Genomic DNA, 72,089 nt, shown 5'->3' on the forward strand with positions numbered 1-72,089 from the left:
TGCGTGTGCGTAGGAATTTTTTTGAAATTACTACGTTCCCCAACACATCCATTCTTCAAGGCATCACACAAATTTAACCGTTACAAAATATTATGAAAATTTTGCAAGTACTCAACTCATAATTTATCAAAATTTCCATAATTACTTGATTAGAATAAAAACTTTTTATGCATTCGACTGAAAAGCTAAGGATGTTTGGCAACTATACTTGTACGATTGGACTATTCATTGCCGATAAGGAATGTCATAGTACCATAAAAACACATTTTCTTCCCCCAACCTTTGGATGGGTGCCACATACTATTCCCTCCGTTCACAAACATAAGATGTTCAAAACAGTGTGCGATATACATACACATTTTAGTGTGATTGTTCACTTATTTCAGTCTGTATATGGTTCATATTCAAAAATTCATAACATTTTGCGTTTTTGAATAGAAGGAGTACCATTTAGAATATGAAATCTCCTCACTATTCCATTACATTTTCATTCCACGATTGCTAGCTGAAACTTCATCCACCAAACTTCTGCACAAAAGAAAAAAGTGACGAGTAGATAATAACTCCCAGCCATCCCAAGATAGCATTTCGACAGCTCAAGGATAAACACTTAAAGAGTTGTGTTTTTCTCCTTTAGTTTTCTTTTTACAAGGATGGTCTTCATGCTTTTTTAGGTGCAAAAGGTTTGGCAGTGGTACTGACTGTAGTACTACCAGTACAGACTAGCCTGTCGTATCAAGCTCTAGGCACTCTAGCTAGTACTATTGTTCTCCGAGCCAACACGATACGCCCCACACAAGGGTTTGACAGGAGAACCCCAAGCGTGTCCTCCACTTGTCCAGGATTGAAGAACGAAACTACTATGCACACGACAATGCAGAGACGAAATGTGAACGATGCCTGTCTAATGGACGATGCAATCCATTGTCCAGATTTCGTCTGAAATGCTATCGTCCGTCACTGCTCATTGAAGAAAGATCCCTAGATTTGAAAAACTGGAACAACATGGGCCCATATATTAGATGTGCAATACATATGGTATATCTAGATGTGATTTATTCTCGCATTGTGTATATATATGGATTTGTCTTATTTTTATTTTTAGTTGTTTTGTCATCTATCCTTTGCTTTCCGTGTTCCATATACATATACATACATACATACATACATACATATATATATATATATATATATATATATTTGGATTTGTCATATTTCATTTTATTCAGTTGTTCATGCGTCTATCCTTTCACAGTTTTTAATCATCCACATTGTCAAGAATTTAACCGTAAAAAAACATTGGCAAGAATCATTTTCTTCCCTCGCCACCCGCAGGGGACGCCCACGGGCAAAGTTTGCGGGAACATGGCCTTCCTCATGCGCGGAGGCACATGCTTCCGAGGTGGCGTGGAGGCATGGTGTGCAATCTTACTAGCCCTTGGGTCCATGGTAGAGCTGCCGTTGTAAAATCAGGCATGGAGCAACTGGAGCTGTAGCCCCAGGCGTGGCCGAATTAGTACCTAGACACATAGTAGTAGAATTTTCAGAATTTGTGATACAAAAGAAGCACATCCCCACTCTTCGCATAGACATGCAAGCCTTCAGCCCGTTAGTGCAACTCCATTGATGGATGAGAACAGAGAATCAATCGCACACTAGAAAACACTTGACGCTTCGATCTGCGATTTGTAGCCTGGTGGTTCATTAATCAAGTCAGGAAAGTAAGAAAATTCCTCACAGCAGAGAAACCTTTGCCTCGCCTCGCTCGAACGGAGCGCCCATGCCATGCGCCGCCGCCGTCATCAACACGCGATTCCCCGCCGCGCTGGCCGCCGGGTCCGGCGTCCTGACTACCCGCCTCTTATTCTTCTCCATCTAGTCTAGTTTTAAATTGCAGCGTAGGCACAGAGGCACCCAGGCCAACGCACACTGCCCAGGTAATATGTAGCTTATCTTCTAATTTTGTTTTCCCTATTTCATTTATACTTCCTTGGTCCCAAAATTCTTGTCTTATATTTTTCCAAATACGGATGTATCTAGTTACATTTTAGTGTTAGATACATCTGTATCTAGACAATTCTAAGACAAGAATTTTGGAACGGAGGGAGTATTATCCAAAGTTACATTGGTGTGCTATATTGAGCGTGGTGTATTTGCAAGCGTTGATGATATTAAGATTATACAGAGCTATCAAAAAGTGAGGAAACGCAAGGGGCTACTACCACGTGGTCTTCCTGTTAATGGCATAATATGTTCTTTTTTTGCAAATTTTATACGAGCAATTGACTTAGCAATTGACTTAGTCTATGTCAAGTGTCTTGATTTTAGATATGCGATTTTATGTTTGCAGATCCAAGTCCTTCTATTATTGCTGGTGGAGAAATGATGGCCTCAGATTACGAAAGTCTGCACTAATTAGGTACCAAACCATGCTCGCAACACTGCAAATTGTTAATCTATTTGTTAAGCAAGTCTTCACTGACGATGACATGTACCTAGGGTAGGCCAATAGACCTGATGTAAGCACCCTTCCCAAGGACACTGCCCTACAGTCAAAGACATTCAATGGACTGCAAAATTCTACCGACTGAAATCACCTCAGGATGCAACTCACTCGACCATGGGTTCCACTCGAACAACCCAATTCTATTGGACCAGGATATAATCATTCGACCACATCAGAAACCACTCGGAGTACAGAAGATCTAAGGTCACTCTGGATGGCAACGGTCAGGCGTTCACTCCGTAGTCTTAATGACCATTTATATAATTTTAATACTAACGTTACTAGTAATGTCTGCTCATTATGTACATTGAACCTTATGTAACGGGGGATGGCTGGGGTTCTGGCGCTCTCTATATACGGCACCCCCTCATCTGGCACAAGGGTTCGCACCCCTGTAACTTTACGCATAATCCAATCGACCAGCCTCCAGGCACCGAGACGTAGGGCTGTTATTTCTTCTGAGAAGGGCCTGAACTCGTAAATCTTGCGTGCACAACTTCACCGTAGCTAGGATCTTTCCTCCTCATTCCTACCCCCCATTCTACTGTCAAACTCAGAACCACGACAGTTGGCGCCCACCGTGAGCGATGTCCGGCGCCCCCTAGGCAACCAAGGTCTATGCCAACCCGATGTCTTGCCCATCCGGTGTGCCTTGTGAACAAGATATATGCAGCTCCTATCGGGATTTGTCGGCACATTGGGACAGTCTTGCTGGTCTTGTTTTACCTTGTCGAAATGTCCTGTAACCGGGATTCCAAGACTGATCGGGTCTTTCCAGGAGAAGGAATATCCTTCATTGATCATGAGAGCTTGTAATGGGCTAAGTTGGGACACCCCTTCAGGGTATAAACTTTCGAGAGCCGTGCCCGCGCTTATGTGGAAGATGGGATTTTGTTAATATCCGGTCGTAGAGAACTTGACACTTGACTTAATTAAAATGAATCAACCGCGCGTGTAGCCGTGATGGTCTCTTTTCGGTGGAGTCCGAGAAGTGAACACGGTTTGGGTTATGTTTGAATGTAAGTAGCTTCAGGATCACTTCTTGATCACTTACAGTTTCACGACCGTTGCGTAGCCTCTCATCTTACTCTTATTTGCGTATGTTACCCACCATATTTGCTTAGCGCTTGCTGCAGCTCCACCTCATTACCTTATCCTACCCATAAGCTTAAATAGTCTTGATCTCACGGGTGTGAGATTGCTGAGTCCTCGTGACTCACGGATACTTCCAAATAGTTGCAGGTGCCGATGATACCAGTGCATGTGATGCTACCGAACTCAAGTGGGAGTTTGACGAGGACCTCGGTCGTTACTATGTGTTGTTTCCTGATGATCAGTAGTGGAGCCCAGTTAGGACGATCGGGGATATAGCATTTGGGGTTTATCTTCCTTTTTCTTTTGGTTTTGACCTTAGTCGGTCTATGAGTGTATTTGGATGATGTATGAATTATTTGTGTATTGTGTGCAATGGCGAGTGTAAGCCAACTCTATTTATCCATGTCTTGTTCATTACATGGGATGTTTGTGAAGATGCCCCTTCTTGCGACAAAACCACTATGCGGTTATGCCTCAACACGTGGGAGCTATAGCCGCATCATGGGCGTTACAAAGCCAATTAGTTTCAGTCGGCCTACTATAAGCCAATTAGTTCCAGTCGGCCAATAGTTAGCCGACGGAGCCCAATCGGCCTGCTGCTAGCTGTTAAGGTACTAATCGGCCTACTCTTGGCCGACTGGATCCAGTCGGCCACCAGATGGCTGACTATGTATTATTTTTGAAAAAAATAAAATCAACGTAATATTTCTGAAAATTAATTAAAAATATATTATATAAAAAAATTTAGTCAGATATGTGTAGCGTCACGTCGATCTAGTCCGACGAAAGGCATACAAATTCCGTTCGTGTTTTCATGGCATGTTTGAATGTTTAGTTTGAAAACTAAAACAATTTCACATAAGACGAAACCTTAAAAAGAATGGTTCTAAAATAAATTCCCCGGTTCAAACATTTTCAGAAGTTGCATAAACATTTTATTATACACACTTGAATATTTTATTAGGTGACTATGTGAATTTTCCATTGATTGTGAAACATTTCCTTAAATTATGTTTTCATACAATTTTTTTCCATCTCTGTATGTATTGTATTCTTTAATTTTTAGTAAAGTGCGTGAACATTCTTTTGACACATGTGATTTCAAATTGACAAAGCTGAAACGGCAACGGTCCAAGGTAATTAAGTAGTAGTAGCTACGTCCGTGCATATCTTTAATTTTGGATTCAATATCATTATCATGCTTGATTATTATATAATTGAATTCTATTCTTGTAAAGTGCATGATGCAGAAAAAGGGGAATAATTTATGTGCATACTATGTTTGCGAAAACATTCACTTTATGATCAAAGGAGCAGAGATGCAAGACATCTTTGGGTACGTAAACACTATTCACAATTTTTTTATCCCACACGATCTAATATATACACACATACACAACTAATATACAGTAGAACTTTCTTAATCTAGTTAAACCGCAAAAGCATCTACTACCCCTTACTGCCATGCTAGTCGGCCCGGGCCATTGGTGATTCCCTGCTAGCAGTGTGAGGTTTTCTTTGTAGACAGCAGCCCATGAAATTGACATTTTTTATGAGAAATGGAACGGATTCATGTTCTTCTAGATAAAATCTCTTGTATTTGAATCAAATCGCCAAATATATATAATAATTAATCACAATTAATAATTTCTTTGATTGACATGAATTCGTTACGTGGTCACAATTAATAATTATTAATCACAATTAAAAATTGTTAATCACAATTAATATTTCTTCGATTTTCATTGATCACAATCACAATTAATAATTAATCACAATTAATTTGTTACGTGAATTAAAGCATTGATCAATCATTTAATATATACTTCTAATAAGCTAGGCATACACATCTATATAAACACACAAATCAGAATAACACAACAACATAAAGACAGGAAGAAATTGTATGTAGGTAAGCGTAAGTAGACTCCTGCCCTCTTGTACTGTACACCATGGCAATGCTGAAGAAGGGCACGGGCGTCCTGTGTTTCGTGGCCACCGTCATGGTGGTCATGGATACCACCCTTCTTCTCTCCTCCTGTGACGCCCACAAAGAGGTTGATAAGTGAATTTTATCATTCAATTTGCAAAGAGTAGAAGATTAAGGGCATTTTCCAGATTATACTTGAAAACCACATTTTCTTATATTTTTTTATGTCTGCGGACTTGCAGGTAGATGAGACTGCTGCGTTTCCCTTGCCGGCGCCATGCTACTCCATCTCTTTCCCAAACTGTACCAACGACAAGTGCAAGAAGTTTTCCGACAGCGTAGGCAAACGGCCGGCCCCCAAGGCATTCTGCAATGACAACAATAACTGTTGTTGTCCTGTCATTCAAGTATAAGCGTCTGCTGAAGCAACTGAGCTAAGAAATAATTAAATAAAACTATATTCGTAATTGTTTTTGATCTGGGAGCTTCTAGCATGGACTATTGCCCGGACTCATCAAGATGTTTTTAAATCATTGTAAACCGACTTTTCGATAATTTGTTGTGTTCGGCAGCTTTCGTTTATCCTGTGTGTATCTCTAGTTCGTGTATGTGGAGACCGATTGAAAATAATTAAGTTTAACCAAAATGGTTGATTTGTTTTTGAAAAGGAGGATTAACCCCAGCATCTACATCAAGCGATGCACACAACCATTTATTAAATAGTCTCGAACCTCAAACAAAAATGGTGGTTGCTTGCGTGTTGACACCATGTGTTCTTGTTTCTTGTTTCTTGAGTAGATGAGCATGGTATGTGTCAATTGAGTATGTTGCTATAAATGAAATATTTGCAGACTAATGGTTGCTCGTGACAAATGTTCCATGTCGAATTGATGGGCATTATCGGAAGTCCTTGTTGGAGTTTCCCCAGAATAAAAAGTATGTGTGTGTGTCGAGAAGTCCTTATTAGCATTACCCAAGTCCCCAGAATAAAGAGTTGTGTTTTTCTCCTTTAGTTTTCTTTTTACAGGGATGGTCTTCATGCTTTTTTAGGTGTAAAAGGTTTGGCAGTCCTACTGGCTGTAGTAGTACCAGTACAGACTAGCCCATCGTGTCAATCTCTAGGCATTCTAGCTAGTACTATTGTTCTCCAAGCCAACACGATACCCCTCACACAAGGGTTTGACAGGAGAACCCCAAGCGTGTCCTCCACTTGTCCAGGATTGAAGAACGAAACTACTATGCACACGACAATGCAGAAACGAAATGTGAACGATGCCTATCTAATGGATGATGCAATCCACTGTCCAGATTTCGTCTGAAATGCTATCGTCCGTCACTGCTCATTGAAGAAAGATCCGTAGATTTGAAAAACTGGAACAACATGGGCCCATATATTAGATGTGCAATACGTATGGTATATGTAGATGTGATTTATTCTCGCATTGTGTATATATATGGATTTGTCTTATTTTTATCTTTAGTTGTATTGTCAACTATCCTTTGCTTTCCGTGTTCCATACACACACACACACACACACACACACACACACACACACACACACATATATATATATATATATATATATATATATATAGGGTCGCACTATTCGTCACCCTGGGTGAGGAATAGTTATTCTTCACCTCCCTCTATTTTACCATCAATGCACCGTAATTTTATGTTCCGTAAGTTTTGTCTTATTTCCAACGCAAAAAGGAACCGTAAGAAAATATATAATCGCCGTAAAAAATATTTTATATTATGTAAAATTACAAACATAAAAACATAGTCTAAAATACACATAAACTGTAAATTTTCTTGTCTTATGACCTATATTTTTATTTTCTTATGTCAAATTTTACGTAGTGAATCAATAGGAATGTAACTATTTGAATTCGAAATGTATGAAATGATCGTAAGATTACCTCGGATGAAGAATAACTTATTCTGCAGCCTGGGTGATGAATAGTAACACTATATATATAGAAAGTCAATTAGGGACCTAAGATGAGGAATAAGTAATTCATCACCCTGGTCGATCGACCTAGACGGAGGTTGGGCTAAACCGAACCAAGACACCATCGTACCGCTGTAAATTTCTACTGGCACCGATGTAATTTTACTTTTCCTCCTTATCGCTGTAATTTTACTTTTCCCTTGATAGTTAGCTGATCGTGGGGATTGGGAGATACCCCGTTCCCCATCCTATTCTATACGAGCGGTTTCTGGAGTTTGGACAGCGCGCGGCGAACGTTAGCGGGAGGTCCTAGGCGGCAAATCTTCAGCGGTGCTCGTCGATACTGCTCGGTGTTGGCGGCCCACCTCCCGTTCTATTCCAATCAGGCGATGCGGTGAGGGGCTGCTCGTGGGATCAACAGTGCGGTGGTCGGCGGGCAGGCGGGGCGGCATGGTGCTCAACGGCTGGTGTCGATGTTGGGCGGCCCTCGTATATATGGTGGTCGCGGTGGCTCTACAGTGAATGGATGCGGCGGCTCTGCGGTAAGTGTTTTGAGGTGGTGCTAGAAGGTACTGAGTCCAACGTTTTCTATTTTTATTTTTAGGATTTTTTTTCGATTTTCAGGCTGATTGAGTGTTTGGGGTTGTCTGCCTGAAGCTGCAGTAGTTTAGGAAGAAGATGGAGAAGAAGTATCCTGGGAAGTAGGCAGAAGCTGACACGGACGAGGGGGCACGTGTGCCATCTCCTAGATGTGGAGAGCGGCAACAGCCATATAGCACCCCATTTGAGGTGAACTCTGTGTTTCAGATACCTTTCTGAGTGTGGTGCGTGGAGTTGAGCGAGTCATTGGTGTGTGTAATACTCATCCACAGGAAGCCGCAAGGTTGCAGGTGGGGAGCTCATGGGAGGATGTGAGAAACCCTGATCCCAGTTCCAATATATTTACACTTCTTTTATGTCTGTGTTCTTCCCAAATTTTCTGAAGCAATAAGGGAAGGGGGTATCCAACCTGAAAAGGAATTTCATTAATTAAGGACCAGGGTTACAACTCTTAGGGAACTGGTTCTTTCGAAATTGCTAAATCGGTGTTCGATTTCTGTCGAATAGGTATTATGGAGAGATCATGAGACGAAATGTCATACCTGGTATATGCGTGCTCGTGTTTGCATGGTATACTTTTTTTTATTGTTTTTTCTTATGAACACACTCTGATTTATATTAGACATGCAATGTTTTTGGAAGCTCTGGTCGTGTTACTGTTTTTTAAGTTCATGTTGGGAGAGTATGAATATTGATAATAGTCGTGATTCTAGTCGGAGTAATGCAAATGTCATACAGTTTCTTCAGGCTTACACCATATAACCAATTGAAGCATGTAACTGATGTTATCACCTTGTTTCAGTCCCATGTACTTCTAAGTGACAGCTGAGAACACTGCATTTCATTAATCATTTTCTTTTCCACACAATTTTCAGAAGCTAACTCAAGTAGTTAGACAAGTGCATAAGAATTGCCATGGTAGGCCGGTGCGTCCTCTGATTGCTCTGCATGTGATGCCTGCTTGCGACATGAACAACAACCTCAGGTACATCTCAGTCAGGATCAGAGGAAAATAAAGCTACTTCTTTCGTGCCATTTGGAGATGGGTATTAGTTTACCACTAGTCAAGAAAACGGCACCACATGATCCTATATAGAATGTACTGCCTATTGAAACAATGGGAAAATGAGACATGCATTGAAACAAAAATAACTGACTGGAGTTTAGGCTAGCAAAAATCTGTACGCACAGTTCTCTACATGAGTAACATTGATTATTTCGAGAAAAACAACCAGCTATTATATCTTCAGCCGACCGCATGAGTAACATTGATTATTTATCTGAATCCAGAGTAGTCAATTTTTTCTCGTTTGATGCTGTTCGGAGCAATGCTTGGTTAGTATCAATTTCCAGTTAGATTTATTTCCATTGCAAAGAGGTGAATTCTGATCCTCTTCAGGGCGTCAATCTTTGCTGGGTTTTATTTTCGGTACTTTTTGTTTCATTACAGTGCAATGAGGTACTTGGAGGTTAGTTGCACCCATTTTATAAATCAACACGCATGAATCTTGATTATGTATGAGATTATTCTGAGATATTGCCAACATTTTTTATGTTTTGGAGAATGAATTTATCTCTTGTGATAAACTGAGGAGGGTGAAGGCTATGGTTGTCTGTGCAGACTGTGAGATGAATATCTCTACAGCTGGCAATTGCTTCTTTTATATGGTTGGCCGGTGTGCTGCTTCCGTGGTCTTGTTGGAAGGGCATAGGGGTCCCCTAGTTGCTGCGGCGTGTCGGGGGTGGCATGAGCCCGATACTCCTTGTAGACTAGGTGTCGCTCCTAAGTATTGTCTCGGCTATCTCCGTTGCTTTGCTTATTGTCTGCAGCATCCTCTGTGCATTTGCTCGTCCTTGAGTGTGATGTGTTGTTCAACAGGTGAAGTTTCTACCTCCATGAGCTCGGCTTAGCACAGTGGCGGTGGTCATTTTGTATTCCGGTTGGTCTCAGCGGTGGTCATTTTGTAATCCGGTTGGTCTCAGCGGTTGTTTTCACCTTAGGTCTCGAGGGAGCGTCTCCATCTTCCAATGGATTGTTGCCTCCCGTGCCAAGGCGAGGGGGCAGGGAGTGCCCTCCGGAGATGGATGAGGTCTCAACTAATTTTCTCTTGTGCCCATGGTGATGTCGAGGACGCTTCCTCTCCTGCTGGTTGTTCATCGTTCCCAAGGCTCTGCTTTTGCTGCTGATTACTGTCTTGTTCTTCGAGAAGGGCTTCATCTACTTTAAGCTGGAAATGTGCCTTAGTTGTTCATCTTAGCTTGTTGCTTTTGTTGTAACTTGTGAGTGGTTTGTTGAACCCCTTGTATCTTTTGTTGTTTTCTTTTCTTTGTTTGTTGGTGTTTTCTTAGAGATGTTGGTGGTTATTGTAATTCTAGCCGGTTGGTCGCTTTGTTAATTCAAAGTCGGGTTAAGCTCGAGTCTTTATTTTTTTTTAAAGCTCAGCTATTTCTATGTCCTTGATCCTCTCATGAGGTAGAGTATTGAGATTAGATTGAGTCAGCCACAAATGATGTCGATGAGATGGCCTTCAGGCTTCAGTGTCGTGTAATGGAAATAATATTACAAAATAGTTTGGAATATGCCGCATAAATTATTACATTTGCCTATCATTTTACAAGTAAGTCATACGTTGACATGACATTCAGTTACTGGACCATACACTGTGAAGATACTCTTTTTTATGGAACGTCGAAGATACTCTTGTTTACGTCTACTGCCAAATTTCTTACGTTCAGATGCCAACTGAATTAGTAGAACGTGCTTCTCGTGTCACAAAATAAAATACAAGTAGGATGTGTTTCTCAACTGAATTAATAGAACTTGTTTCTTTACCGTCAAAGTAAATTTAGAACCTCTTGTTTGCCTTTTGGATTCCAAATTTCTTACCGGCCTAGGAATTGAGTATAGAGTTTTTTTAAAAAAAATTAACCTATGATAGGGAGACAATTATGACACGGCAATGCCCATGTATAGCAGATATATAGAGGTAATTTATTAATCTCTTCCCGTAAAATTATGTTACATACAGATACAGGGCATGCCCTTAGTGCTCCACGCCTCCTCTCCGTAGAATTACATTGCACTCCAGGCCGTAAGATTATACTGCACTACATGCTGCCGTAAGTAGTAAACTACGGAACAGCCTCCAGTATCCATAATTTTACCTCCCGTGTGTTGTGTTCCTGCGGCATGAGTGGGGTGAGGAATAAGAATTCTCTCTCTCTCTCTCTCTATATATATATATATATAGTGTTAATATTCATCATTCAGGGTGCAGAATAAGTTATTCTTCAACCGAGATAATTTTACGATCATTTCATAATTAAATTACGATTGCAATTTAAATAGTTACATTCCTATTGATTCACTACGTAAAATTTGACATAAGAAAATAAAAATATAGATCATAAGAGAAGAAAATTTGCAGTTTATGTGCATTTTACACTATGTTTTTACGTTTGTAATTTTACATAACATAAAATATTTTTTACAACGATTATATATTTTCTTACTATCTCTTATTACGTCAGAAATAAAACAAAACTTACGGGCATTGATGGTAAAATAGAGATGAGGTGAAGAATAATTATTTCTCACCCAAGGTGACGAATAGCGCGACCCTATATATATATATATATATATATATATATATATTGGATTTGTCATATTTCATTTTATTCAGTTATTCATGCGTCTATCCTTTCACAGTTTTTAATCATCCACATAGTCAAGAATCTAACCGTAAAAAAAACATTGGCAAGAATCATTTTCTTCCCTCGCCACCCGTGAGGGACGCCCAAGGGCAAAGTTGGCGGGAACATGGCCTTCCTCATTCGCGGAGGCACATGATTCCGAGGTGGCGTGGAGGCATGGTGTGCAATCTTACTAGCCCTTGGGTCCATGGTAGAGCTGCCGTTGCAAAATCAGGCATGGGGCAACTGGAGCTGTAGCCCCAGGCGTGGCCGAACTAGTACCTAGACACATAGTAGTAGAATTTTCAGAATTTGTGATACAAAAGAAGCACATCCCCACTCTTCGCATAGACATGCAAGCCTTCAGCCCGTTAGCGCAACTCCCTTGATGGATGAGAACAGAGAATCAATCGCACACTAGAAAACACTTGACGCTTCGATCTGTGATTTGTAGCCCGGTCGTTCATTAATCAAGTCAGGAAAGTAAGAAAATTCCTCACAATAGAGAAACCTTCGCCTCGCCTCGCTCGAACGGAGCGCCCATGCCCCACGCCGCTGGCATCGTCAACACGTGATTCCCCGCCGCGCTGGCCGCCGGGTCCGGCGTCCTGACTACCCGCCTCTTATTCTTCTCCATCTAGTCTAGTTTTAAATTGCAGCGCAGGCACAGAGGCACCCAGGCCAACACACACTGCCCATGTAATATGTAGCTTATCTTCTAATTTTGTTTTCCCTATTTCATTTATACTTCCTTGGTCCCAAAATTCTTGTCTTAGATTTTTCCAAATACGGATATATTAGTTAGATACATCCGTATCTAGATAAATCTAAGACAAGAATTTTGGGACGGAGGGAGTATTATCCAAAGTTACATTTGTGTGCTATATTGAGCGCGGTGTATTTGCAAACGTTGACGATATTAAGATTATACAGAGCTATCAAAAAGTGAGGAAACGCAAGGGGCTACTACCACGTGGTCTTCATGTTAATGGTATAATATGTTCTTTTTTTGCAAATTTCATACGAGCAATTGACTTAGCAATTGACTTAGTCTATGTCAAGTGTCTTGATTTTAGATATGCGATTTTCTGTTTGCAGATCCAAGTCCTTCTATTTATTGCTGGTGGAGAAATGATGGCCTCACATTAAGAAAGTCTGCACTAATTAGGTACCAAACCATGTTCGCAACACTGCAATTTGTTAATCTATTTGTTAAGCAAGTCTTCACTGACGATGACATGTACCTAGGGTAGGGCAATAGACCTGATGTAAGCACCCTTCCCAAGGACACTGCCCTACAATCAAAGACATTCAATGGACTGCAAAATTCTACTGACTGAAATCACCTCAGGATGCAACTCACTCGACCATGGGTTCCACTCGAACAACCCAATTCTATTGGACCAGGATATAATCATTCGACCACATCAGAAACCACTCGGAGTACAGAAGATCTAAGGTCACTCTGGATGGCAACGGTCAGGCGTTCACTCCGTAGTCTTAATGATCATTTATATAATTTTAATACTAACGTTACCAGTAATGTCCGCTCTTTATATACATTGAACCTTATGTAACGGGGATGGCTGGGATTCTGGCGCTCTCTATATAAGCCACCCCTCATCTGGCACTAGGGTTCGCACCCCCTGTAACTTCACGCATAATCCAATCGACCAGCCTCCGGGCACCGAGACGTAGGGCTGTTACTTCTTCTGAGAAGGGCCTGAACTCGTAAATCTTGCGTGCACAACTTCACCGTAGCTAGGATCTTTCCTCCTCATTCCTACCCCCATTCTACTATAAGACTTAGAACCACGACAGTTGGCGCCCACCGTGAGCGATGTCCGGCGCCCCCTGGGCAACCAAGGTCTATGCCAACCCGATGTCTTGCCCATCCGGTGTGCCTTGTGAACGAGATATGCGCAGCTCCTATCGGGATTTGTCGGCACATTCGGGCGGTCTTGCTGGTCTTGTTTTACCATTGTCGAAATGTCCTGTAACCAGGATTCCGAAACTGATCGGGTCTTTCCGGGAGAAGGAATATCCTTCGTTGATCATGAGAGCTTGTAATGGGCTAAGTTGGGACACCCCTTCAGGGTATAAACTTTCGAGAGCCGTGCCCGCGCTTATGTGGAAGATGGGAATTTGTTAATATCCGGTCGTAGAGAGCTTGACACTTGACTTAATTAAAATGAATCAACCGCGTGTGTAGCCGTGATGGTCTCTTTTCGGTGGAGTCCGAGAAGTGAACACGGTTTGAGCTATGTTTGAACGTAAGTAGCTTCAGGATCACTTATTGATCACTTACAGTTTCATGACCGTTGCGTAGCCTCTCATCTTACCCTTATTTGCGTATGTTAGCCACCATATTTGCTTAGCGCTTGCTGCAGCTACACCTCATTACCTTATCCTACTCATAAGCTTAAATAGTCTTGATCTCATGGGTGTGAGATTGCTGAGTCCTCGTGACTCACGTATACTTCCAAACAGTTGCAGGTGTCGAAGATACCAGTGTAGGTGATGCTACCGAACTCAAGTGGTGACAAGGACCTCGGTCGTTACTATGTGTCGTTTCCTGATGATCAGTAGTGGAGCCCAGTTGGGATGATCGAGGATCTAGCATTTGGGTTTATCTTCCTTTTTCTTTTGGTTTTGACTGTAGTCGGTCTATGAGTGTATTTGGATGATGTATGAATTATTTATGTATTGTATGACGTGGCGAGTGTAAGCCAACTCTACTTATCCATGTCTTGTTCATTACATGGGATGTTTGTGAATATGACCCTTCTTGCGACAAAACCACTATGCGGTTATGTCTCTAAGTCATGCCTCGACACGTGGGAGCTATAGCCGCATCATGGGTGTTACAAAGCCAATTAGTTTCAGTCGGCCTACTATAAGCCAATTAGTTCCAGTCGGCCAACAGTTAGCCGACGGAGCCCAATCGACCTACTGCTAGCTGATAGGGTACTAATCGGCCTACTCTTGGCCGACTGGATCCAGTCGGCCACCAGATGGGTGAATATGTATTATTTTTGAAAAAAAATAAAATCAACGTAATATTTCTGAAAATTAATTTAAATACATTATATAAAAAAAATTAGTCGGATCTGTGTAGCGTCACGTCGATCTAGTCCGACGAAAGGCATACAAATTTCGTTCGTGTTTTCATGGCATGTTTGAATGTTTAGTTTGAAAACTAAAACAATTCCATATAAGACGAAACCTTAAAAAGAATGGTTCTAAAATAAATTCCCCCGTTCAAACATTTTGAGAAGTTGCATAAACATTTTATTATACACACTTGAATATTTTATTAGGTGACTATTTAAATTGTCCATTGATTGTGAAACATTTCCTTAAATTATGTTTTCATACAATTTTTTTCCATCTCTATATGTATTGTATTCTTTAATTTTTAGTAAAGTGCGTGAACATTCTTTTGACACATGTGATTTCAAATTGACAAAGCTGAAATGGCAATGGTCCAAGGTAACTACATAGTAGTAGCTACGTCCGTGCATATCTTTAATTCTACTTTCAATATTATTATCATGCTTGATTATTATTTGATTGAATTCTATTCTCGTAAAGTGCATAATGCAGAAAAAGGGGAATAATTTATGTGCATACTATGTTTGCGAGAACATTCACTTTATGATCAAAAGGAGCAGAGATGCAAGACATCTTTGGGTACGTAAACACTATTCACAATTTTTTTATCCCACACGATCTAATATACACACACATACACAACTAATATATAGTGGAACTTTCTTAATCTAGTTAAACCACAAAAGCATCTACTACCCCTTACTGCCATGCTAGTCGGACCGGGCCATTGGTGATTCCTTGCTAGCAGTGTGTGAGGCTTTTCTTTGCAGACGGCAGCCCATGAAATGGACATTTTTAATGAGAAATGGAACGGATTCACGTTCTTCTAGATAAAATCTCTTGTGTTTGAATCAAATCGCCAGAGATATATAATAATTAATTACAATTAATAATTTCTTCGATTGATATGAATTCGTTACGTGGTCACAATTAATAATTATTAATCACAATTAATATTTCTTCGATTTACATTGATCACAATCACAATTAATAATTAATCACAATCAATCACAATTAATTTGTTACGTGAATTAAAGCATTGATCAATCATTTAATATATACTTCTAATAAGCTAGGCATACACATCTATATAAACACACAAATCAGAATAACATAATAACACAAAGACAGGAAGAAATTGTATGTAGGTGAGCGTAAGCAGACTCCTGCCCTCTTGTACTGTACACCATGGCGATGCTGAAGAAGGGCACGGGCGTCCTGTGTTTCGTGCCCACCGTCATGGTGGTCATGGCTACCACCCTTCTTCTCTCCTCCTGCGACGCCCACAAAGAGGTTGATAAGTGAACTTTATCATTCAATTTGCAAAGAGTAGAAGATTAAGGGCATTTTCCAGATTATACTTGAAAACCACATTTTCTTATATTTTTATGTCTGCGGACTTGCAGGCAGATGAGATTGCTGCGTTTCCCTTGCCGGCGCCATGCTACTCCATCTCTTTCCCAAACTGTACCGACGACAAGTGCAAGAAGTTTTGCGACAGCGTAGGCAAGCGGCCGGCCCCCAAGGCATTCTGCAATGACAACAATAACTGCTGTTGTCCTGTCATTCAAGTATAAGCGTCTGCTGAAGCAACTGAGCTAAGAAATAATTAAATAAAACTATATTCATAATTGTTTTTGATCTGGGAGCTTCCAGCATGGACTGTTGCCCGGACTCATCAAGATGTTTTTAAATCATTGTAAACCGACTTTTCGATAATTTGTTGTGTTCGGCACCTTTTGTTTATCCTGTGCGTATCTCTAGTTCGTGTATGTGGAGACCGATTGAAAATAATTAAGTTTAAGCAAAATGGTTGATTTGTTTTAAAAAAGGAGGATTAACCCCAGCATCTACATCAAGCGATGCACACAACCATTTATTAAATAGTCTTCAATCTCAAACAAAATGGCGGTTGCTTGCGTGTTGACACCATGTGTTCTTGTTTCTTGTTTCTTGAGCAGATGAGCATGGTATGTGATCAAGATCTTTTAGCTTTTCAAAAATGACACACGATGCAAGTCTTTCTACAGGTCCAGTGCATGTTCGTTAATGGTGTCTTGTTCCCATTTAGCCCTGTAAGCATATTTTGAATGTTTACTTGCCAATTATGTCAAAATGTATGTGTCAATTGAGTATGTTGCTATAAATGAAATATTTGCAGACTAATGGTTGCTTGTGACAAATGTTCCATGTCGAATTGATGGGCATTATCAGAAGTCCTTGTTGGAGTTTCCCCACAATAAAAAGTACATGTGTGTGTCGAGAAGTCCTTATTAGCATTACCGAAGTCCTTGTCAGCATTATCATGATCTTGTTAATAATTTTACTTGAGACCACCATGATCCATTCTTTAAAATTCAATTAAATTCCATCCTGTTTTCATTACATCATGAGCATTTTGAAGTTTTCTCCTACGCAAATTGTTTTATTTGTAGAATAAATTTATTTTTGCAATGGTTCTTCAACAAGGTTCTATTGAGTCCAACGTCATAAATTGTCACACTGATCTAATATTTCAGGAAATATTATGCGTCTTTTCTATGGTGCAACCGAACAATTTGTACTACACATAACCTATTTTGAAGTTTCTCATAATTTAGCAATGCCATGGCACTCAATTCGTACCTTATTTGTATTCACGTATTTCCTGAAATATTACGTCCAAATTAGGCTCTACCACCATCCATTCTTCAAGGCATCAAACAAATTTAACCGTTACAAATTATTATGAAAATTTTGCAAGTACTCAACTCATAATTTATCAAATTTTCCGTAATTACTTGATTAGAATAAAAGCTTTTTATGCATTCGACTGAAAAGCTAAGGATGTTTGGCAACAATACTTTGACGATTGGACTATTCATTGCCGATAAGGAATGTCATAGTACCATAAAAACACATTTTCTTCCCCCAACCTTTGGATGGGTGCCACATACTATTCCCTCCGTTCACAAACATAAGATGTTTAAAACAGTGTGTGATATACATACACATTTTCGTGTGATTGTTCACTTATTTCAGTCTGTATATGGTTCATATTCAAAAATTCATAACATTTTGCGTTTTTGAATAGAAGGAGTACCATTTAGAATACGAAATCTCCTCGCTATTCCATTACGTTTTCATTCCACGGTTGCTAGCTCAAACTTCACCCACCAAACTTCTGCACAAAAGAAAAAGGTGACGAGCAGATAATAACTCCCAGCCATCCCAAGATAGCATTTCGATAGCTCAAGGATAAACACTTAAAGAGTTGTGTTTTTCTCCTTTAGTTTTCTTTTTACAGGGATGGTCTTCATGCTTTTTTAGGTGCAAAAGGTTTGGCAGTCCTACTGGCTGTAGTACTACCAGTACAGACTAGCCTGTCGTGTCAAGCTCTAGGCACTCTAGCTAGTACTATTGTTCTCCGAGCCAACACGATACCCCCCACACAAGGGTTTGACAGGAGAACCCCAAGCGTGTCCTCGACTTGTCCAGGATTGAAGAACGAAACTACTATGCACACCACAATGCAGAGACGAAAATTGAACGATGCCTATCTAATGGATGATGCAATCCATTGTCCAGATTTCGTCTGAAATGCTATCGTCCGTCACTGCTCATTGAAGAAAGATCCGTAGATTTGAAGAACTGGAACAACATGGGCCCATATATTAGATGTGCAATACGTATGGTATATGTAGATGTGATTTATTCTCGCATTGTGTATATATATGGATTTGTCTTATTTTTATCTTTAGTTGTATTGTCAACTATCCTTTGCTTTCCGTGTTCCATATACATACACACACACACACATATATATATATACATATATATATATATATATATATATATATATATATATATATATATATATATATATAGGGTCGCACTATTCGTCACCCTGGGTGAGGAATAGTTATTCTTCACCTCCCTCTATTTTACCATCAATGCACCGTAATTTTATGTTCCGTAAGTTGGATGTCGTTGATAACGGGATCACATCATTAGGAGAATGATGTGATGGACAAGACCCAATCCTAAGCCTAGCACAAAGATCGTACAGTTCGTATGCTAAAGCTTTTCTAATGTCAAGTATCATTTCCTTAGACCATGAGATTGTGCAACTCCCGGATACCGTAGGAGTGCTTTGGGTGTATCAAACGTCACAACGTAACTGGGTGACTATAAAGGTGCATTACAGGTATCTCCGAAAGTGTCTGTTGGGTTGGCACAAATCGAGACTGGGATTTGTCACTCCGTGTAAGCGGAGAGGTATCTCTGGGCCCACTCGGTGGGACATCATCATATGCGCAATGTGACCAAGGAGTTGATCACGGGATGATGTGTTACGGAACGAGTAAAGAGACTTGCCGGTAACGAGATTGAACAAGGTATAAGGATACCGACGATCGAATCTCGGGCAAGTAACATACCGCTAGACAAAGGGAATTGTATACGGGATTGATTAAGTCCTTGACATCGTGGTTCATCCAATGAGATCATCGTGGAACATGTGGGAGCCATCATGGGTATCCAGATCCCGCTGTTGGTTATTGACCGGAGAACGTCTCGGTCATGTCTGCATGTCTCCCGAACCCGTAGGGTCTACACACTTAAGGTTCGGTGACGCTAGGGTTATAGAGATATTAGTATGCGGTAACCCGAAAGTTGTTCGGAGTCCCGGATGAGATCCCGGACATCACGAGGAGTTCCGGAATGGTCCGGAGGTAAAGAATTATATATAGGAAGTGCTATTTCGGCCATCGGGACAAGTTTCGGGGTCATCGGTATTGTACCGGGACCACCGGAAGGGTCCCGGGGGCCCACCGGGTGGGGCCACCTGCCCCGGGGGGCCACATGGGCTGTAGGGGGTGTGCCTTGGCCTATATGGGCCAAGGGCACCAGCCCCAAGAGGCCCATGCGCCAAGAGAGAAAAAAAGGGGGAGAGTCCTACAAGGGGAAGGCACCTCCGAGGTGCCTTGGGGAGGATGGACTCCTCCCCACCCTTGGCCGCACCCTTCCTTGGAGGAAGGGGCAAGGGCTGCGCCTCCCCCTCTCCCTTGGCCCTATATATAGTGGGGAAAAAGGAGGAGCAAACTAATCTAAGGCCTGGCGCCTCCCTCTCCCTCCCGTGACACATCTTCTTCCTCCCGCAGCGCTTAGCGAAGCCCTGTTGGAATCCCGCTACTTCCACCACGCCGTCGTGCTGCTGGATCTCCATCAACCTCTCCCTCTCTCCTTGCTGGATCAAGGCATGGGAGATGTCACCGGGCTGTACGTGTGTTGAACGCGGAGGTGCCGTGCGTTCGGCACTTGATCATCGGTGATTTGAATCACGAGGAGTACGACTTCATCAACCCCGTTCACTTGAACGCTTCCGCATAGCGATCTACAAGGGTATGTAGATGCACTCTCCTTCCCCCGTTGCTAGTCTCTCCATAGATAGATCTTGGTGATACGTATGAAAAGGGTCCTTATGAAGGGTAAATAGCAATTGGCATATCACGTTGTGGTTTTGCATAGGTAAGAAACGTTCTTGCTAGAAACCCATAGCAGCCACGTAAAACATGCAAACAACAATTAGAGGACGTCTAACTTGTTTTTGCAGGGTATGCTATGTGATGTGATATGGCCAAAAGGATGTGATGAATGATATATGTAATGTATGAGATTAATCATGTTCTTGTAATAGATGATCATGGAGCCCCAAGATGGAGATCAAAGGAGCTACATGATATTGGCCATATCATGTCACTATTTGATTGCATATGATGTTTATCATGTTATGCATCTTGTTTACTTAGTACGACGGTAGTAAATAAGATGATCCCTCATTAAAATTTCAAGAAGTGTTCTCCCCTAACTGTGCACCGTTGCTACAGTTCGTCGCTTCGAAGCATCACGTGTTAATCGGGTGTGATAGATCCTTTCGTTCACATACAATTCAGTTCTACTGTTTAGATATGTTCCTAGAGAAAAATTAGTTGAAAGTTTATAGTAGCAATTATGCGGACTAGGTCCGTAAACTGAGGATTGTCCTCATTGCTTCATAGAAGGCTTATGTCCTTAATGCACCGCTCAGTGTGCTGAACCTCGAACGTTGTCTATGGATGTTGCGAACATCTGACATACACATTTTGATAACTACGTGATAGTTCAGTTAAATGGTTTAGAATTGAGGCACCAAAGACGTTTTAAAACGTCGCGAAACATATGAGATGTTTTGAGGGCTGAAATTGGGATTTCAGGCTCGTGCCCACGTCAAGAGGTATAAGACCTCCGACGATTTTCTTAGCCTGCGAACTAAGGGAGAAAAGCTCAATTGTTGAGCTTGTGCTCAGATTGTCTGAGTACAACAATCACTTGAATCAAGTGGGAGTTAATCTTCCAGATGAGATAGTGATGTTTCTCCGAAGTCATAACCACCAAGCTGCTTGAGCTTCGTGATGAACTATGATATATCAGGGACATATATGATGATCCTTGAGATATCCGCGAAGTTTGACACCGCGAAAGTAGAAATCAAGAAGGAGCATCAATTGTTGATGGTTGGTGAAACCACTAGTTTCAAGAAGGGCAAGGGCAAGAAGGGATACTTCATGAAACGGCAATTCAGCTGCTGCTCTAGTGAAGAAACCCAAGGTTGAACCCAAACCCGAGACTAAGTGCTTCTGTAATAAGGGGAACAACCACTGGAGCAGAATTACCCTAGATACTTGGTAGATTAGAAGGCTGGCAAGGTCGATAGAAGTATATTGGATATACATTGTGTTGATGTGTACTTTACTAGTACTCCTAGTAGCACCAGGGTATTAGATACCGGTTCGGTTGCTAAGTGTTAGTAACTCGAAATAAAAGCTACGAAATAAACGGAGACTAGCTAAAGGTGAGCTGACGATATGTGTTGGAAGTGTTTCCAATGTTGATATGATCAAACGCACGCTCCCTCTACCATCGATATTGGTGTTAAACCTAAATAATTGTTATTTGGTGTTTGCGTTGAGCATAGACATGATTGGATTATGTCTATCGCAATACGGTTATTCATTTAAGGAGAATAATGGTTACTCTGTTTATTTGAATAATACCTTCAATGGTCTTACACCTAAAATGAATGGTTTATTGAATCTCGATCGTAGTGATACACATGTTCATGCCAAAAGATAGTAATGATAGTACCACCTACTTGTGGCACTGCCACGTAAGTCATATCGGTATAAAACGCATGAAGAAGCTCCATGTTGATGGATCTTTGGGCTCACTCGTTTTTGAAAAGTTTGAGACATGCGAACTATTTCTATTGGTGTATATGCATGAAGAAACTCCATGCAAATGGACCGTTTGGACTCACTTGATTTTTGAATCACTTGAGACATGCAAATCATACCACATGGGCAAGATGACTGAAAGCCTCATTTTCAGTAAAATGGAACAAGAAAGCAAATTGTTGGAAGTAATACATTTTGTTGTGTGCAGTCCAATGAGTGCTGAGGCATGTAGTGGATATCGTTATGTTCTTTCTTCACAGATGATTTGAGTAGATGTTGAGTACATTTACTTGATGAATCACGAGTCTGAATTATTGAAAGGTTCAAGTAATTTCAGTGTGAAGTTGAAAGATCGTCGTGACAAGAGGATAAAAAAAATCTATGATATGATCATAGAGATGAATATCTGAATTGCGAGTTTGGCACAGAATTTAAGACATTGTGGAAATTGTTTCACAACTGATACAGCCTGGAACACCATAGTGTGATGGTGTGTCCAAACATCATAACTGCACCCTATTGGATATGATGCATACCATGATGTCTCTTATCAAATTACCACAATGGTTTATGGGTTAGGCATTAGAGACAACCATATTCACTTTAAAAGGGGCACCACGTAATTCCGATGAGATGACACCGTATGAACTATGGTTTAGAGAAACCTAAGCTGTCATTTCTTAAAAGTTTGGGGCTGCGACGCTTATGTGAAAAAGTTTCAGGCTGATAAGCTCGAACCCAAAGCGGATAAATGCATCTTCATAGGACACCCAAAACAGTTGGGTATACCTCCTGTCTCAGATCCGAAAGCAATAAGGGATTGTTTCTAGAATCGGGTCCTTTCTCGAGGAAAAGTTTCTCTCGAAAGAATTGAGTGGGAGGATGGTGGAGACTTGATGAGGTTATTGAACCGTCTCTTCAACTAGTGTGTGGCAGGGCATAGGAAGTTGTTCCTGTGGCACCTACACCAATTGAAGTGGAAGCTTATGATGGTGATCATGAAACTTCAGATCAAGTCACTATCAAACCTCATAGGATGACAAGGATGCGTACTACTTCAGAGTGGTACGTAATCCTGTCTTGGAAGTCATGTTGCTAGACAACAATGAACCTATGAGCTATGGAGAAGCGATGGTGGGCCCGGATTCCGATAAATGGCTCGAGGCCATATAATCCGAGAGAGGATCCATACATGAAAACAAAGTGTAGACTTTGGAAGAACTACTTGATGGTCGTAAGGCTGTTGAGTACAGATGGATTTTAAAAGAAAGACGGACAATGATGGTAAATGTCACCATTAAGAAAGCTCGACTTGTCGTTAAGATGTTTTCCGACAAGTTCAAAGAGTTGACTACGATGAGACTTTCTCACTCGTAGCGATGCTAAGAGTCTGTTGGAATTATATTAGCGATTACTGCATTATTTATGAAATCTTGCAGATAGGTTGTCAAAAACACTGTTTCCTCGACGATTTTCTCGAGGAAAGGTTGTATGTGATACAACCGAAAGGTTTTGTCAATCCTGAAAGTTGCTAATAAGTATGCAAAGCCCCAGCAATCCTTCTGAGGACTGGAGTAAGCATCTCGGAGTTGGAATGTATGCTTTGATGAGATGATCAAAGATTTTGGGTGTATACAAAGTTTATGAGAAACTTGTATTTTCAAAGAAGTGAGTGGGAGCACTGTAGAATTTCTGATTAGTATATGTTGTTGACATATTGTTGATCAGAAATGACATAGAATTTCTGGAAAGCATATAGGGTTATTTGGAAAGTGTTTTTCAATGGAAAGCCTGGATTAAGCTATTTGAGCATTGAGCATCAAGATCTATAAGGATAGATCAAAACGCTTAATAGTACTTTCAAATGAGCACATGCCTTGACGTGATCTTGAAGGTGTTCAAGATGGATCAGTCAAAGAAGGAGTTCTTGCCTGAGTTGTAAGGTATGAAGTTAAGACTTAAAGCTCGACCGCGGCAGAATAGAGAGAAAGGACGAAGGTCGTCCCCTATGCTTAAAACATAGGCTCTACAGTATGCTATGCTATGTACCGCACCTGAAGTGTGCCTTGCCATGAGTCAGTCAAGGGGTACAAGAGTGATCCAAGAATGGATCACGGGACAGCGGTCAAAGTTATCCTTAGTAACTAGTGGACTAAGGAATTTTCTCGATTATGGAGGTGGTAAAAGAGTTCGTCGTAAAGAGTTACGTCGATGCAAGCTTAACACCTATCCGGATAGCTCTGAGTAGAGATACCGGATGCATATAATGGAGCAACAATTTAGAATAGCTCCAAGTAGAACAGTTATTTGGAATAGCTCCAAATATAGAGCATGGTAGCTGCATCTAGGAGATGACATAGAGATTTGTAAAACACACACGGATCTGAAAGGTTCGGACCCGTTGACTAAAACCTCTCTCACAAGCAACATGATCAAACCTAAAACTCATTGAGTGTTAATCACATAGTGATGTGAACTAGACTACTAACTCTAGTAAACTCTTGGGTGTTAGTCACATGGCGATGTGACCTGTGAGTGTTAATCACATGGCGATGTGAACTAGATTATTGACTCTAGTGCAAGTGGGAGACTGTTGGAAATATGCCCTAGAGGCAATAATAAATTAGTTATTATTATATTTCCTTGTTCATGATAATTGTCTTTATTCATGCTATAACTGTATTATCCGGAAATCGTAATACACGTGTGAATACATAGACCATAATATGTCCCTAGTAAGCCTCTAGTTGACTAGCTCGTTGATCAATAGATGGTTACGGTTTCCTAACCATGGACATTGGATGTCGTTGATAACGGGATCACATCATTAGGAGAATGATGTGATGGACAAGACCCAATCCTAAGCCTAGCACAAAGATCGTACAGTTCGTATGCTAAAGCTTTTCTAATGTCAAGTATCATTTCCTTAGACCATGAGATTGTGCAACTCCCGGATACCGTAGGAGTGCTTTGGGTGTATCAAACGTCACAACGTAACTGGGTGACTATAAAGGTGCATTACAGGTATCTCCGAAAGTGTCTGTTGGGTTGGCACAAATCGAGACTGGGATTTGTCACTCCGTGTAAGCGGAGAGGTATCTCTGGGCCCACTCGGTAGGACATCATCATATGCGCAATGTGACCAAGGAGTTGATCACGGGATGATGTGTTACGGAACGAGTAAAGAGACTTGCCGGTAACGAGATTGAACAAGGTATAAGGATACCGACGATCGAATCTCGGGCAAGTAACATACCGCTAGACAAAGGGAATTGTATACGGGATTGATTAAGTCCTTGACATCGTGGTTCATCCGATGAGATCATCGTGGAACATGTGGGAGCCATCATGGGTATCCAGATCCCGCTGTTGGTTATTGACCGGAGAACGTCTCGGTCATGTCTGCATGTCTCCCGAACCCGTAGTGTCTACACACTTAAGGTTCGGTGACGCTAGGGTTATAGAGATATTAGTATGCGGTAACCCGAAAGTTGTTCGGAGTCCCGGATGAGATCCCGGACATCACGAGGAGTTCCGGAATGGTCCGGAGGTAAAGAATTATATATAGAAAGTGCTATTTCGGCCATCGGGACAAGTTTTGGGGTCATCGGTATTGTACCGGGACCACCGGAAGGGTCCCGGGGGCCCACCGGGTGGGGCCACCTGCCCCGGGGGGCCACATGGGCTGTAGGGGGTGTGCCTTGGCCTATATGGGCCAAGGGCACCAGCCCCAAAAGGCCCATGCGCCAAGAGAGAAAAAAAGGGGGAGAGTCCTACAAGGGGAAGGCACCTCCGAGGTGCCTTGGGGAGGATGGACTCCTCCCCACCCTTGGCCGCACCCTTCCTTGGAGGAAGGGGCAAGGGCTGCGCCTCCCCCTCTCCCTTGGCCCTATATATAGTGGGGAAAAAGGAGGAGCAAACTAATCTAAGGCCTGGCGCCTCCCTCTCCCTCCCGTGACACATCTTCTTCCTCCCGCAGCGCTTAGCGAAGCCCTGTTGGAATCCCGCTACTTCCACCACGCCGTCGTGCTGCTGGATCTCCATCAACCTCTCCCTCTTTCCTTGCTGGATCAAGGCATGGGAGACATCACCGGGCTGTACGTGTGTTGAACGCAGAGGTGCCGTGCGTTCGGCACTTGATCATCGGTGATTTGAATCACGACGAGTACGACTTCATCAACCCCGTTCACTTGAACGCTTCCGCATAGCGATCTACAAGGGTATGTAGATGCACTCTCCTTCCCTCGTTGATAGTCTCTCCATAGATAGATCTTGGTGATACGTAGGAAAATTTTGAATTTCTGCTACGTTCCCCAACAGTGCAATCTTACTAGCCCTTGGGTTCATGATAGAGCTGCCGTTGTAAAATCAGACATGGAAGCCCCAGGAGTGGCCGAACTAGTACCTAGACACATAGTAGTAGAATTTTAAGAATTTATGATACAAAGAAGCACATCCCCACTCTTCGCATAGACATGCAAGCCTTCAACCCGTTAGCACAACTCAATTGATGGATGAGAACAGAGAATCAAACGCACACTAGACAACACTTGACGCTTTGATCTGCGATCTGTAGCCCGGTCGTTCATTAATCAAGTCAGGAAAGTAAGAAAATTCCTCACAACAGAGAAACCTTCGCCTCGCCTCGCTCGAACGGAGCGCCCATGCCCCACGCCGCTGGCATCGTCAACACGCGATTCCCCGCCGCGCTGGCCGCCGGGTCCGGCGTCCTGACTACCCGCCTCTTATTCTTCTTCATCTAGTCTAGTTTTAAATTGCAGCGTAGGCCAGAGGCACCCAGGCCAACGCACACTGCCCAGGTAATATGTAGCTTATCTTCTAATTTTGTTTTCCCTATTTCATTTATACTTCCTTCGTCCCAAAATTCTTGTCTTATATTTTTTCAAATACGGATGTATCTAGTTACATTTTAGTGTTAGATACATCCGTATCTAGACAAATCTGAGACAAGAATTTTGGGACGGAGGGAGTATTATCCAAAGTTACATTGGTGTGCTATATTGAGCGCGATGTATTTGCCAGCGTTGATGATATTAAGATTATATAGAGCTATCAAAAAAATGAGGAAACGCAAGGGGCTACTACCACGTGGTCTTCATGTTAATGGTATAATATGTTCTTTTTTTTGAAATTTTCATACGAGCAATTGACTTAGCAATTGACTTAGACTATGTCAAGTGTCTTGATTTTAGATATGCGATTTTATGTTTGCAGATCCAAGTCCTTCTATTATTGCTGCTGGAGAAATGATGGCCTCAGATTAAGAAAGTCTGCACTAATTAGGTACGAAACCATGTTCACAACACTGCAATTTGTTAATCTATTTGTTAAGCAAGTCTTCACTGACGATGACATGTACCTAGGGTAGGGCAACAGACCTGATCTAAGCACCCTTCCCAAGGACACTGCCCTACAGTCAAAGACATTCAAAGGACTGCAAAATTCTACCGACTGATATCACCTCAGGATGCAACTCACTCGACCATGGGTTCCACTCGAACAACCCAATTCTATTGGACCATGATATAATCATTCGACCATATCAGAAACCACTCGGAGTACAGAAGATCTAAGGTCACTCTGGATGGTAACAGTCAGGCGTTCACTCCGTAGTCTTAATGATCATTAATATAATTTTAATACTAACATTACCAGTAATGTCCCCTCTTTATGTACATTGAACCTTATGTAACGGGGGATGGCTGGGGTTCTGGCGCTCTCTATATAAGCAACCCCCCTCATCTGGCACAAGGATTCGCAGCCCCTATAACTTCACGCATAATCCAATCGACCAGCCTCCGGGCACCGAGACGTAGAGCTGTTATTTCTTCTGAGAAGGGCCTGAACTCGTAAATCCTGCGTGCACAACTTCACCGTAGCTAGGATCTTTCCTCCTCATTCCTTACCCCCATTCTACTGTCAGACTTAGAACCACGATAGTTGGCGCCCACCGTGGGGCAGGTGTCTTAGCGACTTTCCGGTGAGGTTGCAATTTTTTGAGTCATATCATCATGGTTTCCGGCAGAGGTTTGGCTGAGGGCCGCGAGATCCGTCTCGATGCGCTAGTTTTCATCGCCGACGAGTCCGCTTGGCTTCAGGAAGCTCCCTCGACGTCAAGACACTCCCCGTCTGCGGGGCAACGCACTTTCACGCGCGCCTTCCGTGGCAGCCGTCGACCCAGTATCGGTCGGCTCCCGTGGTGTTTTCGCTCCCCGCTATTCACCATCGCAAGCGGTCCAGTCGGTCGCAGCTTCAGCGGTGGGTGAAGCATGCGGTGGCACGTTAGTCGTCCACACCTCAAGTCGCGGCAATCGAGCCCGACGAATCTCTCTATGGCCTGTTCGATCTATCAACTGGCTCCGTCGAGACCCTATCCGAGTGTGACAGCAGCGACCCCGTGGCGGAGGTCCTGATGGTTGACACGCCATGCAGCCCGCCTGGCATGCGTCGCAATGGCGGCGACGATGGCGGCGGCGATCCGTCACACGTTCACGAGGAGTACCACCCCGAAACCCTCTCTTCTTAGCAGATGAAGGAACTTCACCACCGCAATGTGGAGGCACTCCACACGCCCGTTGTCGGAGAGACCTCTGAGGCTCAGGCTTTGGAGGTGGCGCGCTTGGCCACTTTGGCTGAGCGCACTCGACTGGAGAACCTTCAGCGTGCACTCGACGAACATGCTCGGCGGCAGATCCCCGAATCCAGTTGACGGCAGCGGCAGCTGTTCCCGCCTGAACGACAGGTATACCGCACTCCGATTTAGAACCTTACAGCTGCGGCCCAGATAGCAGAGTCTATTCAGCCGTCCCAGTCGGAAGCTGGTAAAGGTTTGTTGCAGATCAGAGCGCTGCTCCGGGCAGCCGGAGAGCAGAACATTGCAGTGTCTCAGTCGTGTAACAAAATTCATAGCAGATCTGTGGTGGCTGACATAGTTCAGTCGACTCACAGCCCAAGATGGCCTCCGCGGCGTGAGGGACGAGGGCATCGCCAAGGGCAGTACTTGGGTCGGAACCACGAGAAGCATGATCATTGGCTCGACTGTGATGACCGTCGTCGAGTGCCTACGCCCGCTCCGAGGGGCGGATCATATGTGCCCCGACATTATGATGATAGGCGCCCGTACAATGAAGAGCGGAGGATGCCAGTCGACCCAAGAGAGCTAGGGTTTGATGCGAGGTCAATTCTGGTGCAAGGTCTGGTGGACAGGAATCGAGCACACAGAGAAGGGCAGGACAGAGATCGCCCGACTGGAAGCAGAGTGCATGTTTCTTGTCCCGAGTGTTTTAGCAGAGCCATCAGGGCTGCAGAGATCCCTCCCAACTTCAGGTTGGCGACTGGAGTTAGTAAGTTCACTGGTGGATCGAAGCCTAACACTTGGCTTGAAGATTACCGAGTGGCTGTATGGATCGGCGGTGGAAACGACGAAATGGCCATGAAGCACCTTCCCCTGATGCTTGAAGGGTCAGCTAGGTCTTGGTTGAATCAGTTGACTCCAGGCAGTATATTCAGCTGGGAGGAGTTAGCCCGAGTGTTTGTCAGAACGTCCGAGGGCACATGCAAACGACCTGCAGCATTGTGTGCAAAAACCGAATGAAACTTTAAGGGATTACATCCAGAGGTGGACCACTTTGCATCACACTGTGGAGAATGTGTCTCAACATCAAGCAGTTTGCGCCTTCAAGGAGGGCATTCGATATAGAGAGATTAACCTGAAATTCGGTCGGACAGGACACATGACCTTGACCCGAATTATGAAAATAGCCACTCGGTACGCAAACGGCGAAGAAGAAGAAGACCGACTCCGCAGCGGCAAAGGCAAACCAGTCGGTCGGGATACTGGAGGAGGTAATTCCAATCGGAAGCAGAAGCGCAAAGCGGAGCCTGCGGGTCCTAGAGAGATTGCAGTCGCAACCCAAGGAAAATTTAAGAGAAAGCCTAAAGGGCCCTGGATCCCCAAGAAGGTGAAGGATTCAGCAGGGAACGACGTGTTGGATTTGCCATGCCACCTTCACATCAAGAAGGACGAAGAGGGTAATCTGATTTATCCCAAACATACCACTCGACAGTGTCGAGTCCTTATATAGCAGTTCCTAGAAAAACAACCTAGTGAGAAAGAGAAGGAATCTGATAAGGATGAGGACAAGGAAGAGGATGATGAAGGATTTCCCAATGTCAATTCCACTTTGGTGATTTTTGCTGACATTGAAAGTAAAAGTCGACTGAAAGTCATCAACAGAGAAGTAAACATGGTTGCTCCAGCAACGATGGCATATCTAAAATGGTCAAAGACTCCCATCACATTCGACCAGTCTGACCACCCACCGCACGTAGCCATGATGTCTACTACACAACCTTCTTATTGTAGACATTGTTGGGCCTCCAAGTGCAGAGGTTTTGTAGGACAGTAGCAATTTTCCCTCAAGTGGATGACCTAAGGTTTATCAATCCGTGGGAGGCATAGCATGAAGATGGTCTCTCTCAAACAACCCTGCAACCAAATAACAAAGAGTCTCTTGTGTCTCCAACACACCCAATACAATGGTAAATTGTATAGGTGCACTAGTTCGGCGAAGAGATAGTGATACAAGTGCAATATGGATAGTAGATAATGGTTTTTGTAATCTGAAAATATAAAAACAGCAAGGTAACTAATGATAAAAGTGAGCGTAAACGGTATTGCAATGCTAGGAAACAAGGCCTAGGGTTCATACTTTCACTAGTGCAAGTTCTCTCAACAATAATAACATAATTGGATCATATAACTATCCCTCAACATGCAACAAAGAGTCACTCCAAAGTCACTAATAGCGGAGAACAAACGAAGAGATTATGGTAGGGTACGAAACCACGTCAAAGTTATTCTTTCTGATCGATCTATTCAAGAGTTCGTACTAGAATAACACCTTAAGACACAAATCAACCAAAAACCCTAATATCACCTAGATACTCCAATGTCACCTCAAGTATCTGTGGGTATGATTATACGATATGCATCACACAATCTCAGATTCATCTATTCAACCAACACAAAGAACTTTAAAGAGTGCCCCAAAGATTCTACCAGAGAGTCAAGATGAAAATGTGTGCCAACCCCTATGCATAATTTCACGAGGTCACGTAAATCGCAAGGTGATCACCAAAACATACATCAAGTGGATCAAGTGATATCCCATTGTTACCACAGATAAGCACATGCAAGACATACATCAAGTGTTCTCAAATCCTTAAAGACACAATCCGATAAGATAACTTCAAAGGGAAAACTCAATCCATCACAAGAGAGTAGAGGGGGAGAAACTGATACGTCTCCAATGTATCTATAATTTTTTATTGCTCCATGCTATTATATTATCTATTGTGGATATTAATGGGCTTATTTTTACACTTTTATATTATTTTTGGGACTAACCTATTAACCCGAGGCCCATCCCAAATTGTTGTTTTTTTGCCTGTTTTAGTGTTTCACCGAAAAGGAATATTAAACGGAGTCCAAACGGAATGAAACCTTCGGGAGCGTTATTTTTGGAACAAACGTGATCCAGGAGACTTGGAGTGGACGTCAAGAAGCAATCGAGGAGGCCACGAGGCAGGGGGCGCGCCCTCCACCCTCGTGGGCCCCTCGTTGCTCCACCGACCAACTTCTTCCTCCTATATTTATCCATATACCCGCAAACATCCAGGATCACCACGAAACCCTATTTCCACCGCCGCAACCTTATGTACCCAAGAGATCCCATCTTGGGGCCTTTTCCGGAGCTCTGCCAGAGGGGGCATTGATCGCGGAGGGCCTCTACATCAATTCCATGGCCTCTCTGGTGATGTGTGAGTAGTTTACTTCAGACCTTTGGGTCCATAGCTAGTAGGTAGATGGCTTCTTCTCTCTCTTTGGATCTCAATACAAGGTTCTCCTTGATTCTCTTGGAGATCTATTCGATGTAATCTTCTTTTGTAGTGTGTTTGTCGAGGTTCGATGAATTGTGGGCTTATGATCAAGTCTATCTATGAACAATATTTGAATCTTCTCTGAATTCTTTTATGTATGATTGGTTTATCTTTGCAAGTCTCTTCGAATTATCAGTTTGGTTTGGCCTGCTAGATTGATCTTTCTTGCAATGGGAGAAGTGCTTAGCTTTGGGTTCAATCTTGCGGTGCTCGATCCCAGTGAAAGAAGGGGAAACGACACGTATTGTATTGTTATCATCGAGGATAACAAGATGGGGTTTACATCATATTGCATGAGTTTATCCCTCTACATCATGTCATCTTGCTTAAGGCGTTACTCTGTTCTTACGAACTTAATACTCTAGATGCATGCTGGATAGCGGTCGATGTGTGGAGTAGTAGTAATAGATGCAGAATCATTTCGGTCTACTTGTCACGGACGTGATGCCTATATACATGATCATGCATAGATATTCTCATAATTATTCGCTTTTCTATCAATTGCTCGGCTGTACTTTGTTCTCCCACCGTAATACTTATGCTATCTTGAGAGAAGCCACTAGTGAAACCTATGGCCCCGGGTCTATTCTTGTCGGTGTACAAAAGTAGGGGCTCTCCTTTTGACCCCTTTACTTGTGCCCGGGTAGTCAGAGCCACGCACCGCGGCCACACTTAGTAGGGCTGAGGAGGGAAGCCGGAGAGAAGCTGAAGCACAAGACAACCAAGGCAACCCCAAGACCAGAAGGGTAGGAGGGCGAGGTGGACTCCCTCAGCAAAATCCTTGCCGAGGCGGCCCCGCGCAGCCCCGGCAAGAGCCTTTTCGGGGCAACTTGCCCAACACCAGCAGAGTGAGCCACCCTTGAGTCCACGGGCTCCAACCCAACCAACTACATTGGAGCCAAGGCTCGGGAGGCGCCTCTGTGGTGGCATGCAAATCTTCGTCAAGATCAGAAACATATGAGATCAGATGAAGACCAGAAGAGGGTGGCCCTCGGCAGGATCCTAGCCGAGGAAATCCACAATACCCCCGGCAAGACTCTTGCCGGGGACGACCGCAACGCCCCGACAAGACCCTTGCCGGCCCCCGGCAAGACCCTTGACGGCCCCCGGCAAGACCCTTGACGAGGGCATTGCCAGAGCCACTGCCAGGCCCGCGCCAGCCAAGACTCCATCGTCGTCCCCATGCAGCTGCCAGCTCAACCAGTTGAGTAGGCGCCTGCGTGGCGATGTGCGGCCTCTACACCAACCCAGCAAGCTCTTGCGTGGTGGCATGCAAGTCTTCCTGAAGGCTCCACTACCACGCCAGCCTAGCAGCCAGCCAACGTGGCACCACGACGCCTCGTCAGCTCGGACGCGTGTCAAGGCCAGGCGAAGCGGCGACTGTTGGGACGTGCTTCCCTGGCGTCCCCGATAAAGCAAGGGGGCACGTCGGCAGCGCATTAAATGTGTTTGTCCAACGGTCCCAGAGGATAGGCTCAACGACTATAGACCTTACCACCTCATGTGTGCCACTGTGGCGACCCCTTTTTGCCTATAAAAGGAGGCCCGAGGTGACCAGGACAGGGATTCGGATTTTTTGGGAAAGTTGCACCCCGTAGCTAGCTCAAGAACACAAGAACACTCAAATACATCCACCAAAGCACGACTAGGGTATTATGCTTCTTCGCGGCCCGAACCTGGGTAAACGATCCGTGTGCTCCCTATCAGACCCGCTCTTCTCACAACCCCATGCCCGCCTACCGTAGAAGGGATCCGAGTGACCCCATAGGTGTCGTTTCCACTGACATCTCTTCCGCTCCAGGTAGGGGGCGCGCAGTCATGAAAATCCAGTCTGGCAGTCAGCCTAGCGGTTCTTCATCGTCATGGCTCCCAAGAAGAAGGCAGCCACGGCGGTCGGTTCGTCGGGAGCCGGACGGCCCGTACCGGTGCGGGCGAACAGCGGGCTAGTCGCTTACAGGACCCGAGGCGCGGCCCGCGAGCACCAACATCGCTCTATCAGTTAGAGCCTGGTGAGCGGCGTCGTTCGTGCACAAGGCGACGGACCGCACGCCGCAAGAACCAGAGACGGAGCTGGGCCCCCACAAGCGGCGCGGGACCCTCCGGGGGCGTCGCTGTGCCATCCACGGGAGGTGCGACGACCTCCAAGACGCCTACCCCAGCGCCCACTACGCTCTCTTCCCAGGTTGTGTGCGACGAGCAGCGTCACCATGCCGGTGACCCTGGACACCTCCATGGGAAGAGTCATGTGCGTCATCCGCGAGACGAAGTAGGCCAGCATGCCCGCCGAAGTGCTGGCGAAAATGGCGCACAACCGCTGGGCCGTGACAGAGCTCCTTCTAACGTGGTTAGAAGTCGAAGCGCGCCACGGTCCATGCAGCTTTCGCCGCCACCCACGCCAGCAGAAGCCTTGGCGCGCGCACAACCGCTCCTCGACTTCCCTCCTGCCGTGGAGAAGCTCGACGAGTGGAGAGACACTATCCGGAGCCTCGTCGGCGTCGCCAACAAAGACGGGCCACAGTCGGCGGGGCCCTCAGGCCGGCGCTCCATCGAACCACTGCACGCCAGCGGTGAAGGGGCCGGAGGCGCCGCGGCCACGGTACACTCTCCTCCTCCACGCCAACCACCGTGGGTGTCGGTCCATCGTGACGACGCTTGCAATAACATCTTCATAGCATCGTCCGACCCGCGGACCCACCGCAACCAGCGCCAAGTTCTTCGGGAGTGAGCCCATGAAGACGCTCGAACCACCATCGAGCGCCGGCGCGATACACGCCACCAGTCGGATAGGCGGGCGGGGCCCGCCATGGACCGCCCAGCGCCGGGAGGTTCCGGCGGCCAACTTTACGAGGCGGGCTGCCCTGCCTTTACTCGTGAGCTGCGGCAGTTCTAGTGGATGTCCCACCGCACATTCAAGTCCGATGTCGGCGAGAAGTACAATGCCAAGACTCACCCATCGGAGTTCCTCAGCATCTACACCATCGCGATGCAAGCCACTGGGCTCGCGACGATAAGGTGCTTGCCAATTACTTCCCGTTGGCCTTGAAACCCAATGTCTTGTCTTGGTTGATGCACTTGCCGGCGGATTCCATTTCTTCTTGGTCGGACCTGTGTCTTGAGTTCGTTGGTGACTTCATTGGAGGCCACCAAGCCCATGGCCAGGCGAGTGATCTGCATATCATTCCCCAGAAGAAAGGTGAAAACCTGCGCAAGTACATAGAGAGCCGAGTGCAATACAACATCCCAGATGTTCACCCTGCCACCGTGACCAGCGCATTCCATCAGAATGTGCACAACCGCAAGATGCGTGAAGAGCTGGCAATGAACAAGGTCAAGGATGTGGCCAAACTTTACGTTCTGGCCGACAGATGCGCTCGGGCAGAAGAGGGGAGGAAGTACCCCGGCGAAGACGCTGGCGCGGAAACCGACTCTACCGACGAAGACACCGCCGCCCCGACGAAGAAGGGTCGGCATCACAACAGGAAGCGCAAAGGCAATACCGTGCTTGCCATCGAGGGATCTGACGACACCGGCGCCACCAAGAAGGCCAAGGCAGACGACCCTGGCAAGGAGATTGCCGGGTGTGCCGCCTGCCGGGCCTTGGCGGCTGCCGACAAGCCAGGGGGCTCCGACAAGCAGTATTGCAAGATCCACCGCACCAAAGGCCGAATACGAGAGGCGAGACAAGGAGAAGGGCCAAGATGGCGCTGAAGGATCCGGCAAGAAGCGTGGCGGCCAAGGAGGTCGCCGCGGCAAGGATAACCAGCAAGAGAGGCCCGCTCGGGGCCGCGACAAGAAGCAGGAAGATGGTGATCATGACGAGGACGACGAGTCCGGCGAGCATGAGTTCCAGAAGGCTACGGAGGCCATGTGCGTCGATGTTGGCGCCTCGCTGCATAATTCTCACCGCCGGCTCAAATAGTGAGCGCGTGAGATCACAACAGCGAAGCCCTCATTCGACGCTCAGAAGCCACTGAAGTGGTCCAGTGCACCCCTCATCTTTGACGCCGAGGACCACCCTGACCGCACAACTACAGTCGGGTGTTTGCTGTTGTTGGTCTCACCAACGATACGCAACCTCAAGGTGAACAAGATGCTGGTTGACGGCGGGGCCGGTCTGAACTTGATCTCGCCCGTTGTGATCGAAAGGCTGCCAATTCCTGAAGGAGACCTCGAGGAAATGGGTACGTTTCAAGGGGTCAACCCGGGAAGGAGCCAGCCGAAGGGGAAGGTCACATTGCCTGTGACGTGTGGAGGCGAGTTGAACTACAGGACGGAGAAGATTGTCTTTGATGTAGCCAAGATCCCCATGCCCGACAACGGGATCCTCGGCCGCTCGGCACTAGCCAAGTTCATGGCAGCGTCGCACTATGCTTACAATACGTTGAAGATACCTGGGCCGATGACCATCATCACCGTCCCCTCCGACAAGACGGACGCGCTGATCTACGCTGACCAACTCTACCGAGAAGAAGTTGCAGCAGCTGCCGCCAAGGCGCTTACTCCTGCCACTGAAGCAGGAGGGAAGAACAAGACCGGCAAGACCTCTTGCACCCACTCCGGCAAGCGCACCTCTTCGAAGTGTTGTGCTACCGTCAAGGACGTGCCAGAGAGTTCCACCGGCAAGAGGAGGAAATCTAGAGCTGCACCACCAGAGACCAAGAGGGTGTCCGTAAAGGAGGATGGCACAGGAGGGGCTTTCACCATAAGCTCCACCCTCGACAGCAAATAGGAAAGCGCGCTTATCAATTTCCTGTGGGCGAATGTCGATGTGTTTGCATGGCAAGCATCCGACATCCCCGGCGTTCCAGGGAAGTGATTGAGCACCACGTTGCTGTCTGTCCCCATGTGTGACCCGTTAAGCAGAAGGTCAGAAAGCAAGCTTTGGAAAGGCAGGAATTCATCACAGAAGAGATCAAGAAGTTGGAAGCGGCGAGCTTGGTGAGAGTGCTCCATCCGACATGGTTGGCCAATCCGGTGGTGGTGCACAAGGCGAACGGGAAGTGAAGGCTGTGTATTTATTACACTGATATCAATAAGGCTTTCCCTAAGGACCCCTTCCCATTGCCGCGCATTGACCAGATTGTTGACTCCACGGCCGGGTGCAATCTGTTATCATTCCTCGACGCCTACTCGGGCTACCACCAGATCTTCATGGCAAAGCAAGACGAAGAGAAGACAACATTCATCACCCCATGTGGTGCGTATTGCTTTTTACGGATGCCTTTTGGATTGAAGAGCGCTGGCTCGACATTCGCAAGGGCGGTCCAAATTGATTTTGAGCCCCAGCTATATAGAAATATGGAAGCTTATATCTTTACCTAATAATAAAGGACGAGGGCTTTCATAGTTCTCCATACGTCTATTATTTTTTTCTTTTGATGAGGGTAGCGATGGATCCAATCGGACCCAGCCTAGCGATGGAGCCAACCTTGCACCTTCCTTTTTATGTATGTATGTCCAGGTTTTTCTTTACGCACACACTGTCATCTTTTTTGAACCGGACGCACACGCTGTCTTGCATTGCTAGCAGAGTTCTCTGATCAAGGAAAGGAAAAAAAAAAGAAACCAAACAGAAAGAAATTAGTAACCCCGGTCTACTGGGATATAATATATAGAAACAAAAGGATAGAGGTATATGGACTCTTCCACAACTCGGAGCAGCACACGAGGGAAAAAATCAGGCCCTCGCTCGCCTCTTTACCACGACTCCTCAATCGCATCATGGAGGCGCTGGATGTCATAGGCAAGGATCACGAGGCGGCCATGGTAGTTCAGTGCAGTTGCGGCTGCATTGGCGCTTGGGGTAGGAGGAGCTCGCTTGGGGACTGCCACAACGGTCTTGGAGCTCGCCGGCTCGGGAGCACAGTAGGCAGGGCCAGCAGCTATGGCGTGTTGCGGGTGGAGGAGGGCGCGGGTCCAAGGCAACGCTGGGAGACAGGCCAGCCGGCACGCAGACGGGCGGCCGCTATGGCCGAGGCGCGAGCTCGGGCCGGCAACTGGTCACGATGGAGCGGAAGGAGCAAGGGGGAAGAGGAGGCCGGGGTGAAAGAAAGGGCAGCGGAGGCAGGTCGCCTGCAGTGTCGGCCGGTGGTCGTGCGCGTGGGGGAGAACCCTCCCTGGTGCTGGCGGCGTGTGAGGGATCGAGGGGATGAGGAACGGATGGTGGCCATCTATGGTCTCACCTCGCTTGGGGGTGGCCCGCTAGGGATTGGACTTCATTTTTGAGCCAAGCTAGGGATTGGACTTAGGTGGCCGCCAGTGTAGATGGGCCTGTTATGTGCAGACGTTTTTTTGGCACATGTTATGTGCAGAACTAGAGTACCGCATGCAGCCATCGCACGTTGAAGATCAAGGGAAGGTGTTGTGCACAAGATACATGGTTGAAGTTGTCTAAAAAATATATACATGGTTGAAGTCGTGAACAAAGGGCCAAAAATATAGAGGAGATGGTGAACGACGAGGCGCCAGCCACTGCCGGTGAGATTAACCAAGAAAACGAGGCATCGAAGTGTAATGCACTCTTTCCATGGATGCGGGATAAACCAAGGTGGAAACGGAGACAGCTGGACGACCTGCACCAGCAGCAACCGCTCATGTTGGCGAGATTCGGTCCGAACCGTCTTGATGGATTCATCCACATCTAAGCATGCAACGAATATGGGGTCATAAAATCTATGTTATATGTTGTTGGCCATTCTAGCTAGCCTCGTGTGGAATTTGGTGATGTCAAAGACGACCGTGAATCCATGATGAGGGCAGTAATTTTCTCCTACATACATTTTAGTCTATGAAGCATATATTCTCGACTTTTCTGAACATAATTCAATTATTTTGCAGATTTGATGATTGATTTTCATACACTTATATACTTTGTAATTATTTAGTATTGCGATTTGGAGTTCAAAAATATGATAATATTTTTTGTTCATGCACAGGGCAGAAGTGAGTCGCTTTATTAAAACCTGAATTTTGTGTTCAAAGGAAAATGCAATGCACGTTGTGCCCCTGGATTCTCGCATTTTGCATGTTGTGTTCTTTTACTAGAAATGTGTGAGTGCATTTTCTTCCGTTGCAACGCACGGGCACTTTTACTAGTGGATGACATAGTGGTCAAAACCAAGGACAAGGCGACCCTTCTACAAGACTTGGAAGAGACATTTGCCAACCTACGCAAGATCAACCTCAAGTTGAACCCTGAGAAGTGCGTGTCCGGCGTTTCGTCCGGCAAACTTCTTGGGTTCTTTGTGTCGCGGCGTGGGATCGAGGGAAACCCGGACAAGATCAAGGCTATTGAGCAGATTGAGGCACCCAAGCGGATCAAGGATGCGCTTCGGCTCACTGGCTGCGTTGCCGCCATGAGCAGATTCATCTCCAAGTCCGCTGAGCATGCCCTTCCCTTTTTCAAGATCTTGAAGAAGGCGGGCCCAATGGAGTGGACCCCAGAGGCCGAGGCAGCATTGCAGGATCTGAAGAAATACCTTTCCTCTACACCAATATTGGTTGCGCCTAAACCACAAGAATCGTTGCTGCTGTATCTGGCGGCGAGGAATCAAGTGGTCAGTGCCGCGCTAGTGGTGCAGAGGGAGGTCGGTGAAGAGGCAATGGCGACGGCGGACCTGGCGGATGGCAAGCCAGAGATTCCCCCGGCAGGGCCCGATGCCGACAAGGCAAGGCCCCCGACGGAGTCTGGCGCCATCCGGACAGGCCCCATGCAATCAAATGAGACGGTGTAGAAGAAGAAGAAGATGATGCAGCACCCGGTTTACTTTGTCAGCTCCCTCCTGCAGGGGGCTAGGTCAAGGTACTCTGGCGTGCAGAAATTGCTCTTCGGCCTCCTCATGGCCTCGAGGAAGCTGCGTCACTACTTCCAAGCACACGAAATCACCGTCGTTACCTGCCTCCCGTTACAACGGATACTGCACAACCGAGACGCAACCGGAAGGATTGTGGAGTGGGCCTTGGAGCTTTCAAGCTTTGGTTTGAAGTTTGAAAGTACTTCGACAATCCAGAGAAGAGTCTTGGCAGAGTTCATTGCAGAATGGACCTCAACACCTGATGAAGAAATCCCGGAGACCCCCCTCCCTGGCAAGGAAGCAAGTCGCAACTGGATCATGTACTTTGACGGGGCTTTCTCGCTGCAAGGCGCCGATGCTGGTGTGCTGCTCATCGCACCCACTGGAGAGCACCTCAAGTATGTAATCCAGATGCACTTTTCCAGGGAGATGCCCACCAACAACACTGTTGAGTACGAGGGGTTGCTTGCCGGCCTCAGGATCGCAGCGGACCTCGGGGTCAAAAAGCTCATCGTCAGGGGCGATTCACAGCTTGTCGTCGGAGAAGTTAACAAAGATTATCTGAGCCCGTTGATGGAGGCCTACGTAGATGAGGTGAGTAAGCTGGAGGAGCGCTTTGATGGTATACAAGCGGAGCACGTTCCCCGAGCGGAGAACGACATCGCCGATTACCTGTCAAAGCACGCTGCATTCAAGTTACCTGTGGAACCAGGTACCTTTTTGCGTCGGTTAACTCAACCATCCGTCGAACCATCAACGAAGTAGAACAAATGGAGGAAATCAGGCCCCAGAAAGTACTTCCCCACCGAGCCCCCAGGGGCCGCCGGCAAAGGTGTTAGCGTGGATTCTAAGCCTGCCGACGAGCGACTGATTTCGGCGGGCCGTCAGGCCCTGGCCGTAGAGAGGGCCGCTCCCATGGCAAAAGAAATGCCTTTGGTCCTTGTCGTCGAGCCCCAAGCTCCGGCATGGGCTACCGAGGGAGTCCTGGATTAGGGGGTGTCCGGATGGCCGGACTAAACCTTTAGCCAGACTCCTGGACTATGAAGATACAAGATTGAAGACTTCGTCCCGTGTCCGGAAGGGACTTTCCTTGGCGTGGAAGGCAAGCTTGGCGATACGGATATGCAGATGATGAGGACATCAATACATTGTTACACCCACAGCCCCTACTGTTACATATACCGGACCAATTACTAGAGCTCGCGCATGCCAATTAAATTACCAGGTACTTTCGTTTCTTGGTAATGATTCTAATGTTCATGAGATTATGATGCTGCCTAAATTGGATACATTTGTTTTGCTTACAAATGAAGGGCCTAGCTTGGAGAAGGATGAACATTGGAGCAAGAACACGCATGGAGTTGATGGCATGCGCAAGGGGATCAAGAACGGAGTTACAAGTGATGATTTCAGGACTTTGAAGCCGCCATAAGGAGTGCATGAAGCCTTGGACGAGATATACAAGATGCCACTTCATAATATTCGTCCATTGGCTATTCTAGGTGCTGCGTCACCTTATTAATGGGCCAGGCCCATGTAATTTCGAAATACTTAAGTATAGGCTATTTTTAGAGTCCGTATGTATGGGGAAACAAGAGTTAGGGTTGGTTTCGGACCCCACCCTCAAGGGCCACGAAATTCCCCCCTCTTCCTCCATATATATAGCCCTTAGGGCGTCGTTTAGACTTTGGGTTTTGTTTAGATTGAAAGTTTGCCATAGCTGCAACTTCGCGTACTTCGTTTGTGTCCAACGACCAGACCAAGACGTCACAGAACCCCACCTTGATCAATAAAGCTTTCATCTTATATTCGCAATATCCCGATTGCAATCTCAGTTTCTTGCTTGATCTTCGTTTGCTCGCAGGAAACAGACCCTCGTGGTCAGGTTGATCGTGCTCCGGCGTGGTCAATAACCCTCGGAAGTTGGTTTAGCGATTGCTAAGGCGCGACGTCTTGCACGTTCGTAGTCGGATCGTCAAGGTCGACTCCCACAGAAAACGATAGCCACCATCTCATCGAAACATTGGGACACCTTAGCCTCTATCACCAGATCTCCTACCATTGTAACCGACTTTGTGTAACCCTAACCCTCTCCGGTGTTTATATAAACCAGAGGGTTTTAGTCCGTAGGACAACATACAGAACAACAATCATACCATAGGCTAGCTTCTAGGGTTTAGCCTCTCCGATCTCGTGGTAGATCTACTCTTGTACTACCCATATCATCAATATTAATCAAGCAGGACGTAGGGTTTTACCTCCATCGAGAGGGCCCGAACCTGAGTAAAACTTCGTGTCCCCTGCCTCCTATTACCATCCGGCCTAGACGCACAGTTCGGGACCCCCTACCCGAGATCCGCCAGTTTTGACACCGACAGGCACAACATACCATCCAATTCCTCCAAACAGGGGAGCTTCCTCAGGAGCAGGAAGAAGCGGATAAAGTAGCCCGTCGGTCTGCCATGTATCAGTTCGTCGATGACGTCGTGTATAGGAAGCGACCGAACAGCGTGAAATTTAATTGCATTCCCCGGGAGGAAGGACTGGAGCTGTTCGCGGAGATACACCGAGGCATATGTGGCTCCCACATAGGGTCGAGGGCCCTTGCCGGGAAAGCATTCCAGCAAGGTTTCTTCTTGCGCACTGCCCTCCTGGATGCAACGACACTAGTAACCAAGTGTGAAGCGTGTCAATTCCATTCGAAGAAGCTTCATCAACCAGCTCAAGCCCTTCAAACAATCCCCCTCTCCTAGCTGTTTTCAGTCTGGGGGCTCGACATACTGGGCCCCTTCCCCCGTGTTGTCAGGGGATTTTATGCAGTACACCAAAGACCTCGGTAGCAAGGTCCGTTTCGCTTCTGTGGCACACCCACCGAGCAACGGCCAGGTGGAGAGGGCAAATGCTGAAGTACTGCGAGGCCTGAGAACAAAGACTTTTGACAAGCTGCACAAAAGCGGAAGGCGCCGGATTAATGAGTTGCGGGCGGTTGTTTGGTCGATCAGAACGACACCAAATTGAGCCACCGGCCAGACACCCTTTGCCCTGGTATACGGGGCAGAAACAGTTCTCCCCACGGAACTCATATACGGATCACCTCGAGTGCTCGCTTATGACGAGCTTGAGCAAGAGCACTTGTGGCAAGATGACGCAATGCTCCTTGAGGAAGATCGTCTTCGGGCGGCTGTGAGAGCAGCGTGCTACCATCAAGCCTTGCGCCGCTACCATAGCTGCAAGGTTCATGCCCGAAGCTTTGAGGAAGGCGACCTTGTTCTTCGACGTGTTCAGTCGGCCAAGAATTCCAACAAGTTGACGCCGAAGTGGGAAGGCCCTTATCGGGTAATACGAGTCACCAGGCCTGGCGCAGTCCACCTGGTGACCGAAGATGCTATTCCAGTGAGCAACTCCTAGAATATTGAACATCTTCGCAAGTTTTACCCATAAGGCGCGGTTGCCGGGCCCCCCCGGCAACCCACCTTTTGTATAAGCCTTGCCGGCAAGGCATGTAACCCTCTGTACAAAGACAGGCGCAGACCCTGAGCATAAATAAATGAAGCGCTGGTGCCCTAAGTTTTAGCATGCATGCTAGGTTACGTCTCTCCCTCGGTTAGGGTTGATAGTGCGTAGCGGCGACTAACCCCTAGTCTAGAGGTCGAGTATGCATTTTTCTGTCTCCTTTGGTTCGCACGACACACGGATACTTCTGCTGCGCCGCTTGGGAGATAGAAAACGAATCGGCGCTCCAGCGCCGGCAAGCCAAGACTGTCGGGGGCTGCGGATTCACATAAGTCCGTCATCCCCCGTTGTGCATTTCCGTATAGAACTAGGACAAATGAAACCTCTTTTTGCTCCAAGACCACCGTGCTCCCCCTTCTTCTTATACCCAAGTCCCTGGGACAGAACTGGGTCGTAGACGCGGTGGCAAGGAAATAAACGGAGGGCCTAACTATACTTCACCCCTGCCTCCGCCGAAAGCGTGAGAATGGTCGACTGAAGTCAGGGAACGGCAAGGCCCTGTTGCCGGGCGACAATGTTTATCTTAAAAATAATAAGGATTCGTTCCTTGGCATGGGCCTCGCTCACGCACAAAGAACCCAACAAGCACCCTTTTTCATTAAAACATCCCATACAGGTACAGTTCATATGGAATTAAAAACATGAGCAAGGGGGTAACAAGTCCTAAAATTAACAAGTGCCCGCAGGCTTACAAACTAAAAAGAGATAAGATGTCCATAATCCCTTTCTTGTCCCTCTCCTCAGAAAGCGGAACAAGATGGCGGGAGGGCGAAAAGAGTGCCTAAGCAAGGTACGAGGAGCAGACAGCACCAAGAGAACTTCTTGGTGCTGGGAAAGGAGCTTGAAGACGAGGCGGCGGGCCGGCAAGATGCGGCGAAGGCGTTGGTGCCCGCGTACTCCGACTTGATGGCCGCCACCCGCCTTCTTCGCCTTCTCCGGCCCTCCTATGCTAGCCGCCCAAGGAGACGACAGGGAGTGCCCCGATGGAGAGCTTGACGAGGAAGGCCCTCGGCAGGCCGCACGATGTAGGGCGGGGAAGCGCGGTCAGTCGGAGATGAGGTCGACGTGACCCCGCTCGACAGTCTGGTCGTCGCTGTCGCTGCCCTCCTCATCACTCCCGCTTGAAGAGGAATCTTCATTGTTGGAGGAGCTCTCCACATAGCACTTCAAGCGAGTTCTGAGATCTCCAAAGACCTTGATGGAGAGCAGGCAGCCCTACATTAACTTGAAGTAGAGGACAAGCCCGCCGTCAGGCTGTGGATGTGAGTGAACTTCTGCCATCCGCAGCGGAGATACATGACATGAGGAGTGGGGAAGTCGACGTCGACCCGCGTGCCGCCATTCCCGTAGCCCCTCATGTGCAACCAGAGGGTCTGGGGTGGATCGAGCTCCATCTCGTGAGCAAATGATGTAGGGAGACGGAGGCGGTGATGTGGTGGCCGGTGCAGCCTGATGAAGAACTCACGGAGCTAGTCCCCGACGTGGCCCTCCGTCGGGGGAGGCATCGCTGGCGGAGGCGAGGCCGTTGTGCCGCCCCGTCCTCCTCTCCCCCGGGTGCCACGACGACGTCGGCCCCGCCCCCTCCCCCTTCTCTCGTGGCCGGTTCCGCCGCCACGAGCTCTTGGGAAGGACGAACGCGCTGACGAGCAGCAACCCTCGCCGCCATCGTCGAAGGGCCAGCACTTCCTCTCGCCATGGAAGATGGAAGAAAGAAGTGGAGGTGGAATGAGACGGATGATGGAAGAATGTGGAATCCCGCCCCCTCCCCTTCTTATAAAGGGGCGGAGTCGGGGCTCCGCCGCCCCACTCGACCAATCCGGTTGTCGGGGGCGTAGGGAATCAGGACCGACCCGCTGCCCCAATCAGCGATGGCCCGTTTTCCCGCCTCCACCTCCTTCCACCTGCATGAGGGACACGTGGCGAGCGAGCAGCATTGAAGGGACGGGCGAAGCAGCCGCTCCCCACCCCGTGATCGTGGGGCGCGAGGGCCCTGAAGACCATGACCTGAGTCCACCCAAGTAAATGGGCCATGCCTCTGCGCCTCACTCCTTTTATGGGGAAGGCGCGAGCCGCCACTTTACCACGGTGTGACGCATGCGTGGGGAAACCGCCCCACTCATGACCCCCACGTCACGCACGACCCTCCATGTCGTGCGTTCGACGTGGGTCGTGGGGAAGCGCAGCGGACGAGAAGTTACTGCAGTAAAATCGGCCCCACCTGCTCGCGCACCGTTTTGGGCCTAGCCCAATAACGCGTCGCGTTTATGTGTGGCCCAGGCCGGGGGGCTCCTGTCGGTGTACAAAAGTAGGGGCTCTCCTTTTGACCCCTTTACTTGTGCACGGGCAGTCAGAGCCATGAGAAACGGCCACACTTAGCAGGGCAGAGGAGGGAAGCCGGAGAGAAGCCGAAGCACAAGACAACCAAGGTAACCCAAGACCAGAAGCATAGGAGGGCAAGAGGGCGAGGTGGAATCCCTCGGCAAGATCCTTGCCGAGGCAACTTGCCCAACACCAGCAGAGTGAGCCACCCTTGAGCCCACGGGCTCCAACCCAACCAACTACGTTGGAGCCAAGGCTCGGGAGCCGCCTTTGTGGTGGCATGCAAATCTTCGTCAAGATCGGAAACATATGAGATCAGATGAAGACCAGAAGACGGCGGCCCTCGGCAGGATCCTAGCCGAGGAAATCCACAAGACCCTTGCCGAGGGCATCAGCAGGGCCACTGTCAGGCCCGCGCCAGCCAAGACTCCACCACCGTCCCCATGCAGCAGCCAGCTCAACCAGTTGAGCAGGCACCTGCGTGGCGACGTGCGGCCTCTGCACCAATCCAGCAAGCTCCTGCGTGGTGGCATGCAAGTTTTCCTGAAGGTTCCTGTTTAGTAATAAATAATTCATCTAGCTTCTGTTTAGATGAGGTTTTATGCTTTTAATTAGTGTTCGTTCCAAGTAGAACCTTTGGGAAGACTTGCGGGAAGTTTTTGCGATCTTGCTGTAAAAAACAGAAACTTTAGCGCTCACGGGATTTGCTGCCATTTTTTACTAGAGAGTGTGATTTGGTTGATTCTTTTCGCAGATGATAAATTACAAATCCTCACATCCACCAATTTATTTCAGAATTTTTGGGGTTACATAAGTATTCGAAACCTACAGATTACTACAGACTATTCTGTTTTTGACAGATTCTATTTTTCGTGTGTTGTTTGCTTATTTTGATGAATCTATGGCTAATATCGGGGGGTCTGAATCATAGAGAAGTTGGAATACAGTGCGATTAACACCAATATAAATACATAATTAGTTCATTACAGTACCTTGAAGTGGTGGTTTGTTTTCTTATACTAACGGAGTTCATGAGATTTTCTGTTGAGTTTTGTGTTGTGAAGTTTTCAAGTTTTGGGTATAGATTTGATGGATTTTGGAATAAAGAGTGGCAAGAGCCTAAGCTTGGGATGGCCCAAGGCACCCCAAGGTAAAATTCAAGGAAAAACAAAAGCCTAAGCTTGGGGATGCTCTGGAAGGCATCCCCTCTTTCGTCTTCGTCTATCGGTAACTTTACTTGAGGCTATATTTTTATTCACCACATGATATGTGTTTTGCTTTGAGCGTCTTGTATGATTTGAGTCTTTGATTTTTAGTTTACCACAATCATCCTTTCTGTACACACCTTTTGGAGAGACACACATGAATGGGAATTTATTAGAATACTCTATGTGCTTCACTTATATCTTTTGAGCTAGATAATTTTGCTCTAGTGCTTCACTTATATCTTTAACAGCACGGTGATGGTCTTATTTTATAGAAATTATTGATCTCTCATGCTTCACTTATATTATTTTGAGAGTCTTTTATAACATCATGGTAATTTTCTTTGGCTATAAAATTAGTCCTAATATGATAGGCATTCAAGATGGGTATAATAAAAACTATCATAAAAAGTGCATTGAATACTATGAGAAGTTTGATGCTTGATGATTGTTTTGAGATATGAAGATGGTGATATTAGAGTTATGCTAGTTAAGTAGTTTTGAATTTGAGAAATACTTTTTCTAAAGTTTGTGATTCTCGTCGCATGCATGTATGGTGAACCATTATGTGATTAAGTCAGAGCATAATTTATTTATTGATTGTCTTCCTTATGAGTGGCGGTCGGGGACGAGCGATGGTCTTTTCCTACCAATCTATCCCCCTAGGAGCATGCGCATAGTACTTTGTTTCGATAACTAATATATTTTTGGAATAAGTATGTGAGTTCTTATGACTAATGTTGAGTCCATGGATTATACGCACTCTCACCCTTCCACCATTGCTAGCCTCTCTAATACCGTGCAACTTTTGCCAGTATCATACACCCACCATATACCTTGCTCAAAACAGCCACCATACCTACCTATTATGGCATTTCCATAGCCATTCCGAGATATATTGCCATGCAACTTACCACCGTTCCGTTTGTTATGACACGCTTCATCATTGTCATATTGCTTTGCATGATCATGTAGTTGACATCGTATTTGTGGCAAAGCCACCTTTATAATTCTTTCATACATGTCACTCTTGATTCATTGCACACCCCAGTACACCACCAGAGGCACTCACATAGAGTCATATTTTGTTCTAGTATCGAGTTGTAATTTTTGAGTTGTAAGTAAATAAAAGTGTGATGATCATCATTATTAGAGCATTGTCCCATGCGAGGAAAGGATGATGGAGACTATGATTCCCCCACAAGTCGGGATGAGACTCCGGACGAAAAAAAAGAAAGGCCATAAAAGAAGAGAAGGCCCAATTTTTTTAAAGAAAATGAGAGAAAAAGAGAGAAGGGACAATGTTACTATCCTTTTACCACACTTGTGCTTCGAAGTAGCACCATGATCTTCATGATAGAGAGTCTCCTATCTTTTCACTTTCATATACTAGTGGGAATTTTACATTATAGAACTTGGCTTGTATATTCCTATGATGGGCTCTCGCAAAACGCCCTAGGTCTTCATGAGCAAGCGAGTTCGATGCACACCCACTTAGTTATTTTGTTGAGGTTTCATACACTTATAGCTCTAGTGCATCCGTTGCATGGCAATCCCTACTCACTCACATTGATATCTATTGATGAGCATCTCCATAGCCCGTTGATACGCCTAGTTGACGTGAGACTATCTTCCCCTTTTTGTCTTCTTCACAACCACCATTCTATTCCACCTATAGTGCTATGTCCATGGCTCACGCTCATGTATTGCATAAAGATTGAAAAAGTTTGAGAACATCAAAAGTATGAAACAATTGCTTGGCTTGTCATCGGGGTTGTGCATGATTTAAATACTTTGTGTGGTGAAGATAGACTATAGCCAAACTATATTATTTTGTAGGGATAACTTTCTCTGGCCATGTTATTTTGGGAAGACATGATTGCTTTGTTAGTATGCTTGAAGTATTATTATTTTTATGTCAATATTAAACTTTTGTCTTCACTACAAAAAAATACACTTCCGTGATGATACGTGTTTGTCACAGTAGGTCGCGTTTTCTGTCATGCATGTACATTCATGATGATTTTATGACAGAATCAAGATAGTCATACCTGTGCTGTCGTAGAAGTGTTCCATGACATTACCAAAATTATCATCACGGAAGTGTCCACTTCCATGATGATAAATCGCACGTCACAGAAGTGCTTTCGTCAAGGGTGACCGACACGTGGCATCCACCGTAACGGAACGCCGTTAAGCTATCGGGTCGGGTTTTGGATCCAATAACCCGTTAACAGCCCCGACCAATGGGGATTTTCCACGTGTAAAATCATCATTGGCTGGAGGAGACACGTATCAGGTCTGCGTTGGCACATGTGTCACTCATCCAATGGGCGAGACGCGCCTATGATATATTGACACGTGGACCGGTCCACCAAGTTTAAATGGGCCGGCCCAACTGAAGGCCCACAAGATTTTGTGGACCATAATGGGACGGCCCAGCTAAAGGCCCACGAGATTTTGCAGACCATAATGGGCTGGCCCAGCTAAAGGCCCACAAGATTTTGCAGGCCATAATGGGCCGGCCCAGGTAAAGGCCCACAAGATTTTTGTGTGGCATAATGGGCCGGCCCAGGTAAAGGCCCACAAGATTCTTGCGAATCATAATGGGCCGGCCCAGCTAAAGGCCCACGAGATTTCGCCGACAATAATGGGCCGGCCCAGCTGTAGGCCCACAAGATTTTGAGGAACCTAGTAGGCCGGCCCATTAACTGGCTGCCATGTTTTGGGCCAAAAGCTGGCCCATATTTGATCCGATCCATTAATGGCCTGCCACGCTCTGGTTCTAATAGTGCCCCATATGAGATCCGGCCTGTTAAAATCCTACCACGTTCTGGGCCAAATTACGGCCCAGATCAGGTCCGACCCTTTAAGAGGCTCTGGGCTCAATTATGGCCCATATCAGATTCGTCCCGTCAACTAGACACTATGCTTTTGGGCCCACTTGCTAAAGGCCCACTTAGTAATTCGGCCTGATATTAGTTTTGGCCTATTAAGGGCCCGTTTAACATTTCGGCCCTATATTAATTTCGGCCTGTTAAAAGCCCTTCATATAGTTGGGCCTAACTACGGCCCGATTTGCATCCGGACTGCTCGCAGCCGATATCTGATTGGGCCAAACAAGGACCGAGACAATTTTGGCCTATTAAAAGCCCGTGATTTGATTCGCACAATCATGGGCCAGGGTTCATTTTGGGCTGCTGCTGGCCCATAAGCTGTTCGGCACGTTTCAGGCCCAACCTACATCGTGATTGCATGACGGCCCGATTATGTACCGTAATTTTACGGTTTGGCTAGTTTGCTGCGAAGACAGGATATATATACAGTAAAATAACTGCAGCATCATGAATAAGAAAAAACCTAGACTATAGAATAAAGAAATTACGGCATATTACATCCATTGGGCATCAAAGTTCACGACTATGATAATAGAGCACAAGCAGACAACAGATTACATACACTGGGCATCAAAGATCGCCACCAGCGCAAAAATAAACACGCCGACAAAATAATATACAAAACCGACAGCACTTCAATAGAGTTCAAGAAAGGTTAGCCCTGCTGGGGAGCTGCAACGCAAGCAGCTGAGCAAGATGATGAGACTGCGCTTGTTCAACACTTATATCTTCCTCACTCTGAAAGATTGTGACGCCCCCGATTCAATCGTACACTAATCATACACGCAAATGTGTACGATCAAGACCAGGGACTCACGGGAAGATATCACAACACAACTCTACAAATAAAATAAGCCATACAAGCATCATATTACAAGCCAGGGGTCTCGAGGGCTCAAATACAAGAGCTCGGTCATAGACGAGTCAGCAGAAGCAACAATATCTGAGTAAATACATAAGTTAAACAAGCTTGCCTTAAGAAGGCTAGCACAAAATGGGATACAGATCGAAAGAGGCGCAGGCCTCCTGCCTGGGTACCTCCTAAACTACTCATGGTCGTCGTCAGCGGGCTGCACGTAGTAGTAGGCACCTCCCGAGTAGTAATAGTCGTCATCAACGGTGGCGTCAGGCTCCTGGGCTCCAACATCTGGTCGAAGCAATCGGGTATAGAAAGGGGGAAAAGAGGGAGCAAAGCAACCGTGAGTACTCATCCAAAGTACTCGCAAGCAAGGAGCTACACTACAAATGTATGCATTGGTACCAAATGGAATAAGGGTATCATATGTGGGCTGAACTGCAGAATGCCGGAATAAGAGGGGGATAGCTAGTCCTATCGAATACTACGCTTCTGGCCACCTCCATCTTGCAGAATGTAGGAGAGTAGATGGTAAGTTCACCAAGTAGCATCGCATAGCATAATCCTACCCGATGATCCTCTCCTCGTCGCCCTGTTAGAGAGCGACCACCGGGTTGTATCTGGCACTTGGAAGGGTGTGTTTTATTAAGTATCTGGTTCTAGTTGTCAAAAGGTCAAGGTACAACTCCAAGTCGTCCTCTTACCGAAGATCACGGCTATTCGAATAGATTAACTTCCCTGCAGGGGTGCACCACATTTCCCAACATGCTCGATCCCCTTTGTCCGGACACACTTTTCTGGGTCATGCCCGGCCTCGGAAGATCAACACGTCGCAGCCCTACCTAGGCACAACAGAGAGGTCAGCACGCCAGTCTAAATACTATGGCGCAGGGGTCTGGGCCTATCGAGCATTGCACAAATGCACGTTGCGTGGGCGGCCGGAGAGCAGACCTAGCAACCTCCATTACAAAGGAATTTGCGTTACGCGGTCCAACCCGGCGCGCGCCGCTCAGTCGCTGACGTCACGAAGGCTTCGACTGATACCACGACGTCGAGTGCCCATAACTGTTCCCGCGTAGATGGTTAGTGCGTATAGGCCAATGGCCAGACTCAGATCAAATACCAAGATCTCGTTAAACGTGTTATCTTGAAATAACCGCGAACGCCGACCAGGGCCAGGCCCACCTCTCTCCTAGGTGGTCTCTACCTGCCCTGTCGCTTCGCCACAAAGATACACACAGAGGGCCGTCGGGAAAGTATGTCCTTCCAGCCCCCAATTCATGAATCAACCGCGGGTACTCCTCGAGCCAACCCGACTTTAGTCATCACATGTATCATGTATAAAGTATATAGTATATACCCGTGATCACCTCCCGAGTGATCACGGCCCGACAGTGTAGCATGGCAGACGGACAAGAATCTAGGGCCACTGATGATAAACTAGCATCCTATACTAAGCATTAGGATTGCAGGTAAAGGTAACAACAGTCGTAGCAAGGACAGGTGATGCATCGGGATAGGATTAGCGGAAAGCAGTAACATGCTACACTACTCTAATGCAAGAAGTATAGAGAAGAGTAGGCGATATCTGGTGATCAAAGGGGGGGCTTGCCTGGTTGTTCTAGCAAGAAGGAGGGGGTCATCTTCGATGTAGTCGAACTCACGGACATCAGCAGCGGTCTCAGAGTCTACCAGAAAGGATTAACAGAGGGGGAACACAATAAATAACAGAGCAATCAAATGTAACACAAAGCAAGACGCGGCAATACGTTGTGCTAGAGGTGGCCTAACGTAGGGCTAGAAGATACCGGCGAAGGGGGGAAACATCCGGGAAAGTATCCCCGGTGTTTCGCGTTTTCGGACAGATATATCGGAGGGGGAAAGTTGCATGTTCGCCATGCTAGGGACGTGTGGCAGATGAACGGAATGCGTATTCGGATCCGTCTCGTCATTCTGAGCAACTTTCATGTACAAAGTTTTTTCATCCGAGCTATGTTTTATTTTATATTAATTTTTAAAGTTTTAATTCATTTTCTTGAATTACTGAAATTCTGCTAAGTCCTCAGTTTTAAGTATCATTTAGCTGTTTTCCAGAGGCTATAACTAGTCTTCTATTCATCCTATGAATTGGTGCCTTATACCAATATTGATCACTTTCATGTGGTCTACAAGATGGTAACAATTGCATCATTGTTAGATCCTTGTATCATGTTTATTTTCTGCTCCAAAGTTGCTATAGCAGTATATCTGTTTTTAGTTCTGCCAGTTAACAGAACATAGACTTTTGTCATTTTCATAGGAATTAATCCAGGCAACTTTTGGATTTGGTCCAATGGAAAGAATTGAACCTGGTCTAGTTTACTACCTGCACATATTTATTTTAGCTATGTTGAGCTTTGTTAAATCCTGTTTTGGGGCTGTTTAGGGGGCTAACCAGTGCAGTTTTAGAAAAGCTAGCTGCTGCTACAGTAACTGAATGTTACTGTAGCAGCGCTGCACTAGTAGCAGCAGCATTACAGCAAGCAGCGCCGCTCGGGAGAGCGAGGTGGCAGCAGGGGCAAGTGGGTGCGCGTGTGGCGGCAAAGGCTGCAGGCGGAAGGGCGTGGGCGCGACCACGCACGAGCGAGCGAGCGCGGGGCCGCGCGGGCGCTGGCTGGACGTGGTGGACACGGCCGGCGTAGGGCTGCGGTGAGCGCGCTCGCAGGCGACCGGCAGCAGCGTACACGACAGCAGGCGGGCGTGAGTGGTGCCAGCGCAGCGGCGGGGAAGCAACTCGCAGGGTCGAGCGGGCAAGCCTAGCGCGGCCAGTGGGCGTGGCGCGGTCAAGCAGGAGAGGGGCGCGCGAGGTATGGGGACGGCGGCGACAAGCTGCAGCAACGGCGGTGGCGAGGCCAGGGCGCGGCTACGCGTGCGCAGGGCGCAGCTCAACGCCGGGACGACGGGCTCGCGGCCGTGAGCAGGATGTGCGTATCACGACGCGACCATGGACGAGCTCGGGGACGGCGGTGGCAACAGAGGGCAGCGGCTAGAGAACGAAATCGGGGCTAGCGGCGCGTACGAGCACGGGAAAAAGGCCGGGATCGGGGATGCGTTGGGGACGACGAACCGATGACGAGGCTCTACGGCGGCCGACGGGGAAGACAACGACCTATCCGGTGGTAGTGTCGATGCAGGCGCAATTCGGTCTTGTAGACGACGTAGGCGATGCAGACAATCAAGGTGGACAAGTCCTCAGGCGATGGCAATGACGGTGACCGCACGGGCAAGGGAACCCATGACAACGGCGGCTCGGTTCCTCGCAGGGGAAGAAGAAATCGAAGCGAGGGGGAAAGTGAGCGGGGTTAGGGTTTGTGGGAGGGGATGAGGTGGCCGGTGGTACCCTTATCCACGCCGGGGTCGGTCGGATGCTCGACGTGTGGAGGATCCACGCCATGGACGCTGCGTGTGCGTCCAACGCGTCCATGTGAACAGGAGGTCAAGGACGAGATGATATTGGGCTGGGCCAGGAGCAGTAGAGGTGATGGGCTAAGGGACAGTGCCCCGGCTATTCCTTTCTTTTTATTATTAGTTTTCTATTTTGTAATTGTCTCCTCTGTTTTATATTTTGTTTTGCTAATATTTGATGTTTGTTAAATGTGAAAACTTGCACATGAATCTAGCATAATATTGGGGTGTTGCGCAAAAAGTTTCAGAGCATTTGAAAATGATTAAATAATTTTAGAAATTCAAAAGGTCAAATATTTTGATGCCGGTCCTATTAATTAATTACCAGGGGCAATTTGGGAATTAAAACGAGGTTAGTTTCAACATGATAATTACTTAGGAGTTTTATGGGCCATCACCAACATTTTTGTTTTACTGTTTGAAAAGTTTTATTGTTTGCCGTGACTTTGAATCTGAATTTGGACTGGTTTCGAATCAACGTGAGTTTAACAACAGTAATCGTGGTGACGTGGATTCATTAGCAGAGGTTTACTGTAGCTTGATTATCCGGGCATCACAATTGTCATCCACTACAAGAAATCTCGTCCCGAGATTTAAGAGGTAGAGCAAGGGGGAAAGGTCTGGTTACGATATTCTAACGAGCGTTCTCGATCTTGGTTGCTCTTCTCAAAGAGGTCGATCCCTTACATTGACGTCTCCATTTCTCTACTTCAGGTCATCTTGGTGAAGTTGTCCTTTTCTTCGGGAACTCCAACATACTTACGAATAGGTAAGGGGCAGCTCGGCTACGACAGAATGCTTATGAGGGAAAACAATCTGGGGTTAACCCATGAATGAGCATAACATTATCTCTCGAGTTGAACATATAAAATACATCGAGAGTAAGGTACGAAGGTACAATAAGAGGTTCCCAATTGATAGGTAGTTGCTTGAAGTCTGAAGCAGAGCGAGAAAGGGGTTCAGAGCGGCGAGAGTAAGTATTGCGTCTGATACCAGAATAGATTACTAGGCATGTGGCCCATGAATTACATACGAAGTCAAGCTCGAGGAATAACTTTGACAACAGGGTGTACAGGAGAGTCAAGTTTCGATCCTGTGGATCTGTGGGTTATGGGCCCACCATGTGGGTTAAAAAGTAGGAAGGCGATGACGTCTTACATGATCATGTAAGCAAGGCATGTCAGAGGATAGCCTGTCAGTTATGTCGGCAACAACATCAGTACCAAGGGCGAGGGACGAAGAGAACCATTTTCCTGCTCGTTGAATGAGGCGGACCAATAGGCAAAGTTCTCCTCCATCGGTGGCTACCGGAATGTTATCAACATAGTAATAGGGTCTTGCTGACAGAATTGTACACCGAGGTGTTTACATAAGCAGGAGAATATTACTGCTTAGCTCATATAGATCACAAGAAACGTTAAACTGACCAATGGAAAGGAAAAATATGTTTATCAGATTAAACAGAACAATGGAAAGGAAAATGTGTTTAAACACAAATTTCAAGGGTATATCCTTCCGAAGGAAAAGTAGAGCATGATATCCAAGATAGGATAGAAAGTAGAAAACCATTTAGGTAAGGGGAGAGAAATTTCATGACATTACCCATACAACGGTGTTTGGATAATTGAGCAGGAAACAGTTAGCATTGGGCTTCAAATGTTCTTGATGAAAATCATAATACGATAGACATGCTTCGAGATAGCATTGACATGCTCTTCAAGCAAAGGTAAGACTCGGGATACACAAAGGATCCATCGGGAACAACTTATAGAATAAGTCTTACAGTTTCCTCATGGAAGAATGGCTAACCTTGCTAAAAAGGAAACTATGACAATAGGTTCTATGGCCAGGTGTGCTAGGCGTGACCTCACCTTACCAGGTCATATCAGGACCAATGTTGTAACTCTTGAAAATATGTCCCAACCATCATATCTGACCGAGGTTCAGATCCAATTGGTGTCAGGATACCTTTGAATTAGGATGCCAGAGAAGAAAAGGTGCAACACAAATTGACGAGATGACAATGTAAGATTCTCGAGAAATGAACTATGGGAGCGAGTCAAAAACAAGAGTTCATCATTAAACCAAGGAGATGAGGGTGTGGCAGATAGACTCAGCGACAATTCCTCGAGATTTTCATAAGACGGATTTCCTACCAGTTTTCGAACAAGGAGATAAAATTTGTCAAATCAAATGATATAATGAGGTATGCTCGAGGAAAACATACACAGTTAATCATTGATTGAAAGGTGCACCCGAAATATGGGCTTAGGTAGCATGATCTCAAGGTATAACACAAAACACGAACAAGTTTGTGTTGAACGGAAGGAAATAAAGTGGTTGATGATAACATGAATCATTGAGGGGCTAGGATGGTATTTCCCATCAAGAATTCGATATATATCTTGGAAGAGCTTAGGATGTTGATGATGATCACGACACAGTTGTCGAGAGATTTCATGAAGATGTAATCGGTCGGCGAAGCCATCAAGTCAAATGCTGATGAAGCGAAAAGTTATGGGAACAAAGGGTACGACATAAACTCGAAATCAACTTTGATGCTCAAGGAGAAATGATATGACGAGGAAGTTCGACGTAAGATTAGCTCATTGTCGAAAATTGTGCGGCGAGAAGGACCAGGTAGCACAATTAAAATTTAGCACGATAGTGATATAGCCGATCAGGCTAGGAATGACTTGAAGGATTATTAAACTCATAAGCAACGAAAATTACTTAGAGTTAATGAATCGGATTTCAGGCTCAATTCACTATCGGTGTCCCTGAGTGTCTAACAACTCAGAACCCAGGGAAAAATTGAAATCGGTGAGAAATAATACTTGAAGAACTCACAAAAAGTAATATGGTTCTGTGATTTTATCGAGATACCATGGGGTAATACTCGAAAGTAGAACGTAATAGAGGTTGTAGAGGTGTATTAATTTACTGAAGACAAGTGCTTTAACTAGTCCGAGAAATGAAATCAAGGAGAAAATATGATCGGAACCACGATTGCAAAGGATCAATTCACAGATACCAATTGATATTATATCAAGGGAGTAATTATTATTACAAGAAGCTTCCATGATAGGATATACATCGTGTCCATGGGCATGAACACAAAGTTCAAGGTCGACTCCCACTTGTTTAACGTATAACCTTCCATTCACCTCTCACTTTCGAAGAAGTTGTAGTGTTGAAATTTTATCTAGCAAAATACCAGAAGAGTATGACTCGTGAAAACTTTCGAGTTCACACATATTAAGGAAGGCATAGGTTCAACCCGTCAGGTATCGTGGAAACATATACCACAAGCTTCAATCGTAAATACCACCAGCTCAAAAATAGAGCATGGTTGAGAAAACAGAGGATACAATTTACTAGAGGCTTTTATATATCCGTGGAAAGGCTCACAAGCTTATTGAATATGAAGGACGTTGTCGGATAATCTCCGACAAAGGGTCTGGTGGTCCACAAGAGATCTGATGTGAGCATCGGTACTTAACTAGAGGAAGAAAGAATGCAAGGAGATCAGATTATAGAAGCAACTGACTAACTCAAAGCTCAAATGCAAAGGAATTAGGAATTCCAAGACAAGGGATCAGAAGCAATGCTCTGATTAGGGATGGATAAATTTAATAGCCTTAGGGGTACAATCGACGACAATTTGATTGGTCGAGATCCAGCTCATGTTTAAAATGTCGTATGAGTCAGGAGGATGAATCAAGGGACTCCAAATGATAATGACAAGGGATACTATGAATATTGCTAGCCACATGGAACACAACCATAATGCAAGCAGACAAGTATTTGCGGGCAGAGGATTACCAAAAGATCAGATAGTATTGCAATGTATCTTGTGAATCGTATGAACAATGGGGGAAGAAAAGGATACTCGATAAGTGTGAGGAATTATTCGTAGGAGGTATTCATGGGGCAAGGAGCTGCAAAGCGGTGGGCACAAAGGATTCTCGAATTATCAAAGAATTTTTCAGGGCATCAAGTAATAGCAGGGGCAACTGGGAACAAAGGTATGAACGACAAGTGTAAGTAGTTATCCATAAGGAGTTATCGATAGTCGGAAATATCAAAAAGTGCTAGTCACAAAGTCTAGAGAGAATATCGGAGAGTATCTTCAGAATCTTCTGGTGAAGCAGGCGATCATCAGTAATAAGGTGCTCTCCGGGTGAAAGTGATCACGAGATCCTAATGTTAGATTTAGCAAAATTCATTTAACCCAAATAGAAGAGAGATTAGAGTCCCAGAGTATAGACGAGGAATAAAAGAACCTAATACCACCCAATGGCGACGTGGGCCCATGGGCCGCACAGCCAAGTTAGTAAAACAATTTTTCACCGACTAGACTCAACTTCAGCCAAGGAGTGTGGAAGGGGGATTCCTACAGGCAGTCGGCTCTGATACCAACTTGTGATTCCCTCGATTCAACCGTACACTAATCATACACGCAAACGTGTACGATCAAGATTAGGGACTCACGGGAAGATATCACAACACAACTCTACAAATAAAATAAGCCATACAATCATCATATTACAAGCCAGGGGCCTCGAGGGCTCGAATACAAGAGCTCGATCATAGACGAGTCAGCGGAAGCAACAATATCTGAGTACAGACATAAGTTAAACAAGCTTGCCTTAAGAAGGCTAGCACAAACTGGGATACAGATCGAAAGAGGCGCAGACCTCCTGCCTGGAATCCTCCTAAACTACTCCTGGTCGTCGTCAGCGGGCTGCACGTAGTAGTAGGCACCTCCAGAGTAGTAGTAGTCGTCATCAACGGTGGCGTCAGGCTCCTGGCTCCAACTTCTAGTCGCAGCAATCGGGTATAGAAAGGGGGAAAAGAGGGAGCAAAGCAACCGTGAGTACTCATCCAAAGTACTCGCAAGCAAGGAGCTACACTACATATGTATGCATTGGTACCAAATGGAATAAGGGTATCATATGTGGACTGAGCTGCAGAATGCCGGAATAAGAGGGGGATAGCTAGTCCTATCGAAGACTACGCTTCTAGCCACCTCCATCTTGCAGAATGTAGAAGAGAGTAGATGGTAAGTTCACCAAGTAGCATCGCATAGCATAATCCTAACCGATCATCCTCTCCTTGTCGCCCTGTTAGAGAGGGACCATCGGGTTGTATCTGGCACTTGGAAGGGTGTGTTTTATTAAGTATCTTGTTCTAGTTGTCAAAAGGTCAAGGTACACCTCCAAGTCGTCCTGTTACCGAAGATCACGGCTATTCGAATAGATTAACTTCCCTGCAGGGGTGCACCACATTCCCCAACACGCTCGATCCCCTTTGTCCGGACACACTTTTCTGGGTCATGCCTGGCCTCGGAAGATCAACACGTCGCAACCCTACCTAGGCACAACAGAGAGGTAAGCACACCGGTCTAAATCCTATGGCGTAGGGGTCTGGGCCCATCGCCCATTGCACACCTGCACGTTGCGTGGGAGGCCGGAGAGCAGACCTAGCAACCTCCATTACAAAGGAAGTTGCGTTACGCGGTCCAACCCGGCGCGCGCAGCTCAGTCGCTGACGTCATGAAGGCTTCGGCTGATACCACGACGTCGAGTGCCCATAAATGTCCCCGCGTAGATGGTTAGTGCGTATAGGCCAGTGGCCAGACTCAGATCAAATACCAAGATCTCGTTAAACGTGTTATCTTGAAATAACCGCGAACACCGACCAGGCCCAGGACCACCTCTCTCCTAGGTGGTCTCTACCTGCCCTGTCGCTTCGCCACAAAGATCCACACAGACGGCCATCGGGAAAGTATGTCCTTCCAGCCCCCAATTCATGAATCAACCACGGGTACTCCTCGAGCCAACCCGACTTTAGTCATCACATGTATCATGTATAATGTATATAGTATATACCCGTGATCACCTCCCGAGTGATCACGTCCCGATAGTATAGCATGGCAGACGTCCCGATAGTATAGCATGTATAAAGTATATAGTATATACCTGTGATCACCTCCCGAGTGATCACGTCCCGACACTAAGCATTAGGATTGCAGGTAAAGGTAACAACAGTAGTAGCAAGGACAGGCGATGCATCAGGATAGGATTAACGGAAAGCAGTAACATGCTACACTACTCTAATGCAAGAATTAAAGAGAAGAGTAGGCGATATCTGGTGATCAAAGGGGGGGCTTGCCTGGTTGTTCTGGCAAGAAGGAGGGGGTCATCTTCGATGTAGTCGAACTCACGGACATTGGCAGTGGTCTCAGTGTCTACCGGAAAGGATTAACGGAGGGGGAACACAATAAATAATAGAGCAATCAAATGTAACACAAAGCAAGACGCGGCAATACGTTGTGCTAGAGGTGGCCTAACGTAGGGATAGAAGATACCGGCGAAGGGGGGAAACATCCGGGAAAGTATCCCCGGTGTTTCGCATTTTCGGACAGATGAATCGGAGGGGTAAGTTGCGTGTTCGCTATGCTAGGGACGTGTGGCGGATGAACGGAATGCGTATTCGGATCCGTCTCGTCATTCTGAGCAACTTTCATGTACAAAGTTTTTTCATCCGGGCTATGTTTTATTTTATATTAATTTTTAAAGTTTTAATTCATTTTCTAGAATTACTAAAATTCTGCTAAGTCCTCAGTTTCAAATATCATTTAGCTGTTTTCGAGAGGCTATAACTAGTCTTCTATTGATCCTATGAATTGGTGCCTTATACCAATATTGATCACTTTCATGTGGTCTACAAGATGGTAACAATTGCATCATTGTTAGATCCTTGTATCATGCTTATTTTCTGCTCCAAAGTTGCTATAGCAGTATATCTTTTTTTTAGTTCTGCCAGTTAACAGAACATAGACTTTTGTCATTTTCATAGGAATTAATCCAGACAACTTTTGGATTTGGTCCAATGGAAAGAATCGAACGTTGTCAAGTGTACTACCTGCACATATTTATTTTAGCTATGTTGAGCTTTGTTTAGATCCTGTTTTGGGGATGTTTAGGGGGCTAACCAGTGCAGTTTTAGAAAAGCTAGCAGCTGCTACAGTAACGGAATGTTACTGTAGCAGCGCTGCACTAGTAGCAGCAGCATTACAGCAAGTAGCGGCGCTCGGGTGAGCGAGGCGGCGGCATGACAGCAGGGGCAAGCGGGTGTGCGTGTGGCGGCAGAGGCTGCAGGCGGAAGGGCGTGGGCGCGGCCATGCATGAGCGAGCGAGCGCGAGGCCGCGCGGGCGCTGGCTGGACGTGGTGGACACTGCCGGCGTAGGGCTGCGATGAGCGCGCTCGCACGCGACCGGCAGCAGCATACACGACAGCAGGCGGGCGTGAGTGGTGCTAGGGCAGCGGCGGGGAAGCAACTCGCAGGGTCGAGCGGGCAAGCCTAGCGTGGCCAGTGGGCGTGGCGCGCGGTTGCCGGGGCGTGGTCAAGCAGGAGAGGAGCGCGTGAGGTATGGGGACAGCGGCGACAAGATGCAGCAACAATAGTAGAAAAGGGGGGCTTTGGTCCAGGCTGGGTAAGCCCATTAGTCCCGGTTCAGTCCAGAACAGGGACCAATGGGTGCATTTATCCCGGTTCGTGCGGCTAAGGCATTAGTCCCGGTTCACCTGGGCCCTTTAGTCCCGGTTGGTGCCACGAACCGGGACTAAAGGGTGCGATGCCCATTAGTCCCTGTTGGTGGCACCAACCGGGACTAATGGGCTTTGAGGCATTAGTACCGGTTCATGGCACGAACCGGTACTAAAGGTCCCATTTTCAAACTCCCCCCCGGTGGACCGCCTTTTCAGCTTTAGAAAAAACAAAAGAAAATGATGGAAATGTCAAAAAAATAAAATAAAATAAGTTTCCCATGTGATATGTGGTCTAGTTGTTGGGAAAATTTACAAATATGAATTTCGACTTTATTTACAAAATCTCTCTGGAATTTGTAAAATGGGCATAACTTTTGCATACGAACTCGGATTAAAAAGTTTTTTATATGAAAAATCATCTACTCGAAAAGTTACATCCGATGGAGACCTCCTATGGCCTGTTTGCAAATTTGTAGAATCCTCATATTCCAAAAGGAAAAAAAGTTATGCTCAAATTTCAGTTTTTAAAATTTTCATTAAATCTGGTCAAACTATGGTCAAACTACTTATTCAAGAAGTATTATTGTTACTAAATAATATTTCAGTTTTTTTGAATTTTGGTGAAATCTGGTCAAACTATGGTCAAACTGTTGTCAAACAATGGTCAAACTACTTATTCAAGAAATATTAGTGTTAATAAAAAATTATTGTTTTTTGGAACAATAGTTTCAAACTCAAACAATGAAATGTGTGACTTCATGCTCAAGCTAAACTCCCGAGGGTTAATAGGATTGTCAGGAAAACAACGAGTGCAGACTTGGAAACGAGGGAGAATAGAACCCGGAAGTTAAGTGTGCTCAGGCTGGGGGAGTGGGAGGATGGGTGACCATCCGGGAAGTTAGATATTTTGGAATGAGAGGGGTGATTAGAGATTAGAGGTTAAAATAATTCAGAAATTTGAAAATAAAAAAAATTTCAAAAAAAAATCAGAAAATTTCCTTTAGTACCGGTTGGTGTTACCAACCGGGACTAAAGGTGGACCGGCCACGTGGAGGGCCTTTAGTCCCGGTTCTGGTTTGAACCGGGACTAAAGGGTCTGGGCATTAGTACCGACCCTTTAGTCCCGGTTCAGGAACCGTGACTGAACCGGGACTAAAGGCCCTTACGAACCGGGACAACAGGCCCTTTTTCTACCAGTGCAACGGCGGTGGCGAGGCCAGGGCGCGGCTACGCGTGCGCAGGGCACAGCTCAACGCCGGGACGACGGGCTCGCGGCCGTGAGCAGGATGCGCGCAACACGGCGCGGCCATGGACGAGCTTGGGGACGGTGGTGGCAACAAAGGGCAGCGGCTAGAGAACGAAATCGGGGCTAGCGGCACATACGAGCACGTGAAAAAGGCGGGGATCGGGAGAGGAGCTCACATCGGGGTTGTAGGGCAAGTCAGTGGGCTCGGGGATGCCTTGGGGACGACGAACCGATGACGAGGCTGTGCCACGGCCGACGGGGAAGACAACGACCAATCCGGTGGTAGTGTCGATGCAGGCGTGATCCGGTCTGGTAGACGACATAGGCGATGCAGACGGTCAAGGTGGACAAGTCCCCAGGCGATGGCAATGACTGTGACCGTGCGGGCAAGGGAACCCATGGCAACGGCGGCTCGGTTCCTCGCAGGGGAAGAAGAAATTGAAGCGAGGGGGAAAGTGAGCGGGGTTAGGGTTTGTGGGAGGGGATGAGGCGGCCGGTGGTACCTGTGGGAGTCTTGGATTAGGGGGGTCTCTGGATAGCCGGACTATCTCCATTGGCCGGACTGTTAGACTATGAAGATAGAAGATTGAAGACTTCGTCTCGTGTCCGGATGGGACTCTACTTGGCGTGGAAGGCAAGCTAGGCAATACGTATATGGATATCTCCTCCTTTGTAACCGACCTTGTGTAACCCTAACCCTCTACGGTGTCTATATAAACCGAAGGGTTTTATTCTGTAGGACAACAATCACAACATACAATCATACCATAGGCTAGCTTTTAGGGTTTAGCCTCTCTGATCTCGTGGTAGATCTACTCTTGTAACACCCGTATCATCAATATCAATCAAGCAGGACGTAGGTTTTTACCTCCATCAAGAGGGCCCGAACTTGGGTAAAACTTCGTGTCCCTTGTCTCCTGTTACCATTCGGCCTAGATGCACAGTTCGGGACCCCCTACCCGAGATCCGCCGGTTTTGACACCGACAGTACCCTTATCCACGCCGGGGTCGGTCGGATGCTCGACGTGTGGAGGATCCACGCCATGGACGCTGCGTGTGCGTCCAACGCGTCCATGTGAACAGGAGGTCAAGGACGAGGTGATACTGGGCTGGGCCAGGAGCAGTAGAGGTGATGGGCCAAGGGCACAGTGCCCCGACTATTCCTTTCTTTTTATTATTACTTTTCTATTTTGTAATTTTCTCCTTTGTTTTGTATTTTGTTTTGCTAATATTTGATGTTTGTTAAATGTGAAAACTTGCACATAAATCTAGGATAATATTGGGGTATTGCGCAAAAAGATTCAGAGCATTTGAAAATGTTTAAATAATTTTAGAAATTCAAAAGGTCCAATATTTTGACGCCGATCCTATTAATTAATTACCAGGGGCAATTTGGGAATTAAAACGAGCTTTGGCTTCAACATGATAATTACTTAGGAGTTTTATGGGCCATCACCAACATTTTTGTTTTACTGTTTGAAAACTTTTATTGTTTGCCATGACTTTGAATCTGAATTTGGACCGGTTTCGAATCAACGCGAGTTTAACAACAGTAATCGTGGTGATGTGGATTCATTAGCAGAGGTTTACTGTAGCTTGATTATCCGAGCGTCACAAAGATAAACAAGCAGATAGATGACAGGTTTTGCACATAAAAGTATCAGTGCTGACAATTCATCACATTTCTTACTGACGAATAAAGTGACACAATTTAAAATTGCATTAACACAATATGGTATTGTTCAGGTCAAGACATGGCCGGAAATGACATTGTGAAGGAGTTGGTAGCTTCACGACACCACTGGATTACAGATCAAGAATTCATAAGTATCAATGGTTAGTGTGCTATCAATTTATACCATTTCAGATTGGCAAATAAAGAGACGGTTTAAATAATAGTAGAATGATATGACATTGTTCATAATTAAGACATTGCAGAATATGACATTGTGCTGTAGTGGGCAGGTTCACCACACCACTGGATTACGGATGAAGAACAGAAGCATACATGTAGTGCAAAAGAAGATCACTTGCTCTGTATAGTTTAATTTACATGGTATGAAGAAAGAACTTGGTTGTACAACTGAAAATTTAAATTGAGAAAGGACAAACTTTTGTTTATGAACTACATAATAAACTTTAAACAAGCAATTTGATGCAAACACCAAAAATAAATAGCTGTTGCAGTCATGCCAAACCAAATATATACAACAAAGTTTGAAGGCTTGAGATGGACAAACTTACATTATTGGTGAAGACAGGCTCTATAAAGGCCTTGTCCATGCTGATGGGGGGGTGGGGGCAATTCAAGAAGTTTACCACAGAATCTTCTTCAAAAGAATTGCCTTTATTCTACATTTTGTTAAGAGTAAATATAGATGTGATAACATATGAAAAAATGGAGAAAATTTAAGATAAGATGAAGAGTGATGCTACATAACCAAGTAGCTATAAATGTAAGTGCAGCGATACAGGCAAAAGGTACAACCAAGAGCAATGCACAGCTAAACTTCTTTAGTACCAACCTTATGGTAAGAGTAAATATAGATCTGATGTGTAGAAAATGGAGAGCAAAGGAAAATAAGCTGCAGAGTGATGGTACATGAACAACTACCTGTCATTATAAGTACACTGATAAAGGACAGCATGTACTTACAAGAACAATGCAGAGCTAAAAAACATTGGCATTGGATATATTCTACGCTAATGTAACCATTCATACAGAGCAGATAATTTGGAGCGAACAATTGATAAGCAAGCTATCATGCATACTGCTGTCACAAAATGAACCAGGTATGTATGCAAGTACAGTGATACAAGACAACAGGTACTAGCAAGAGCAAAGCAGCGGGCAGCATATTTGCGATATCCTGTCGTTCTTGTCAAACCGGAATTCTTCTTCGAGCAGATTTCCTACAAAAAAGATCCGTAAGGCACATGCGGAAAAGTAGAAGTTCAAATTATCATCTGATTTCATAGATAGTATCTCATCCTGGGAACGAGACCAGTGCATAACAAGGTTTTTCCATTCAATGTCTTCTAAATTTAGCACAGGAGACTTCACCGGAAATTCGTTTATAGACTTGCCATCAAAGTGTGATTTCCTCAGGTAACACCGATACTACTGCAATGCTTCCTTGAAAAGCACAAGCAAGCTTTCCTCGTCATGACTATCCAGATTGACCCTCGCCTAGTTACAACAATGTAATGTAAATCATTGATGTGTTCAATCAGCAGAAAACAGGAAAATGATAACCATGAATAATAGCACTTACACGTAAGTTGGACAGGAAGATGTGAAAATGGTGTTTGTCTTCACAATAATCTTCCCATGATGGGAATATATGCACGTAGTCCCTAACAACATAGAAAACATTGTCTTTTAAACTGGGAATAAATGGAATGGGGTTCCAATCTGCAGGAATTGGTCATCTCTGCAGTTGGGATAGGTCTTCGGCCGGTGGACTTGCTGTACTTTTTACTGGAATGGGATTTTTCTGTGGTACAGCTGGTGTTATGGCAAATGAAATCAGTATACCTTTTCTAGAGTGCAGGTCCTGTGTGGTGGGGCTAGTGGTGTGGCCAGTGAAGTATGGGTACAGTCTTCTGGAGTCGGTCCTACGTTTTGTGTCACTGGTTGTACAGCCAATATAAGTGGGGTGCTGTCTGATTTCTCCGGCACCACCATGTTTTTCAAGGACTTTGCTGGTGCTCCTTCAGGTTCGGCAATCACCCTCTTCCTTTTTGATGTCTGATGCACAAGAACATCATTTGAGTGAAAAAACATGGTATGATGACAGATGGAATATGTATTGATAATGGATGGGCATGGCATCTCGACATATATGATGAGTAAACTAAGCAGATGGCGGTGCAACAAAGTAGAAGAAATGCAAGACAACACATGCAATATACCCGCAATCAATAAAACATTGCCAAATTAGAACAGGCACCTTGATGGGTGAACAGGACAGGCCATCTGCCTTTGACTCCTCGAGGTTAGAATAGTCATTAGGATCATATTCTGAACAAGAATCAACAGGTGGGGAGCGTATGAGTTTCATTGCATCCAGAATGGCACTCAATGCCTTGGTGCCAACTTTGTAAGTCATTGCAGTGTTTAGCTTCAAGAGTGGACTGCTGCTAGTGCGACACAAAGCAGCTACATAGATCATAGTGTAGATATAATGGGAAAACCTTAAGCATCAGAGTAAAATCAGCAAAGTGGAACTTGCTGGAATATATGTGCTCGTATTGCTGGTACGGCTAGAAAGGCTTCGGATACCAGCTCTCTTCAAGTGAAGGTGCGGTACTTTTAATATCAGTGTAACTCTCAAAGGTGACATAGCACCCCGCATTTCCTTGCTATTCTTATAGGATTCAAGTGGGCAGGCCACTACAAATCCTATTCCTATGTTTACAAGATCCTATGGATCAAAGAGGCTCAAAGTGTCCATCACAATCGACCGTATAGACCTCTACACTGCAAATGTCCCTGCTCATCTTCAGTACAAGGAACATACTGTACTACTATCATACTCCCTCCGTTCCAAAATATAAGTCTTGGTAGAGATTTTCACTATGGATCACATACAGATGTATCCAGATACATTTTAGAGTGTAGATTCACTCATTTTGCTCCATATGTAGTCCATGGTGGAATCTATACAAAGACTTGTATTTAGGAACGGAGAGAGTACATATTAAAGAAGAACGGAAGAGGAAAATGGTAAAGAAGAGCAAGCAGATTTTGGATAATAAAATAATGGTTGCGCAGCGCCCACACATGATGAACTAGAGTGCATTAAGAATGCAACTCCCAGCTGTCTGTTGACCATTTCAGGCGGTTGGATGAAGATCCTACGTCTCTGATTCTTCCCATACAGAACACCGCACGGGCCGCCGGTCGGACCACCGTCCCCCACCGCCTGTGTTCCTCCGCCACCCCACCCCCACCCCCACCCCAACCCCCACCCGCTTCGAGTTTTCTTCGTTCGGCAAGGCCCCACAACCACCCGAGGCCCTTCGATCGCACCGGCGAACTCCGGCGAGCTCTGAAAAATCGACTGACCCAATTTTGAAATTTAGTCTACTGTGATTAAACTAGTGTGGAATATAAAAGGGGAAAACAATAACCATAGGGAGTATAGTGTTGAGCGTACCATGGCGGATCTGAAGGTGCAAACCGGACAAAGGCAACTGCGCAACCAAGACAAGAAATCAGAGTAAAGCAGTGGCGATCTATTTTCTTGCTGCAATAAATAAGTTGAGCAGATACGAAAGAGTACCGCCTCTGGTGCGGCGCCGTGTACGCATCTGCTGAGAATATGACGGTGTTGCGGTAGCGATGGCTGTCGTCAGCGTGGAAGCAGATCTAGGAGGGTAGACGGTGGCGGCGGGACGCAGTGAACGAAACGGTCGTAGGAGCGGCGCCGTCAAGGTGGACGACGACGGGGATGAAGCTAGAGGACGGGATGCAAGGATCCCGGTCCGAAGCCATGGATGAGAGAGGTCGATCTCTTGTAATGGACGGCGGCGTTGGGGTATCTGCTCCGGCATGGTGGAGGAGGACGGCGGTGGATGGGATGGCGGACGGAGGAGGGTGTGGTGCAGAGGGTGTTTTGGCGCCCACGGAGTACAAATGGGGAAAAGGGAGGTAGAGAGGAAGGGGGGAACCATGTATTCAGGGCGCGCTTGCCTCAAATGGGAGGAAATTTACAAACTTAGCCCACGTTTCAAATTTCTACAACATCACAACAACATTAGTCGGTTGGGGATAGGACGGTAATCTCGCATACACTGAATATTTGCCGATGAGAGTTTGTTTTTGGCGCCCACCGTGTATGAATATGAATCGGGGAGGGAGTCGATTTCGGCCGAGGACACACTGTGTTTTGGCGCCCGCCGTGTATGAATCAGGGTGAGCGGTAGTTACATCACGTTTGGGTGAAATTACGAACCTACCCCTATCGAAACCTATAGAAAAACAGCAGATAGGCTTTGCGTGGCAGGGATAGGCAGTAGTGATTTCCATCTCGCAGATTTTGGTTTCGGGCGGTTACTACGACTTTCCCTGCTTCGTTCAAATTTTGCAGAGTGAACGTTTACCGTGCCAACTCAACTCGAATCCCGTTTGTATTCTATTTTTTCGGGCGGGATCCATTTTCAATTGGAATTACATTCTATATGCATCATTTTTTTATATATACTTTCAAAAGCACAACAAAGAATTCTGCTCCTTTGTATGTATAATATGATTTACAAATACAACGATATGGAAATCTTAAGGTTGAATTCGAAAAAATTTAACCAAATTATGTTCTACTAAAATGTATGGATCAGTAATATCTACATATTAAATAACATAGATGTGCGTGAATTCATATGAGTATGCATGTTTGATAGATCAATTTTGGTTCGAGTATGGATTACATGTATCATCATCTCGAATTCAAATATTTGAATCCCTTTTTTAATCACTCCTTTCACGCCCATCTCTCTCGCATGCATGCTCCTTCATGTAGCTATCACTCTCTTTTCTCCAGCTCACCCGCACGCTCACTTCATGTTTCTCCTATCATCGCCAACATGGTCTCTCGACGTCTCCCTTGAGAAGTGTCACACTCTCCCTATCATTATACATTACATGGTTTTCATTATCTCTCACGTCTCTACTGTTCTCTGGTATCACTCGGTACCTAAGCTTTCTTTTTCACTGCCACACAAAAAGTCTCCACTCGTCTTTCACTTTGTCTTTCTCTCTATGGGATTCTCTCACACACCCTATATGTCTCTACATATCACTCATACCACTAAAATTACTCTCTCTCTCTCCTGTAGACACAACATTTGTTGCGGTCTCCTTTTCGTCTCCATCCCAGACTGACATTATTCATTTGTTTACCGATCAGACAAGCCCGACTACCGTCTCCTCTCTCTCTCTCTCACAGACACACACACACACAACTCCTGCTTCCACTCCCCTTCTCGACTACCGTCTCTCTCGCACGCACACACACACACAAAACTCTTGCTTTCGCACCCTGACTCGTATTTCTCTCACAAAAATTTATCGACTAGCTAGCCTCTAGATAGGTTTATACACCCACACACTCGTGCTTCCACCATCGCATACATGTCTCTCTCCCGCTCCTTGTATCTATGTAGATTTTTCTTACCTTCTTGAGACACGCCCTCTCGATCGTGCACACACACACTATCGCCTCATTTTAAGCTGATACCTATCGCACACACACTCCTTGTGTCTTTGTCACACATGCACTCCGTCCTCCTCCACTCTCCCTCTCTCACACACACACATGGGCGTTTTGCAACAACTAGCAAGATGCCCATGCATTGCACGGAACATCAAGATGCATTTGTATGAGTAGTTTATCTTGTGGGGGAAAGGATGAATGAGGGAAGGCCTTATTTGCAAATGTGGAGAGGGGTGTGGGTATCTTTTTGCAAAATTGCCATAGTTTCCTTCCTATCCGTCAGATATAGATCAGACGGCCTATATTACAGGATGGCAGGCATACGATCATCACCAACAATGCTTTTTATAAGAGTAGGGATAAAAAATAGAGTTGGTGATGATGGTGGGCCTGCCATCCTGTAATGTAGGTCGTTTGATTTATATCTGGTGGATAGGAAGGAAAATATGGCAATTTACCCGCACTCTTCACCACATTTGCAGATAAGGCCTTCCCTCGTTTATCCTTTTCTCCCACAAGATCTTGATGTTCCATGCAACGCACGGGCATCTTGCTAGTAAGAGTAGAAATTAGACATATACCACTTCTCGAATCTTGAAACCAACAACATTCCTCCCTTATATCATCAAAACCGCGAAAGGAATATATTTTGAGTGAAACATAACATATTTTTAGTGATATATGTATTTCCAAACTAGAATTTTTTTCTATCAAATCGGTGAATATGTATTAATCTACTTTGATCGTGTGGCAACGCATTGGCACATTGCTAGTAGTTATTATAATTTTTTGGACACCAGACAAACGGTGGAGTACATATACGAAGAGAAGAGGCGCACGCACGTAGTCGGGCTCTCGCTGTCTCGCACACATGAGTGTTACGTAAAGGCGACGTTAACAAATAAACCCTAAAACCGTAGGTGCACGATTGCTGCATTCGCGGGTACCGGGTACGTGGTGGAGCACCTTTGTAGGAATAGTCAGCTCGCGTGATAATTTGATCCGTAGGAGTTGATGGCCGGGACCACAGGTGAACGACTTGGAGCGCGGTGGCTCGCCAGTTGCCAAAGATCGAGTAGCCATGTTTAAAATATCGATTTTTTAGCAGGGTTAAGAGTTCCGATTTTCAATGGCGCGTTATAAGTAGTAAGTAGTTTATAGAACGATTGGTATGAGCGAAAATGGAATTCATAGTACTACGTACCTCCTTGGCGTATGGTTGTATGGTTTCTTTGCGATCGAGGTTGTATGGGTTTATGTTGCGAGATGTTGAACCTGGTAGTTCTAGGGCAAATACTATGATTTAGATTTAGATGCTGGTTTTCAGTAATGAAAATCGGAAGGGGAAACCCTTCTTTGATTAAATAAAAACTACTACCTCCATTCTGGTTTACTAGTCCCCATCGTACTTTGGGTCAAAGTTTTTCCATGAATTTTACTTGAAAATGTGAATGGAAAATGAGATTTTGTTATACCCAAACAAAAAAGGACTGGAGGGAGTGATTGCTCTGACACGGACGTGGCCTCTCATAGTACAGGCATTGAACCGGCGTGCTGGCCAAGAGGGCCGCACTCGCTGCAGGCCCGGCTGAGCACGCCTCCTCGCCGCGTGCAACCAGCTTAAGACTGCCCCGCCTGCCTTCATTGAATCCGCGCATGTGCCGGTAACACGTCCTTCCGTGAGTCGGCAAGCATTTTAGAACACAAAAAATGACTAAAATATAATTAATTTACGCATGGTCTTGACTTGTTGTGCTCGCACTGGTAGCAGGATCTAGTAGAGGATTTTTTTATTTATAACTCTCCTCACATTTTTTTTGGCTTTGACTTGAATCATGGTTGTGGACATTATGTATGAATGTGCAGATATCTGTGAACATGAGTTTGTTGTGTAGCTCTAGTGCATCCGTTGCATGGCAATCCCTACTCACTC

The 72,089-nt window shown here is 45.8% G+C and overlaps 1 protein-coding gene and 1 long non-coding RNA gene across 6 annotated transcripts; both read left to right on the plus strand.

Moving 5' to 3' along the window:
• Positions 1-8,011: 8,011 nt before the first annotated feature.
• Positions 8,012-10,440, plus strand: LOC147978310 (uncharacterized). 5 transcript variants are annotated; one of them, XR_015599573.1, is made up of 4 exons: positions 8,012-8,275; positions 8,359-8,397; positions 8,962-9,071; positions 10,088-10,440. It is a non-coding gene; the product is annotated as an uncharacterized LOC147978310 (long non-coding RNA). The 5 variants fall into 5 exon arrangements; XR_015599575.1 differs by lacking the exon at positions 10,088-10,440 and adding an exon at positions 9,966-10,007 and having other exon boundaries at positions 8,012-8,397; XR_015599571.1 differs by having other exon boundaries at positions 8,014-8,397.
• Positions 10,441-16,029: 5,589 nt separating this feature from the next.
• LOC147978311 (uncharacterized) lies at positions 16,030-16,636 on the plus strand. The gene is made up of 2 exons (XM_087516563.1): positions 16,030-16,186; positions 16,300-16,636. Exons 1-2 carry the CDS (start codon positions 16,082-16,084, stop codon positions 16,468-16,470), a joined length of 276 nt encoding a protein of 91 aa, XP_087372689.1. The 5' UTR covers positions 16,030-16,081; the 3' UTR covers positions 16,471-16,636.
• The last annotated feature ends 55,453 nt before the right edge of the window (positions 16,637-72,089 follow it).

The sequence above is a fragment of the Triticum urartu genome, chromosome 3A (assembly GCF_056163025.1).
Source record: "Triticum urartu cultivar PI428250 chromosome 3A, HENAU_Tu73, whole genome shotgun sequence".
Taxonomy (NCBI): Eukaryota; Viridiplantae; Streptophyta; class Magnoliopsida; order Poales; family Poaceae; genus Triticum; species Triticum urartu.

Excerpts from the sequence above, each read along its gene's own strand:
- LOC147978311 (XM_087516563.1), top strand. The coding sequence starts at position 16,082 with ATGGCGATGCTGAAGAAGGGCACGGGCGTCCTGTGTTTCGTGCCCACC. Across the intron at positions 16,187-16,299 it reads CCTGCGACGCCCACAAAGAG|GCAGATGAGATTGCTGCGTT; the intron begins GTTGATAAGTGA and ends GCGGACTTGCAG.